The 72089-nt window shown below is 40.8% G+C and overlaps 1 protein-coding gene across 1 annotated transcript; it reads left to right on the top strand.

Annotated features, from left to right (window-relative positions):
- The first annotated feature begins 37121 nt into the window (after positions 1-37121).
- On the top strand, positions 37122-54653 carry CTSC (cathepsin C). Its single transcript, XM_042862606.1, has 7 exons — positions 37122-37322; positions 38966-39111; positions 47378-47544; positions 47984-48139; positions 49241-49356; positions 52641-52772; positions 53512-54653. Exons 1-7 carry the CDS (start codon positions 37160-37162, stop codon positions 54012-54014), a joined length of 1383 nt encoding a protein of 460 aa, XP_042718540.1. The 5' UTR covers positions 37122-37159; the 3' UTR covers positions 54015-54653.
- The last annotated feature ends 17436 nt before the right edge of the window (positions 54654-72089 follow it).

The raw sequence follows: 72089 nt of genomic DNA, 5'->3' as shown, positions 1-72089 counted from the left end.
TTTGCTAACAACACCAGTGAAAGTCAGATTGACTTTCAATCTTTTTTTTTTGTTTTGTTTTTTAAAGCCAACTTAGTCTGAAAGACTATAAAACCTAAATAGAAAAATCAGGAGGAGAAACAGAAAGCTCACACCAGGGAAGTGATGTGTTCAGTGTCACAAAGCAGGGCTGCATTCAACACTAAAGTCCCACTCTGCTGGTGCCATTAAGGTGTTGTATTTGAGAAAACTTTAAATGACTCAGCCTGAAGATGAATAACAGTATGGCAGAGGTGCCACAAGATCTACCTGCGACATTAGCAAATAATTAGATATGATTCATGCCATGTTTTCCATTGATGCATCTCACCTAATATTGATTACTGCCCTACCTTAGGGCCAGGGCAGAGGTGTCAGCATCCACAACAGGCATAGGGGTGGCAGTACTAAGAACTGGAGGCTCACAGCTTATGAACTCATGTCTTTTAAACAAGATGGGTTCTATCTTCCTTTGGCAGCAACAAATGCTGATGTTTCTGTATCTTTTATATTTTATTTGTGAGCACTTTGGAAATTTTCCCTCTCCTGCACCCACGTGGATTCATCTGAAGAGGGTCCTCCCTCCACTAACAAAACTAAATGAATGCCACCTCTGAGCTCCTTGTCTAATCACAGCAGCAAACACTGTGTCAAGAAGCAGGCTGCTTTCTAACTGCTACATCTTCAGTTTTAAAGACAATCATCCATATAATCTGCACAAGTGAGCAATCAAAAAATTTTCAGCTGGATATTTCTCTGTGTGACTGTTTTTTTTCTATGGAACAAATAAAATGCATGACTTCATCCATGACAACGTGTTATCTCACATCATACTACCTCCATCTGCTGTTTTGCTTATGTACTATCACTTTCACCTTCAAAGACAAAAAAAAAAAAAAAAAAAAAAAAAAGGGGGGGAGGGGGGGAGAATTTTATTTTGCCCAATAATGAGTAGATCCCAGACCCCTAGTAATGAAGGTTATTAAGACTAACAAAGAAATTGAAAGAGACCTATTTAACTTGCATCGTGTTTTTCACTCCACCAAATCTGTGCATTTTCAGATCATCTGTGGATCCTATCATTTAAGTTTTCACCATTTCAGATACAATGACAGTGGTACAGTTAGACTCGGAGATCACCCTGTGACTCATGATCCTGATTTACATCCCTGCTTTCAGATACTGGAGACCAAATGGGGGCCTTCTTTGCAGTATGCCTTTTCCACAGGAGAACTACCTTGAGCTGCAGATGAGACAAACCTAGATGCAAACACAATACATGCATGAAGTGCTGCCACTGTGAACAGTGCACTCTAAAGTGCTCATGAGCCTCAAAAACATGACCTGAATTTTTGTATTGTAGGTGATTGGAAAGAAATGCTAAAATACCGAGTAACAGATATGCAACTTGAGACACTGAGATACATCCTAATAGGCATAAAAACAATATCAAAATAGGATGTTTCTTAAAAAGCCAATTTATCTCCATTAACTCTAACAGTGACTAAGAATGGCTGGGACAAATGGAGGCATTTACAATCCATTAAGGTAATATAGCATCCAAAAGCAAACAGAGATTTCATCAATAGAGTCTTTTGCTCCAAAGACAATATTGACTATTCCTTATGAGTTACAATAAAACAGAAATCAAAACATAAAAAGACAAATGTTCTCATAGGCTTTTGCAATTCTAGCATATTTCGCAGTTAAGCAGTTGGAAGCACACAAGCTAAGAATGCTCTTAGGAATTTGGAAGTCTACACTCATGGGGTTCCATGTTGGTGTCATCTCCCCTTCAGTCTATTCTGTGCACAAGAAGTACTAAGCATCTTACATCAGTAAATGTTTGCCAGTATTTCATAGCCAAATAATTCAGTGGCTTCATCATCGCCAATCCAAGTCCAATGTCACTAGATCCTGTCTGCTGCTAATATTGAAGGCTGTGAAAGATCATGTTCTTTTTACCATGGCAAATATGACATCAAGGTAAGAGAAAATTACCACAAAATCACATTATATCATAACTGAGAAAAAGGGTACAGGCAAAGTAATACTGTCCTATTTTCTGCTATATAAGTTAGCAACTAAGTGAACAATCAAGCAACAGAGTAACAATGATCACAATTGATTAATTGTTTTAGTTGTGTATTTGAATCATAACGAGGTAAATAAGATATTTGCTTGCTCTAAAGCCACTCCATGTGCTGACATAATGAAAATGATTTAAACTAGTGACCTTTCTTTGAATATTGCTTTTGGTTTGTACTGCCACCAGGAAATTTGTTTCAGTTAGAGTTCAAATATTGTTTCTATTATGATAAAATATTGACTTACAGTATATTTTATGCTGCTATTATGTGTACTATATATCATCCCCTTTGTTTTAGTAAAGAAAGGAAATGATACTTAAGTCTTGATTCTTTTTTTCTGTTTCTTTGAAATTACTGCCTTCCATCTGATAAGTGTTTTCTTATGTCATGACACTAATACTGAGAATTGTTCACGTCCATTAAACAGGAAAATATTTGTGACAGATTTCTAGTTAAAGTTTGGTTTTGTTGTTGTTTTTTTTCCTGCCATACCTTTAAATAGAATACAGTTCTTCATTTCAGCTATGAGGCAAATGACATTTTTCACGACAGTCATTAAACTTATTCAGAGTGATGGAGATCTAGTGAAGAGAGATGTCAGATAGGTGTTGCTTATTTATTATCTTGCTTGCAAATTAAGAAATATAGCCTAATTGGGAAAAAAAAAAAAAAAAAAAAAAAACCCAAAAAAACTGAAAATTCATAGTCATCCATTGCATATTACATGCTGACTTAAAGTAATTCATAGGTCTTAAGAGAATCAGGAGCGTAACTGCTAGAGGATCTAAATGGAGGGAAGACAGATGGAGAGCTTGTTCTCAGTTAAATATGTTTCACTGGGACCATAAATCAAACATAATCAATAGCAAGAAATTCCAGTGACAGATTCTTGGGAGCCAGAGAAGAGTAACAAAAGAGAAGCTTGGGAAGCACTCCAGCTTGATGTTATAGAAGATAGATTTCCAAAGCACTGATTTTTGGAGATTTTTATTTGTTGAAAGTCATGCAGAAGTATCTGGATTTGGCAGGGCCAGCTAAACAAGCACTGATTAGCTGCAAAGATTCATAATTCCATAAACTTCATTCTAATTCATTCTGGAACACAGGCCATATGAGGAGAGGCTGAAGGAGCTGGGAATGTTCAGCCTGGAGAAGAGGAGGCTCAGGGAAGACCTCACTGCTCTCTATAACTTCCTGAAGGGAGGTTGTAGTGAGCTGGGGGTCGGCCTCTTCTCTCATGTCATTAGTGATAGGACCAGAGGGAATGGCTTCAAGCTACGGCAGGGGAGATTCAGGCTGGACATTAGGAAGTATTACTTTTCAGAAAGGGTGGTCAGGCACTGGAATGGACTGCCCAGGGAGGTGGTGGAGTCACCGAGCCTGGGGGTGTTCAAGGAAAGGCTGGATGTTGTGTTGAGGGACATGGTTTAGTGGGAGCTATTGGGAATAGGTGAACGGTTGGACTGGATGATCTTTTAGGTCTTCTCCAACCTTGGTGATTCTATGATTCTATGATTCTAATGACAAAATCAACAGTAAGTGATGTGACAAATCCACTGTAGAAAAATATGATCCTAATTTTTCCTTTTCTTTCTTTCTGAATAAGGGATGATCATATATCTATGTGCCCAACACAACATTAGAAAGACATTTAGAGAATACTCAGAAGCTAGAAGTGTTTTTATAAGCAATATATTAATCAAAGCCAAGAATAAGACAGCTCATATACTTGTTACCTCATGTATATAAAAGACAACAGGCTTAGAATCACAGAATCATACAATCACTAAGGTTGGAAAAGACCTCTAAGATCATCTAGTCCAACTGTCAACCCACCCCCTCCATGCCCACTAACCATGACCCTAAGTGCCACATCTCCATGTTTCTTGGAATAACTCCGGGGAGAGTGACTTCACCACCTCCCTGGGCAGCCTGAATATAATCACTGTGTATCATCACTGAGAGTATTATCATATTGTAAAAGCTGTTATTTTACTATTTTGCTATTGTTTTAGCCAACTTTATACAGAATCAAACATTTCAAGGCCACTCAAGATTATTTGAATACATACTCTATTATTTTACTTCCTAGAGGCTATATCATTTTTTCTTACTTTTGAAGAAACCCTAATGACATTGTTAAAACAGCTCACACAGTTATCAGAACTCTATCGCTGTGCAACTATTCAATACTTCTCACAAATTCTTAATAAGGAGTAGGACCTTTTCTCATTCTCAAACTGAGACCTACTGTGTCTTAGTTCTCTAGTGGGAAAGTCACTTGCAATCCTAGTCTGTCACACTCCACAGCAAGAGTGGGTCTTCAAATATGTAAAAACAAGGCTTAATCTGGTTTAAATGACCCTTAATCAAGTTGGAAATGGAAAAAAAAAGCAAAACCAAAACAAGTAAACAAGGACCTACAGGGACTGTAAGTGATTTAAATGTTGCTAGCTCACTGTAGAACAAGGAAATAGCTATGTCTGATGCTTCAGTGGACCCTTCAATGTTTCTGGATAATTCTGAACAAGTCACTTCAGTTTTCTTTGCCACAATACATTACAGAATTACACAATACAGAATGGGAATAAAGACACTTGGATTCTGCAGGTAGCAATCATCTCAAGTTGGTTCCAGACAGGGTTTTGGCCTCTTTATGATGTCCATGCAAATTAATCTCAGACAGACATCAGTATCTCAGAGTGTGGAGATGGATCACACTTTGGAAATATCTGTTTTTCTCCTTCAGAAAGAATATGAACAACCGGATTACAGAGAATGCCTGATTTTTGGATTATATTATATTATTATATATCCCATTTTTTGAGATTGACTGATGAAAGGTAAAGTAATGAAAGCTGAAGAGTTCTACTGAATCTTTAAAAAAAAATCAAGCGAATGTAATAATGACCTTATTCCAAGACAGTCTTACCAATTGCTTTGTTTATTCTGACATATTTCTTTTCAATATATGCTATATAAAATTACAGCAGTTACAGTTTTTAATAACTGTTGATGAAAATGAAGAAAAAAGTTCATATTTATTGAAATTAGTGATGATATGAGGTAGTTAGCAGTAAATTCAAGGTTGTTCTTATTCATACATCTGTTTTGTTTTTGCATCAATAAGAAGTTGCAAATAGTTATTATAATGATTGTCCGGTGCTGCTAAAAGAAGCAAGATGTATTTCACTGTATTTGGAAAAATGTGTTTTTTTCACGTCATTGAATGCTGGTGGAATTCCTCAGTCTCAGAGCAAAGATATGTCTGTACTCCCTGTTTTGGGGCAACTTCTTCTTCTTAACAATACTGTCTTCTTCATGATTCCCTCTGAATTGTCAAATGGTAGCTATGAAGCCACAGGAAAACTAAACTAGTTTTTCCATTGAGGAGTTAGTATTAAACAAGTCAGGCACATGTTGAGTCAATGTTCATCATGATCTTTCTTTGATCTAAGGAGTTTAAAGGTCTTTATGCTGCCAATGTAGACAGACTTGTATCCACTTGCATAATTCTTTCTAGGGAGATACTATGGAGAGTTTGATGGCATTTTTCTTGTTTTTCTCTGCACTCCTTCAAGATTTTTTATTCCTGTGGAAAAGGATGAGACTTCGGATGAAACATATTCCACAAACTAGCATGTTATTCCAAATAATCATTTGTGCATGTAATCAACGCCTAAATAAACACTAAAGCAATTACTGTGGATTCTCGAACTGAGAATTAATCAGATATTCTGACTTCTCTCTGAAGATTTTTAAAGCCACTGTGCTGTGCCAACAAATGTTTTCATTACCAGAGTGATGAAAGCAAGAAGGCTGTACGCTGGACATGTATTAGATGAATGCAGTACGTCTTCATTACAGAAAGCTGCCAAGTGTCAGTTGTGGAGTATATGATCAAGGTAATGAGCTCCACTGAATCAGTTATTTATTGCCAAAACCTAACGAAGATTTGAAGTACTGGACATTTAAAGGAAAAAGGAGAAAAAAAAAAAAGATAATGCAAAAACTACAGAGGATTTGGCTTATGACATAAGCAACATCCACAACACTGCATGTATGATATGCTGAACAAAATAACCAAAATAATGATGCTGTGTTTGTAAAACTGACATGATTTTTGTAAACAGGAATGTTTAAAAGGGTGCTGCGATTGAGGATAACTTTCCATCCATGTATGAATTTTCTAATTCTTCCAGATTATTCCCTTCTGTAGTCTATATCCTTCTTTCCAAATTTCATGTTTATCCATATTTCTCTTACCAGTTCAGTTGATTTGTTAGTAATGTTAGGGATCACTATAGGCATATAAGATATACCATACCAAATGATTCCAAATACTTGTTAAGATCATTGAATTATTGAATCATAGAATCACAAGGTTGCAAAGGACCTAAAAGATCATCTAGTCCAACCATCCTTCCATTACCATTGCTATCACAAGCACTAAACCATCTCTCGTAGCTCCTCATCCAGATGCCTCTTGAACACTGCCAGGGATGGCAATTCCACCACCTCCCTGGGCAGCCATTCCAGTGCCTGACCACCCTCTAAGAGAAAAAGTTTTTCCTTATACCTAATCTAAACCTCCTCTGGTGCAACTTGTGGCCATTTCCTCAGGTCCTGTTTGTTGCCTGGAAGAAGAGGCCAAATCCCTCCTCATCACAACCTCCCTTCAGGAAGTTTCAGAGTGCAATGGGGTCTCCCCTGAGCCTCCTCTTTTCCAGACTAAACAATTGCAATTCCCTCAGCCGCTCCTCATAAGGTTTGTGCTCCAGACCACTCTCCAGCTTGTTGCCCTTCTCTGGACACGCTCCAGGGCCTCAATGTCTTTCCTGTAGTGAGGGGCCCAAAACTGAACACAAAAGTTGAGGTGTGTGTTTTTTGGATGTCACCGTCAATGTACTTTTACTTACTTACTCTCTTTTACTTACTCTCCCTGGCAGCAACAGACTGTCCATTAAGTGAAATGGGTAACCACAGCTCTAGTCTCCGTGCTTTCTAATTCAGAAAATGAGCCAACACTTTATTTTCACTCCTATACTGCCATTGCCGTCAGAAACTTTACAGTCAGTTTCACATTGTTTTGTGAATACACACAACGTGATAGCTTCTTTTGTCACTGACAATAAGCTCCTGCTTCTTTCATATTCTGTTCTTTTCAATCAGTGTAGCTAATCTGGCCAACATTGTGTTGCTAAGTACTCATTGCTAAATTTAGTAAGTGCATTAATATGACCTCTTGGCAACCATCAAGCTTCCCTCCAAGTTAAAAGAATTGCACATCTCAGCTCAGGGACAGTTTGTAATAATTTAATTTTTTTTTTTTTTTTTTTTGACTGCTGATTTTCCTCTTTGAAATAGATATTCTATTAATAGTATTGGTCCCATTCACTATGACTTGACTTCTCTCATGCCAAGATTTTATTCACACTTAAAGTTCAATAAGTTGAGGAATTTAGTTGAAGATAAGTTTTGCACTTGATAGTACCCCTCCATTTCAGCTCCTATGAACTCCAAGCAACATTTACTGCTTCTTCCCTTTATTATTTTACGTCTTCAGACTGCTTATTTTGTATATGCCCTCTGCTTGGTCACATTTTCTCAAGTCTACAAATTACCTTTGGCCATTTTCGTGGGTTGATATTATGGCTGGCTGCACTCTATCAGATAACAAATTGGTCTTTAATGTAAAACTAAAAAATAAAATGCAGCATTCTTCTTCAATGTAGAGAAGACCTTGGGATCTTTGTCTTGCTGAAAGTGCTCTCCTCTTACAGAACAGTATAGAAAACAAGATCCTTACTAACTCCCCTCCCCTCCCCTCCCCTCCCCTCCCCTAATGAAATAAGAAAAGTAAATCCACGTGGAAGCTTCAGTGACTTTAATGGTAAAGCAACCGCACCCTTCAGTGGTAATTGCCTCACTGGCTCAGACTATTTAAACTACATTGTGGTTACCAGTAACAGAGACAGTTTACCTCACTGTGTTATCTGCAAGAGTGTGAGATAACACAAAAGTTCACAAAATTTGCTGTGATTCTAACAGTGCTTTGAGATTTAAGTAAAAACAAACAAACAAACCAAAAACCAAGGATACTGCACTGAAGTTTCAGTGCTTGTAGCTGATACAAAGGAGCTAAGTATGTGTATGTCCTCAGAAGTAAGTACGAGGAAGGAGTCCTCCCTGGATAATCAAACTGAAAAAGAAAGGGAAAAAAAATCTTTTAAAATGTCTATAATTACAATGGTAGGATTAGAAATCATTCTTGACACAAAGAGAGGTGCACTGTATATACTATTAGTCACGTAACACCCTTTTGAGAGGTATCTATCGTAGGGCGGTTAAAGCCTGATGTACTGGAAAGATGATTCGTTAGTTTTTATATAGAAGACAGATTCCTGCATCAGATGGAAATACATTATGTATTATAGCTTCTTTCATCATTATGTATTAATATATTCTAGTCCTGGCTATTCTAGAATAATATATTCCAGAGCTGACATACTCTTCTTGTAATGGAGAATTTTTCCATAATGCTGACCTATTATAAAGAAACTAGATGCTATCTCATGCATTCATGTAACATTTAAATGAATTTATTCAAATTGCTAAAAACTTTTCTTTAGTTCCTCCCAGTAATAAACTATTAAATGTTGTAGTGACAAGAACTTATAGACTCTTTTGTGCTAATGTATTCCACACCCATGTAGTAGGAGCATTTTCAGGACATTTATTTGCAGATTAATTTATCTAACTGCAGTGAAGGTTCTTATTCCTTTATCAGAGCTGAATTTTTTATGCTGCAATCAGTGCAATTGTGTTGCACTGTGAGTAGCACAGGGAAAGACTGCTTGTGAGTCAGATTGCCCTGACTTTAGCAAGACCACTGTGAGCACACTAGAAAATGGGGAGCAATAAGCAGTAAAATATGCAGATAAGGATTCAAGCACAGAGAGCATCTCTGTTGATAAGAGGGGCTGCCTAATGCCTCCCTGTCAACCAAGAAGCATCAGCAGGCTGCTACTTCGATTAACAACATCCCTGCTGTAGAACCAGTTAGTCAGCCCTGCAAGGAGAGGTTTTCCTGCTGCTTTGTTCTCATGCACTGCAGAGGGGTGGATAGAGTTATGAATGGAGAGATTACTCCCCATGTTGTCAGTCTTGAATGAAAAATGAAAATTAGAAGTCTATGCCAATGGTTGGTATTAAATCTCCACAGCCCAATAGTTTCTCACTTTCCACCATCTGCACTCACTGTGAGTACAGCATGGTGGTGAACCTCGTGAAGTTCAGAAAATAGAAATGTACCTTACCTTTGGTAACAATCTCAGGCACCAGGAAAAGCTGGAACTCAATCTGGAAAGCACTTCTGCAAAGAGACTTGAGAGTCCTGGCAGACAAGTCGAACAAGATCCAGCAGACGATACCTTTGCAGAGATCAACAGCCTCCTGGGCTGCATTAAGCAGTGCCACCAGCAGGTCGAGGGAAGTGATACTTCCCCTCTGCACAGCACTGGTGCACAAATGCTGTGCTGTGTCCCCTCACGGGCTCCCTGTGGACCTATTGGAGTGAGTTCAACAAATGGCCATGAAAATATCTGAGGGCTTTGAGGGTCTTACATATGAGGAGAGGCAGAGAGAGCCATGACTGATCAGCCTAAAGAAGAGAAATCTCAGAGCAGTATTATCAATATGTGTAAATGAGAGGAAAGAAGATGGAGCCTAACTCTTCGTGGTAACATCAACTGATAGGACAAGAAGCAAAAAACACAAGCAGAAATGCAGAAAATATTACACAGTGAGTGTGAACAAACAATGGGAACAAGTTGCCCAGACATGCTGTAGAGTCTCCATTCATGAAGGTATTCAAAATCCAAGTAGACAAGGATCTGGGAAACCAACTCTAGCTGATCCTGCTTTGAACAGAGGCTTAGATGGGGCAGTCTTCTGAGATGTCTTTTCACCTCAACACCCTTCTTGATTTTAGGTGCAGAGTACAAACAATATAAAAAAACACTTTTGCCCACCTTTATACTGCAGGACGTGACGTTAAACACTCTCAAAAGTCGCACCTTAGCAGTTCTGAAAGGAAGTAGTTTAATGCCAACTCCAAGACAACTGCTAAATCCTTGCAGGACATATATGTCAGCCCCAAATTATAGGTCTTATAGGACCCTGAAAGCTCCATGAGATCCCCCTGCCCATACCTCACCCTTTTTGAGTTTGATGAGACCTTGTCCCCTAGTAACTGCAGTGGTCATGTAGAAAGGAGTTGGTGACACAGGCACCTTCCTTGGTTTGCCAAAAGCTGGCTCCATAGGAGGTGGTGACATTAGCCCCAGTGATTACAGTGGCCATGTGCCGCATCATGGTCCTGAAGGCAGCTGGAGGATGTACAGGGCCTGGACATCAGGAGACCTCCCACCTCCCACCTCCACACCTCCCACCATCGTTGTGTAAAGCTTATCCGAGATTCAAAACAATGAAAAAGATTCTCAGAATAAAGGTTCTGTTTATGAACATATTGGCTGCTTTGTGTCTTTTCCGACACACTTTTGGGGAATTTACTTACTGCCCTTTTTTTCCTCCTATATGCACTGATGTAACACTGATATAAGCATAACACGTGTCTGTCCAAAGCAGTGAGCTGCATGGGTTACTGCAGGGCTCCCCACTGGCCAGCTGCACAATCCTGCAGAGGCCATCCCCTGTGCATTGCCCCAGCTGATGATTTTCCCAAAGAAATGCTCCTGTCCTCACCCTGATTTGTCTGCCAACAAGTGATCAACACTCTACAGGACAGGTAAGTCAGAATCTAACTGTACTCCTGGGTTCCTCAGGAAATTGCAAGCTCTCTAAGACACCCCTGCCCCTCCTCCAACACTTTGCCCTGGGCTTTCTGAGGCCTGACCCACAGATGGTCATTGTAACAGCCCTAGTGACTGCAGTGACCATGTCAGATTGGCTTGGTGACACAGACAGACCCATATGGTCATGGAAAATACTATCAGATGAGCAACCCAGTGAGCAGGGACACGCATGGTCAGATAGGTCAGGGAAGCTGAGCATGTGGCTGCCTTCTTGTTACTTCTGTGTCTTGCACAGGGATGGAACCAGATCACAAAATATGCTGGACCTCTGATTCCCAAACAGCTAACATTCTCTGCAGGAGAGATAAGCCAGACTTCAGTTGTACTCCTTCTCAGTACAAGTGGTCAACGCTCTACTGAAGCGGTGAGTCAGCCCCAAGCTTTACTCCTTAATCCTACAGGATCCTGCAGGCTCCATAAGATCCCCCTGACCCTACTGTACCTTTTTTTGTGGGGTTTGCTGAGACCTGGCCTCACTGCAGATGAGTCATAGTGACTGCAGTGGCTATGTCAGTTCTGAGCTGGTGACACAGGCATCTCAAGATAGCTACAAAACAGGCTGGCAGATGAGCTATCTGGTGAGCATGGGGAGGGCAGTACAGGGAAGCAGGACAGGAAGCTGCACCTTGTTTCTTTTCCTTAGCCCTCCAGGTGGACATCAGGACACAGATGGAAGCAGATACTATTGCATTCTGACCCAAGACAACTGCCAAGTTTCTGCAGGACAAATAAGTCATCCCCTCACTGTACTCCTTTTGGGTTCTACTGGAAACCACAGTTGTTTAAAAAACCTCTACCTGTATCCTAAATTTTTTGCCCGGTTTTCTGAGACCTGGCCCCAGAGGAGGTGTTATAAACCCTGTCGATTGCAATAGACATATAAAAAGGAGTTTGTGACAACCCCATAAGACTATGGAAATGACTGGCAGACAAGCAAACCAGCGAGGAGAGCCATCAGGGGAGAACGGGGCAGAGAAGCAGGGCAGGCAGCTGTTTCTTTGTTGCTTCTCATGTGTCTTGTAGATGAATGTCCACACATGGATGGAACAGGAGCTCTGAGCATGCTGCACTTCTGATCCCAAATCAGCTGCCCATACTCTACCGCATGCTTAAATAAGCTATGAGCAGACTGCTCCTCACCTTCCTACCCTCAGCAGACACAGGCTGCACCTTGTGTCAGATGGCCCCATCCCCAAGATTGCTCTGTAAGCAGAGCACTGGTGGGTCCCCGTCACAGTGGGTGGGTGAAGGCACACACTGAGATCTCAGGACTGTCACGGGGCTTTGGGTTGGACAGCATGCACAGGGAGCTGGGAAAGGCCCAGGCATGCAGGCCAGGGGCTCTCTGTGGTGGTGGAAAGTGGCTGATGTGGCTATTGATTTTCTTGTCCTTGATGATCACAGCCTGAACAGAGGCACAAACACCACAGCCCCCTTCAGGCAGCAGTATCTGAGCTCATACATGACAATGAGCTAAGGAAGAGGAAACCTCACAGCCCTGGTCTGTACTGCACCATGGTCCTACAGGCAGTTTAAGTAAGTTATTACATGATTGTGAATTCAAGAAAGAAGGTCTGAATCCTAAGTTTCACTCATTAAGAACTTGCAGCATACAAAACGTATATAAACATACTGCGTACAAGGTCATCACTACATATGCACATGGATACACATTCACCTACATCACAGAATCATAGAATGATAGAATGGCCTCGTTTGAAAAGGACCACAATGATCATCTAGTATCAACCCCCCTGCTATGTGCAGGGTCACCAACCAGTAGACCAAGCTGCCCAGAGCCATATCCAGCATGGGGTTGGATATATCAGTGGGGTTGCACTGTTTTCTGTATTAGAAATGCAGAAACTACAAGAGTAGTCGTTGTTTTATTTTATTTTAATATTACATTCTTTGTGAGATCAAATAAATTTTTCATCAAACAATTGGAAATGTCATGAAGAGCCTTTTCTTTACCAGCAGTCCAGCCCAGAAACCTTCTGAAGAAGGCATCAATCTACCATTTGCCCTTGGTTCAGTGTGAATTCAGAACCATCTGATGAAATGCCTTTGGGTTCACTAGAGTTACTCTAGTGTACACTAGAGTACTACAGTGGCTCCGAACATCTGGAACCTCCCAGTTTTAGTGACATTTCCCTTAGTGACAGACTTAGAAATAGCTTCATCACGCATAATTACTATGGGATGAGTTAAAATATGGTATTATTGCTTCTTTTGTGCAGCTAGTGTTTATTTTGTAGCTGATAAATTCCATGGACTAAATTACACCCTTGGATAGGAAAAGGTTATTACAAAAATGAATGGGAGTTTGACATGGTCATCAAAGGATGATAAGTAGGAAAACACTATAAATATATATTGTTTCTTCTACTGTTTAATCCCACTAATTAAGAAATCAGAATGTTACAGTAAAATATTGATAATAAACAGATGCATTTACTGAATGACTATTGCAAGTTTGGTTTCTAAAGCTAACGTACAAAGCAGTGAACCTAAGATGCCTAATTAGGTGTTATTATCAATTGCCCGTAAAGCAGCAGAAGTGTGACAAATCTTCTGCTAAAAGCCACTTCTATGTATGAAACATGTTGTATCTGACTTAGCAGGTAATACACTGATCTTATTGGCACACTGCATTCTCCCCATTTGCTGCGTTGAAATATTTTTCTTGTCAACTTTTGTGGACATCATCAAAATGTTAGTGTTTCTAACAGCCATGGACATCTTAGGTAGAACTCACTAATTTTAGCTATGTTGTAGGAGGCAGTCACTCCAAAGTCTCCGGTTATTCACTGTACTCTACACTTTCAACTAAAGTGAGTAAGAAGTTGTACCATACAACTGGACACTGAGACATGTGAAAACTAAAGTCAATAAAGAATAAGGATACTAGAACTGATCACTAATATGCAAATGATCTGTTTGGTCTCTTATTTAGGTTGGTGAGATCTCTAAGTAATTTTTGAATATCAGATCATCTACATTTTTCAGTGCTTAAAGAGATGCTTGAGTTAAAAAAATCTGTGTTAGAAAAGCGTAGGCCAAATTTTCTTGACAAGATATTTACTCCCCAGCATGACCTGGAAGCACTGTATTTCACTTCTGTGGATTCCTTTCAAATGACTGTAGTGAAACACATCATCTGTTGCTTTTTCAGGGAAGAAAATAATTTTAAAAGGTTTGTTTGTGCTGAATCAGGAAGCACTGGTAGGAAGGTGCCCTGTATTTCTTACTCCCTTTGAAACATATCAACATCATACGGGCTGAGGACCTGACACATAAAAAAAGCATCTTGCTTTTATAAATTCAATTGAATGGAAGTGATTGCTGTTGATGTTTGTTTTGCTCAACATTGTATTAACTTTAAGCTCCAACAAAAATATTTGTCAAAAGTCGTTGGAGCATTTCGAATACCTGTGTCCCAGGCCAGAGCTATAGTCATTAATGTGTACTAGGAGCATCTTTACGAGGCTTTATCTCAAGTCTCTGAAGCCAATTTTACAGTGAATGAGATCTGGCCTGTGTGCAACTCCCTAGTAATGCACTGCACTGAAAGTGCAATGTACTTTGTTTGTCAAAAGAGAGTCAATACGCAGAGTTCAGTCAAAGGGAGCAAGAAGTAAATTTCCCAAGACAGCAACAAATCCACAAGTCTTGCTCTTTCTGCAAGAAGCCCAACAGCACAGGTTGTTCCTGAAAAATGTTATTTCATTACATGCAAGAAGTAGTGCAAAATCTGTTCCATCTCTCTCCATGAAGATAATGCCAGAACAAACCTAAAAGCCCTACAATACAAATCATCAAGACATCACATGTTAGGAGAAAGTGATGACATACAGAAACACTTCTGTATACAATAATCTTTCCAGCTACTAATATAATAGATTGTTTTTGCATTTTTGAAACAGGCATATTTAAGACATTCAGTGAAATACACCTTTGGACAATAAATAGTTGATATATAATCCTATTTATGTCATTTGCTTCAGCAGTAAGCCTTTTCTGTTTTAGAAAGCAAAGGATGAGATTCTGTCTCAGAAAACAAATGGCTTAGAACAGAAGCACTGTCTCCTTATAGAGTTTCTCTGGTCTATCGTGTTTTTCTCTGTTCTTTTCTCCAGATCTCTCAAGGTCAGACTTTGAATATTCCAGAATGAAGAATATGAGTGCTGTGTATTGAGAAAGACTGTTGAATTTCTCTGGTAAGGCATTTCTTCTCAGATTCGAATCCTTTCACTCTAAAATATTTTGCTTTCTTCCAGTTCTTATTGTCTTCTGTGTTTATCCATTTTGCACAGCAGTCAATCTCTTAAATCCGAATGATTTACAGAAGTTATTTCTTGGATCAGAATTGGTCCAAGTATGAGAAACTGCAGACCTCCCTGACAAAAGAGGTTTTTCTCAAAAATACATCTGGGCTTTGAAGAGTCAAAAGTTGAATTCTTGGTTGACTCAAATTGTAGCAAGCAATATTTAGCCTACAGACTCCATGCCATCATTTGACAGCAGCCTGTAAGTCTCTACACTACCTATTTCATCTCTTCTCTTTCTTTAGGTTCATTTCTTCCGTTTCTTGACCCTTTATCCTGTTCACCATCTAGAGAAGTTGGTAAACATCACACTCAGAGATCTAAAGTGTACTTGTGTGGAAAACTGGAACAGATTTTAATGAGAAAATGAGGTAGACTGCAGTAATTGAATAGTGTTTGGCCAGGCAAATGTACTGAGCAACCATTTGCTTAAAGACGAGCTCCTTTTATTTCCTTTCTCTCAGTTTTTCTAAGCCTGTTCTCTCCTAGTACATTTTGATGCCTTCCACTCTCTGCCCTTGTTTCCTTCTCACCTCTGCTGAAACAGGCATTACTGAAGTGGTTCCCTAAGCAATATCACTGCAATTCTCCAGAAATCCCCAGTGTTACCTTCTAGATGTTAGTAAGGTCTGACTGCTGCTCACACAACTCTGCCTTTGAAATCTGTCCATCCCTCACGGTGCTAGCTTTTGTCACTTTCTCATTCTGTTAACTGCTATATCCAGCAGTTTATTATGGTCTGTTCATCCTAGCAAGACCCAGTCTGCACACCTTGCCAGGGTCATTTTTACTCATGAACAGTTATCCTTGAGATTGATTTCTCTACTAGGATTCACTTTTGTGGAGCAAAGGGTACTCTGGAGCTAGCTTTCTGTGTACAGCACCGCTGCACATCCTTCACCTGCACAGATTGAATGAGTGTAGTAAAGGTGATATTCATTTCACTTAAAATTTAAATACTCAGTAATAGGTCATCTAAGTAGGCTAAATTCTGGTGATTCCACTAAATGCTTCATAGGCAAAGAAAAATGGACAATTCTTGATTTGATTTAATCCATTCCCCATCCCATCCTCAATAACTTAAGAGGCATTGGCTAGTTTGTTCTGAAGAGAAGTTAGATAGATAAGTGATCTCACGTTCAAAGGATTCAACTCTAAGTGTACTTGGGACAAATAAATCATATAAATTGGCTCAAACATTAATTAGAAGTCATTTTCTCTTCATCATTTTTTCAAGTTAAGTAATTTATCATCTAGATTCAATTGCTGTTTCAGGTTTGAAACACCCTCCAAAAATCTTCCCCAAATTCTTATCTTTGCAGTCATGATTTGTTACAAAACTTGAGTACTCATGCTGCTTACACTATGGAACTTTTGATTAATACTTGTTTTAAATAAAAGAATTAAACCATAAGCTTAAAATGAGTGCAGTGAAATGAATCCATCAGTCAAAGTAACAGCATGTTAACCATGTTGGATAGAAAATGCTTCATGTGGAGTTTGTAGTTAATATAAAAGGTGACTGTGAGTAATCTGATCTGAATTCATGAAAAAAACAAAATAGGAAATCTGCCTCTAGGGAAAACTTCTAGCTTGTGAATTCACTTCTCCCCAAGCAAAATGTGACCCCCTGAAATAGGCAGGTTATAATCAGAGTAACTAGTGACTACAGACATTAGAGGGATACGTGGGGAAGATATAAGGTCAGACAACTACAGGAGAGCATTTTTCATTACTCTTTGTGATCAAAATTATGTATTCATCCAGCTAGGAACTTGGCCATTGAACCTTTTATTGCACTTTCTATCTTGACATTTAGGAAATGCCTCTTGATTAAGACTTTAGCAGTATTTGGATGGCTGTACCTGAACAAGCTCTTGCTATAGTCATATTACATGTGAGCAACTAGCAGGATAGATTTTTCCAGATTTAAACACATGCTTAACTGTTAATCTTCAAATGATACAAAACAGAGACAAAAAGGAAAACCAAGGGGTCGTTTTGGTTGCCACAAGGTCATTATCACTTCATGTTTTGAACTTGTGTCTTCTTCCAGGACTTGTCCTGCTATCCAGGACTCTCACTTGCTTTACCAGGGTTTAAAGAGAACCCATGCAGAAGGATGGCTGTCTCCAAGCAACACAGTCTTTGTGAATGACATTTTGCAAAATAACTTCTCAGGCAAAAGTGCACTTGATCTGAAATCAAAATGTAGAAACAATATTGTTCACCTTGATGAAATTATCGAACAACAAAAGATGAAGTGATTCATTATGCTTTTTATTGTTGTTCTCATATTTTGATCACGTAATTTGATGACTTACGTATTCCAAAAAAATTATTTTTCTGAGTGTAAAATACATTCAAGGTAGCAAGTCATTCATATTGCTTATTTCAATAATGCAGAAAATTTCTTAATTCAGAAACTATTATAGAAACATTTTTTAACCATTCTGAATTTTTAAAAAGATTAAAGTATCAGAATTTCTTGCAGAACTGAATTCCTATTGTTTAGCCTTCCCCAATTAGGATTCAAACCATGCCAACTGGCCTTCTAATTGACAAAAGTAAATCATAAATACAGGCCAGAAGAAGGGAAAATTATATAGAGCCAGAAAGTGCTTCCTACCAAGTTTCTCACTCCAAAAGTCACAGAATATTTTCTTTTTCAGCCTATTATCCTGGAAGAGTTCCCAAATGAACTCCCAAGTCAGTTGGTCTCCCTAGAAAGTACTGGCAAACTCTGCCTGAAACATGGTTAATATTTTAAGGATTATTGGGTCTTCATTTTCTAACCAACGTTCCTGCTTTCTCTGGCACTGCAAGATCTCTCAGATAAATCAACTTTTTCAACCTGCAAATTGAGGAAAATTAGAGGTGAGACACTGTAAAATATATGACTGAAAGCAAAACAGTTACGATTTGCATCTGTTTAAAAGAACCTGCAACAGAAACTTTCATGTTCTGCTTATCTTTCAGGGCAGAGAAACATAAAGTTGTGGGGACAAAGAAGATCTTGTCTGTATACTGGTGTTTTGTTTTTTTTTCTTTACTACAGTGTCTGCACATCATTGTTAGGTCATCTGGACAAACAAGAACATTTATCTCTTGGGCAAAATATATTAATGCAAATCTCTAGACCTGGAAGGCAAATCTGTACTTCTTGCAAAGCATGACAGACAAATTCTTATTCAGTATTTGTGGATGAATTCTAGGCTTATGTGCCCATCTACTGGCTCTTTTTTGGTTCACTGTAAAGGTTTGTAGTTGAAAGGGCAAAAAAATCACACTTCAGGCAACAGATCTTGTGAGCTAAGCATATTAATTGTAAATTAATTTGTGAGCCCTCATAGCAGCATAATTAATCAGTGATTATTCCCTTACCTTATATCCGGGAGCGTGGAGCAACAGCAAGTAAGACTTGAAGGGGAGACAGGAACAGAACCACAAAACTCTAGCATTTCACTGTTTTGTTTGTTTGATCTGGTCTTTAAGTGGTTCTAAAACATACAGAAAGATGCCACTTCTGCAGGGTGAGGTTCTGCTGTTGCCATCCCCATCCTCACCCTATTCTGGTCTCACTTGGTATCCACAACTGCAAATACTGGGTGAGACTATGTGATCTATAGGATCAGAGTGAGTAAAGTCAGCTAGAAATCTGGCAAGCACTGCAAACTCCCTTCATGCCAATTCAATCACCTGGAATTGTAGTCTTGAAAGTAATACCTCACTACACCAATACACTTTGCAGCTAAGTTTTTCATATATGTTTTGCACTTGCTTGTACACAGTAATGAATATGTCATGTTTACCTTTCAGTAACTGAGGAGGACTCTTCAGAATTATGCATTTTAATGTTTGGTGGGTTTTTGTGTTTATTTAGTTTTTGGTCCTAAATGTGCAAGACTTGAAGTGTGTCTAGTAACAACTATCAGATTACAGCCATTAGACTCACGATAAATGAACCAAGTGGGGAAAACTTTTTAAGTCAACAAGAAGGGTGTGAATTGGACCCCTCAGAAGTGTAAAAGATAAGTTAATCTTTAGAAATGAGACAGAGTCTAATGCAAAGTCATGAAGATGCCCGACATCACAAGATAAGATGTTAGTTGTAATTTGACCTTTTTGGTAGCAAGATTAGGAACTGACAAACACGTGGTGGAAAGTGCTGACAAAAGCAACACGAGCGAACAATAAGATCACCTAAAAACTGACAGTAAAACCACCGATTAGGATTTGTCTCATTCTTTCAGGGTGCTGTTCTTTCACTCTGTGTCACATCTTTGTTCTTCCTTTCTTCGAGCTGTGGTTGCAGGTCATGTGAAAACAGCAATGAGACTTCCATTACCAGACAGCCGGCACAGTCTTAGGCTTCAAAGAGTGGAAACTCTTCTATTGATTCATAGTTTTTTTCTACACATCTTGATAGTCTAATTTTGTAGCAGAAGTCTTTGTGTGGGGGAAAAAAAAAAGCTATCAAAGGCTTTCAGGCTGATTCAGCACAAGTATGACTGCGTGCAGTATGTTCTGCTGCCTGGTTCAGTAGAATCAAAGTCACAAAATCAAGTCATCATGGGTGACCTGTGCTCCTGTGCTATTCATGGTTTGACAACACAATGGAAGGTACCATTGCCCACTCTGGACACACGGTTGAAGAGCCTTTTGTCCCATGCAGTTGTTTCTTCATCTTGAATAACTGGTACTATTCTCAGGAGTTAGAAGAGAAAGTCCTTGAAATCTTCTGAGAATAAACCCCTGGTATAGCTTTGGTGAGTGGAAGCATCCTGTGTTTATTAGCACCATTTGTAGAGTTGATAAAAAGAAAAACTGCCCTGAAGGAGCTATTTGCAAACATTACACCTAGATAAAGGATCTAACCCCATGAGGTAGTGAATCCTGCATCTGTCTCACCCATATTTAAGCATCTAATGAGTACATTTGTGTTGATAAAACAGAATTCCCCAAAACAAGCTGAAGCACTTTCCACTGCTGGTTTCCTCTGTCCCTGTTATCTGTTCTCACAGAATCATAGAATGGCTTGGGTTGGAAGGGACCTCAAGGATCATGAAACTCCAATCACCTAACAACAGAAAGGGCCACCAACCTCCAAATTTAATACTAGACCAGGCTGCCCAGGGCCCCATTCAACCTGGCCTTGAACACCTCCAGGGATAGGGCATCCACAACCTGTCTGGGCAGCCTGTTCCAGCATCTCACCACTCTCATAGTAAAGAACTTCCCCCTGACATCCAGCCTAAATCTTCCCTCCTTCAACTTAAAAACACTTCCCCTTGTCCTGCCATTATCTACCCTTGTAAAAAGTTATGGATCACTCCAAACAAAAAAGACTGTCCCCCTCTACTCTGCTCTTGTGAGGCCCCATCTGGAATACTGCGTCCAAGTGTGGAGCCCGCAGTACAAAAAAGACAGGGAGCTGTTGGAGAGGGTCCAGAGGAGAGCCACTAGGATGATCAGGGGATTGGAGCACCTCCCCTATGAGGACAGGCTGAGGGAGCTGGGCTTGTTCAGCCTGGAGAAAAGAAGACTGTGGGGTGACCTCATTGCAGCCTTTCAGTACCTAAAGGGAGCCTACAGAGGGGAAGGGAATCAACTCTTTGAAAGGGTTGGTATGTGTAGGACGAGGAGAAATGGTTTTAAGTTGAGGGGGGGGAGATTTAGGTTGGACATCAGGGGGAAATTCTTCACCCAGAGAGTGGTGATGTGCTGGAACAGGCTGCCCAGAGAGGTTGTGGATGCCCCATCCTTGGAGGTGTTCAAGGCCAGGTTGGATGGGGCCCTGGGCAGCCTGGTTTAGCATTAAACGTGGAGGTTGGTGGCCCTGCGTGTGGCAGGGGGGTTGGAGATTCATGATCCTTGAGGTCCCTTCCAACCCTGGCCATTCTGTGATTCTGTGATTCTGTGAAAAAAGACCCCTGCAGAGAAGGCCTATAGGCATGCCCATGGTGAAAATGAGTGAACAGCTCATAACTGATTTAGCAGTACTCAATTTACATACTCAAGTGAGGCACATGCCCAACTGTGAGCTTCTCTACAGTCAACAACAACCTCCAAACTCTAGGATCTGAATCTGATGGTTTCCTCCCCACTAACAAAGGGTAGGAATATATTTTACTAACCTACGTACCTCACTTAAGCCCACAGAATTGAAACTTTGTACAATGTGACATTTACCGTGTGGTAAATAATACACTGGCAAAGAAAGATGGCTATTTCCCCATTTTGTTAATGGTTCTTCCTCATTAAAATTGCAGGCAGTGAATTCCCAGGGTGGACATACAGTATTTCAAGTTATGCATCTGATGATAAAGTTAAAAAAACTGTTTTTAAGTACCAGTATATGAGCAGAGCTGATGCAAGATATAGTAAAGAACACTCACAAAATCTCTGAGAAAGCATCTAAAATACATGCCTTTTTGCCTGAAGGCAATGTTCTGCAATATCAGCACCCTTCAAGAGGAAGTGGTTGCCGCCTGCTGTTCTCAGAACAGTGAATCAGGAGTTAATCACCCTCCTGAAGTCACAAGGCTGTGGTTTGAATGCTTCAACTCAGAAATCTCTTCTGAATCCTGGCTGCTGGCTGGATAACTGCTTTTCCTACTTCAAAGTCACTTGACTTGAGGAGTAATATTTGGTGTAATTAGATCTATTGACCTTAAATGCCTGGTTTGTAGGTTGCATATGTCACTTTTTTTTTCTTTTTGAAGATTTATCTGAAAAAGAAACACTAACCTATTTATTATATTTGCTCTATGGTTGTAATTACCTTGCCTCTTTTTCCAACTCATTATTAAACACTGACTTTGCAAAGCTACTTTAATCAACCTCTACTCTTTACCTCCTGCTTAAAGCTTGCTCCTTGCTCCTTTTTCCAGTCTCTATTATTACATAACAGTGATCATCAGCATTTATGAAGGCTGTTGTCAGGATCCAAGAAATAATTTACATGCATTTAGTCTCGTGTATATACACGAAGCACTGGCAAATGAGTAGATTTCATTATCTATTACGTTACAACAGTCAGAAAACAGCTGAATGTTACTTGAAAAACAAACAGGTAACAGCTCAGGAAAACGTAATAACTGTATTAAGCAGAGCTGACAGCCTGAGGTGCCATGGGTATATGCAATGTGGCTCTTTGGCTTTCGGTCTAAATGCTAGGTTTCATCTCCGGGACATATGGGCTGGATTGCAGAAGGATGATTATGCTCTGGATAAGTTAATTTTTTGAGAATTTTTTTTTTTACTTTCAAATAACATGAAGAGATCACATTCCCTCATTTCTTTCTCTTTTAGAGATCACCTGTATGAATTTCTCCACCATCACTTGATCTATATCTCATTATTCCCCTAATGAATCAACGTCATTAAGTACCACCCAGCTCCACAGATGGCAAACTTGGTTGTTTATGTGCAACTTCTCTGAAGTCATAGGAGATGTCTGTGACTTAGCCATCAGCTTATACTTCTTTCTTCCACTAACTCCTTCCTCATTTGTCCAAACTGAGTGACTCCACTACAAAAGAGTACTTCCACAGACACCCATGGTTTGAATAAGGATATAATATCACTCTAATCAAGAAAAATATTTTGCTATATGCAAATCCATAGAAATTATTAATTTGGGGTCGTGGCAGGGGCTCTGAGATGCAGAGATCACCCAGGACTCCTCTGCTGAGTTGTGGGTGCTGCTGTAGGAGAAGAACCACAGCCCCAACAGAAAATACAAGCGTTCAAGGAGCCTTGTCACCTGCACAACTCTGTCACCAGAGGAGGAGCACTCAGACTCAACATCTGAAGTTGCCATGGAAGCTGTGCTCTGCCAGATTTGCATATCTCTGCCAGGTTTGTGTAGCTTTCACTTCTGAATGAGAACTGCATGAACGCTTCAAAGGAGAAAGAAATACCCCAAGGTTTTATCTCCAACTTATTTTCCAAAATCCAAAGGACTCTCTCTTTGTTTGATTATGGAACATTTGATCTGAAAACCAGATCATTTTGTCATTGAAGTCATGGCTGGTAACTCATTCTTTAGAAAAATATATGTACATTTTCCTTTCTGGAAACAAAATCAGTGAGAGATATTTAAACAGATAGTAACCTTTCTACCTGTACTGTGGGACCAGCAACTAATGCATGTTTTTAGCATCTCCGAGATCATCAAGACCCAGAACTAGTGATCTCCTCCATCTCCATAAGAGAAACATTAAGCAGCAAATAGGGCACTGAAACCTTCTCAGCAAAGTCATAGAATCATAGAATCATTAAGGTTGGAAAGACCACTGAGCTCATGTAGCCCAACCATCAACTCATGCTATACAATACCACCACAAAACCACTTCACTCAATGTGATATCTATGCTTTTCTTGAAGATCTCCAGAGATGGTGACTCTACCAGGTCCCTAGGGAGCTGTTCCAAAGCATTACCACTCTGAGAAGAAATTTTTCCAAATATCCAACTTAGACCTTCCCTGGCACAACTTAACTGCATGGCACAACCAGACGTGTGGAATGGAGGTAAAACATCAGGACAGAAACAGGAAACTTCACAAATAATCCCTTGCACATCGTACCCCAAACCTTTGTCACATTTTGCCCCTGCTTTTGAGCAATAGAATTAGAATCATAGAATATCCTGAGTTGGAAGGGACCCATTAGGATCGCTGATTTCATCTCCTGTCTCCATATAGAACCACCCAAATATGAGACCATGTATCTGAGGGCTGTAAAATCTCGGAGCATTCAGATGAAGAAATTTTTGTCCAAAAAGAGTTCTCTAATTTTCCTTATAAAATAAAGCAGCACTACCAAAACAAATGACCACTGTTAACCTTCATGCCGGAGGAAGGAGAATCACCAAAAAGAGAAATAAAAAGCCAATGAAGAGGTTAATTACATGCTTTCATGTACCACTAGGAAGAGTTGAGGCAGTCTAGTATAAATAGCCATGATTCTTTTCCTTGTGTGCTGCACCTCTACGTTCCTTTTTGATCAAACATCCTGCCAAAATTCAGTTTGAGCATAAAACCTTCTGGCAAAATTGCATGAAATAAATTCAGAAATTCGCAGAATTAATAATGCTTCAGAATTATTATTATTTTTTCTGTGTTCTAAAAGAAAAAGAAAAGTCTTTCAGAATGAGTCTTCCTAGTGAGACCCTTTACTCTGTGGTAATAAGCAATTCTAAGCCCCTGTGCTTCCACCCACACCCCTCACAAATGTTAATGTTAACCTACAGACTTTGTCCAGCTTAGCTGCTGGGTAATAAAAGCTGCTTCACACAAGCTGAGAACACAAAGCAAGTGGGTGTTATGGCATGAATTGTTGCTTAGTCCTTTAATCAGCAGCTCTTTCCACAGTCAGAAGATGGTGTTTTAAACCCCATGATCACTGATTTGCCTGAGTACTTAGAACAGTGCTTAGCACTGCACTCCATTTCAGTTGCACGTGCCAGGCTCTCTTGTGAAGTGGAGAGCAACAGGACAGCTGAGGTCAGACAAGGGTACCTCACTTCCTCAAGAACCAAAAACCATAGGGAACTCTCTATTCATATAACAGCACAGACTAGACTAGACTAGACTAGAACAGAATAGTTCATCTGGAAGGTCCTTCATGGATCATATACATCTGTATGCTGCTCAAAGGGCTGCTCTGCAATTTATTTAAAACACTCAGGAGTTCAGGATTCAAGTATCACCCAATATTAGTTAAACATTTCTGTTATTGGAAAATAGCTTTTAATGGAGAGAAAAATGCCTAGCATTGTGATTGACTGCCTCAGGATAGAACACAACACAACTCTTACAGGCACTCCTTATTTGAGGAGAGATATGTTAAACATTAAATCCACAGAAACACGCTTGGGTTCACACCTATCTGGAAGATTGAAGGCTGATAAGCTGCACATTTAACGTGCAGTTTAATTGTCTGAGCAACATGATTTGTGTCCATGAACTCAGACCCACAACCACTCTCTCAGACTCTCGTGGCAAACTTTTCTCCCTGGAGTTACTCACCCCAGTCTCAGCTTGAGCTGATAGACAAAGTGTGGCCTAGCAAGGCTGCATTGCATATGTGCTGAACAAATAGAACCGTAGAATGATAGAATGATAGAATGATAGAATCACTCAGGTTGGAAAAGACCTTAAAGATCATCGAGTCTAACCACAACCTTAGCATGCTACCCTAACAACCCTCCACTAAATCATGTTGCTGAGCACCACATCCAAATGGTTTTTAAACACATCCAAGGATGGTGACACAAACACACCAAAGCCAGTGTCAGAACCATGACCTAAATATTTTTCTTTTTTTTTTCTCCTACCTGTTATTTGTCTCAAATATCTTTTTTAGGTGAGAAGGCACCCAGACACAACAGTTTGCCTGCAACCTCTAGATTTTGTCAAGATACAAATAATTAGTTTTCAGATTTCTTTGAAGGTTAATTTTAAGAGCAAATTATTGGTCTTTCTTGCTTTACTTTTATGGAATTTCCTATTTTTCCTCAATTGGTGCCTTGCAAAATCACACAGACCTTGACTCTTCACTCTCCCCTGGAGAAATATAGTGAGCTCTGCATAAAGGCAAGTTAAGCAGGATGTGTAACCCCACCATGATCTTGAAATCTCCACCATAAGCTAACAGTCAGCAAAATTATAGATGATCAGTAAAGGAGTTAATCCACAATAAATCTCTGCTTCTCCTGGTTCCACTTTTTCATACTTCCTTGGAAACTAAACTCAAAACAAAGCCATTGCGTTGGAAATAGATAAGTAAAAACTGAATTTATCGTCCTCCTTGATAACACACATTAAATACATTGTGAAACTACTTCTTAGGAAGCTCTTTGTTTTTCTAGACAGGCTCTTGCTTAAGCAATGTATGTCTAGCTGGTTAACAAATTACTTATTCTTTTGTGTTCAGAACATCAAAATGAAAACGAAGGCAAGTGATAAGGTAACTATTTTTTCACGGATTTTAGGTTTCAATGCTAATGATTAACAAATCCTTCCTACTAAGTAAGAAGCAATCAGAGGTTGTAAAACAATCCTTGCTGCTTAAATATTCTACTATTTCACACATACTGTATTCTTGGGAATCTCAGTTAACTTTCAATTTAAAAGATGATTTGATCCTTACATACTCTCAAAACAGACACTCACTGCTGCAGAGTCTGTCTGCACTGAGTTCTTCCATGGACAGGGAGGTAATTGCCCCAAAGAAGACAGGATGTAAATGGGAGAGATTGTGAATTCAAAAGGCAGATAAACAAGTAGCAAAGAAATAAGCATGAAGAGCAATGAATGAATTGGTACTTCACAATGGGAAAGCAGAGGGCAAACTCTTCTGGTTTCTTCTGAAGGTTAGCAAAGAAATGAAATGATCACTTGACATTTGCTTGACATCTCTTTGGATAGAATGCCATATGTTTTCGTAAAATGGAATGCACAGCAGTATGTGAGTGCTTATATTCACGTAGATAAGCTTTTGGAGAAAGCAGGGCAGGGACTCAAGAATATCTAAATATCTAATGGGAGGTGAGAGGCAAATGGATAATCCAGGTTCTTCTTGGTGTTGCATAGTAATTCTTAGCACAAGTAATGTGCTAAGACTTGAACATAAGAACTTCCACAGTAACATGCAGAAGAACTTCTTTACAATAGGGGTGTGGAGAACTGGAACAGGTTGCCCAGAGAGGTTGTGGAGTTTCCTTCTATGAAGATATTCAAGACCAATCTGAACACCTACCTGTCCAACTTATTGTTGGGAACTGCTTTGGCAGGGGGGTTGGACTTGATGATCTCTTGAGGTCTCTTCCAACCCATCCAACTCTGTGATCTTGTGATTCTGTGACTTTGTTTCTTCCCCCATAGGGAAACCTCACAGAACAGAAGTGCTCCAGAGCTGAAGGAGAGCTGGGTGTTGCTTGCAAAACTGCTGCTTGCAAAACTGCTGCTTGCAAAACTGCTGCGCATTCCCTGTGGATGATAATGTGTGCTCAAACCTCCCAGGTAAGGTTTCTTTCTTTCTCTTGTGGCTGTGTCCCATGGAGGCTTGAGCTTTCTTTTCTCCAACACACAAAGCTGGCAGCACTCACTGTAATACAGAACATGATGGGAGTGTGGACCATGTACCAGGAAGTGAAAGGTTTTGTACCAACCATGCAAGTTTCTGCTCTCTTGACATCCATAATATTTCAGGTGTACTTTGAGAGCAGGAGTTAGCCCAGAAAGCACCAGCTGGCAGGGGTATGGCAGGGATTTGAGGTGTCCTCACAACTATTCCTAGCATCAGATTGAGATCTCTTGCACACAGGATGCACATACTTGCAGTGCTCTGTGGAAGGAGGGCTGATTGCTTTTCCATGTCCTTAGGCCACTTCAGGACAGTTTAAAGCTCACAAGAACTCTCACAGTCCGTTTCTGCATCCAGCCTGTGCCTGTACCATGGTTATAGTATAAAGAGGTAACTGCAGTTCTAAATAAAGCAAGCATTATTTGCTCCATGTGTTTGTTTGCAGCTACATCTTATGGTTTCATCTAACACTCAGAGTCTCCCTGTGGCTACGTGGTGCTGACCTATCTGTTGGGTTAAATCAGAAACAGACATAAGGAAAGTTTAGCTCACCATGAATGGGATAGGGCATTCTTACATGTTTTCAAGATCCAACTACACAAAGTTCAGAGCAACTTGACCTCATTCATAACTGATTCTGCTTTGGCTACGAGGTTGGAGTAGAGATGTTTGAACTCCTTCCCAATCTGAATCATGCCATGATCCTACAGGCTTTGGATTTCTTTTGCCAGGGTTAGAAATTCCCAAGTGCTGTTCAGTAAAGCCTGATGTGTCCTTGCTCAGGAAGATGAGCTTTGTCTCCTGCTCCTGAAGAGACCTGCTGTCAGAGACTTCCTTTCTATACGAATAATTATAGAATCACAGAAAGTCTTGGGTTGGAAAAGACCTCAAAGATCATCTAGTTCCAACTTCACTGCCACAAGCAGGGTTGCCAACCACTAAATCAGGCACTAGATCAGGCTGTCCAGGGGCCCATCCAGACTGGCTTTGAACACCTTCAGGGACAGGACATCCACAGCTTCTCTAGGCAGCCTTTGCCAGCGCCTCACCACCCTCTCAGTGAAAAATTTCCCTAACATCTAATCTAAAACTAAAATGGCTCCCTTGTCCCATCACTATCTACCGGTGTAAAAAGTTGATTTCCCTCACATTAGAACTTACTCAGAATTCAAGTTCTACATTTATACTAGAAGGGAGCTTATAACCAGGAGGGGATTGACTTTTTACACTATCTAACAGTGATAGGAGAAACTGGAATGATGACTAAAAGAGGTTAATTCAGGCAAGAAGTTAGGAAGAAATGCTTAACTCAGGGGTTAGTGAGGCCCTGGCACAGGCAGCTCAGAGAAGGTGCAGATGCCCCATCACCGGAGGTTATCAAAGCCATGCTGGATGGGGCCTTGGGCAGCCCAATCTGTTGGGGGCAACCAGCCCATTGGCAGGGGCTTGGAACTGGCTCATCGTGAAGTTCCCTCCTATCTAAGCCATTCAATGACTCTATGATGTTGAAGAGTTTCCACTACGTGAGGCCATGCAAAGTCTTTTTGTATTGATCATCTACCAGAAGAAGGATGACCTGCAGGGTGAGGGAGGTGATTTTACACTCTATTCTGCCTTGTTAGGCCCCAGCTGGAGTACGGTGTCAAAGTATGGGATCCCCAACACAGGAAAGATGTGGAGCTTTTGGAGAGCGTCCAGAGGAGGGCCACGAAGATGATCCAAGAGCTAGAACACCTCTCTTATGAAGATAGGCTGAAGGAACTGGCCTGGTTCAGCCTGGGAAAGAGAAAACTGTGGGGAGACCCCATTGCAGCCTTATAACATTAAAGGGAGTTTATAAACATGAAATAAAACAACTTTTTACATGGGTAGATAGTCATAGAATCATAGAATCACAAAATTGGAAAGGACCTACAAGATCATCTAGTCTAACCACCCTCCCATTACCACTGTTACCACAAGCACTAAACCATATCTCACAGCTCCTCATCCAGACACCTCTTGAACACTGCCAGGGACGGCGACTCCACCACCTCCCTGGGCAGCCATTCCAGTGCCTGACCACTCTCTGAGACAAAAAGGTTTTTCTTATGTCTAATCTAAACCTCCTCTGGTGCAACTTCTGGCCATTTCCTCAGGTCCTGTTTGTTGCCTGGGAGAAGAGGCCAAACCCCACCTCATCACAACTTCCCTTCAGGAAATTGTAGAGTGCAATGAGGTCTCCCTTGTTCTCCTCTTTTCAGACTAAACAACCCCTAAACAGTTCTTTATAGGACAATGGTTTTAAACTAAAGTAAGGAAGATTTAGATTGGATGTCAGGGGAAGTTTTTTACTAAGAAAGTGGTCATATGCTGGAACACACAGGTTGCTCAGGGAGGTTGTGGATGCCCTTTCCCTGGAGGTATCTAATGCCAGGTTGTATGAGGCCCTGGGCAACTTGTTCTTGTACCTGATCTCGTGGTTGGCAAACCTGCATGTGGCAATGGGGTTGGAACCTGATGATCCTCATGATTCCTTCCAACCCAAGCCATTCTATGATTCTATGATTGATTATGGATCAACACAGGAGCACTGTCACTACAAACATAATTAGGTCTGAAGGGACAAATGGTTGAGAAAATCTGTTTTTTCTGTGTTACAGAAGCCTCTTTTTCCTGCTTTGGCATTTGCTGTCTTTCATGATATCAACCAATAAACTCTCTCTCTATATATATTATTATTTTTTTAATAATGCATTATTTATACTATAACTACCAATGAGTTTTAGAACACCCATTGGGGTAGATTCTGTAGAAAAACAAAAGAAAGAAACGATTTCAACCCCCTTGTATCATGTCCCCCTTATTATTCTGGCACCAAGCAAACCAATAACCAGAGGCAATAAAAGAGTGCAAAGAAATATACTGAGGAACCAGCCCCCTGTTTGTTACACAAAGTGGTCTGAGGCAACCCTAAAAATGCAAGAGAGCCCTGCAGCTCTGTAATAGGTCTGATATTGTTTTCAATAAAGTAAAAATTGCTTGCAAGAGGAAACAAGCAGAGGAGAATCAAAGTAGAAATGAAAAGGGAAAAAAGAACTGCAAGTGAAAAAAAAAAAGAGAGAGAGAGAAGTGAAAAAATAAACAACCAGAAATCAAAATGTACTGTACAGAAGAGGAAGAAGAAATGGAAATGGTTGCTGAAAGCCCAGATGGTGCTGTGACACGTGACTTCAACTACTGACAAAATCACTTTTTTAAAAAAAAACATAATTTTTGCCTCTGTTTCCATAAAAAGCAAATGCAAAAAATGGAGAGGTCTAGTTCAGTGTGGGCAGTACATCTGCTTTGTGGTGATTAAGACATAACTGCTGTAATGCAGATGTGTGTACATATATATTGTGTTTTACTGCACCAATCTTGCAACATGTATTGAATGTTCACCTGCATGAACTAGTCACTTATCTGACATGAGTTGCAAAAGAGGCTCAGATCTGCTTCATTCTATTAAAGCCAACGCTAACAGTTAAGATTTTCTCTGAAGATAAGCTCTGGGCTCTTTTAAGAAAGATCAGAGTATTGCATGAAAGAAATGAATAGCCCAGTGCTGTTATTTTCCTAGTTTAACATCACTCAGAAAATAGGTAATTTAACATATGCCAGCCTATGATACTTTCCTTAGGATCCCACCGTTGGAAACAATGGCAAGAGAAAAAAAGAGGCTCCTTCTAAGGCACTTGAAAACAGAAGCCTTACTCTTACTCCTTACTCTTAATATTTCATGTTAAGAACTATAGCACTGGACATGTTCTCTTGGCCACAGAGCTCAGTACGGGCCATGTGAACACAGCATCATATAATCCTTTACTCTAGAACTGCTGTTTCCCCCTTCTTTGGGATAACCCAGCTGATTCCAGGCCAGGATCCTCCTTTGGATGTCTGAAGTGAGTCTTGACCTGGCCAGTATGTGCCCATCTGCTGCTCTGCCTGCAGCTGCTTGGCTTCAGATTACTGCTTCTTCATCCCTCCAGTCCTCTCCCCCCTGCATTAATACAGGCAGTGGCATGCCCTCTATTTCACAATAGCCCCAGTGCAAGGCTAAATGTCAGAGTTGATAACAAACTTCTTTATCTTCTTCAAAGGGAGACAACCAAAGTGCATTTGCAAAACCTGCAATTTGGTCTGAAGCCTGACTGCATCTATGTCTCAAATGTGCTGAGAAAAAGCTTCAAAGCTTTTTAATTTCATATATAAAACAAGGTGAAAGAGTTTGGGACAGACCACTTTTTCATTAAAGACTGAAGTTGGTGATAAACAGGAAGGCAATTAAAGAGTTATTTTGGAGAAGACATACTTTTTTTTCCAATCAGGTTTGATGGAAAAATGGAACGTTTAGGGCTGGCAGCATTTCAGGAAAAGTGCTATCAACTGACAAGCTGCTGACACATTTAAAATGAACCAGTTGTAGAATGTACAAGGCAGCTAGGAGTAAAAAGGGAAGGAAGAACAGAGAAAAAAGAAAAATATATCTTTATTTATATCCAGTATTTGTTTTCAAAACTCAGGGTAGAAAACCGTTAATGAATATTTGGCATATGCACATGGTTCTTCGGTGCACACTGCATTTAGCTGATGCTTGGCTATGAAGCCACACCACACACTTTCAAATGTGCATTCATCTTATGGAGCCTTCTTTTAAAACTCAGCAGGGCAGGGCAGGATGCAAGTAGCATTAATAGAAAGGATACCTGCTTAGCACTTTTAATTGCAAAAGTCTTTTTGTTTTCATTCTTTCTCAAATAGGAACACATTTGATAGAGAATTGGATTTATTTATTTACTTATTGATCAACTGCATTTTTCCCTTCACTGTCAGGGCATATACCTAAACTCAAGACAGCAATGAATTAATGTTTTTTTGGTCTGAAGTAGAAAGAACTTGGTGCAAATCAGTACTTTTAGCAAACTGCTGACTCACATCTCAGAATAAGAAAATATGCCAGAAGCCTGGGAGAAGTGGGTTAGATCACAAATTAATTAGTACTGTTGCAGAGTACAGTTGAGAACTGCAACAAATGCACTGCTGTGACTGCAGTGCTGAGATGGTGCCACTCCTCTTCTCCAGCTCCTGACTCCCACCAAAACCAGCAACTGTCCATCAGGCCACAGGTTAGCACAGTATACTGAACAGATGCAATGGAAAAGAATACTCCTTTTGTGGAAGATGTGTTAAGTTTTTTTGTCTGATTACCTTGTTCACTTGTGGCTTCTCAGTCACTGATTCCTGGAAAGCCACAGATGCAGCCACTGGGTCTGGAGGATAAAGGAAGAGGCAGAGTAAGACTGTGCATTGCATTGGCAGCCTGCCAATTACACCAGCAAAAGCTTAAAACATCGAACTGCAAGCAAACACTGGGCGAGTGAAATGTGTGAGCATTTTAAGCATTTACTGATTTGAAAGCTGACTGGCAAGCCTAAATATCATGGATTTCCTTTGAGGTTTATTATTGCTTTATTTGAACACAAGATGACACAGCCGTATTGCTGTCAGGATCTTTACATTTCATAGCTATCCATTTTCCCACCTGACCCACACATTATGACAACTAAAATAACAATTCAGGACACTCTAGATTAATTTAATTCCCCTCTTTTTCTCCAGTTCTACACATTGAGAATAATACTGTTTACCTACAGAGATGCATAGATAATTATTTTACGTTTGTAAAACCCTTTGAAGGTTAATGAGTTCGTATGCATCTGGCATTCTGGCAGAAAAGCTGTTTATATCTGATAAGTGATGGTTTTGAGAAGTGTCCTTTCTCTTCAGTGAGGGCATCTCTGAGAAGGTCACTTTAAATTTATGATCTTCTTCACCTTTTTTTTCACTGATTCACAGGTCTGGAGTGCTCTCTAGCCATCATCCACTCAGTATCAGATTACATCTTCCTCTGCTTGCTTGCCATGCCTTGAGGAGATGTTTCAGGGCTCTCAGCTACTTGGCTGTATCTCCTGGGAGTGGCAGCCCCAATCTGGACCCAATCACCCAACTGACACCTCCTTGATGTTTCGATATGCTGTAATAGTCTAAAGATTTAAATATCTAAAAGAAAGAAGACTTTAAACATGGGGTTCTTTACATTAAAACCTACTGAGATCCTGGTAGTTCTGAAAAAAAAATGGGATTTTCATGTTGCTTTTAATTATAGTAATATTTCCAGCTATTCTGCCCTAACTGGAATATAAATTGGATATTTTAATGGTGTTTTACTCAACACATAATTAGTAATATTATTTTAATAATCATCGCAATAACCAAAGCAATACATTCCAAGTAAGCTTGTACTCACATTTCCTAACTTCCTAAACAGTAGAGCTAATCCAACAACCCTTAAATCAGGATACGATTTCCCAGGAACATGAGATATTTATTTATGTACACACATGCACACGTGCACGCACTCACATAGGCTACTTAGCCAAGTATTCTGTGTATCATCTTTCAGAAAAAAGTTGGCAGAAAAAAAAGAAGTCAACAGTGGACGAAAGCCAAACAAACAGAGAGTGATACTTATATTTGACGTATGGGTTCAGATTCCACTATGATTTCCACTCTTGCAGTGTACTGTAGGTAAAAAATCATGCACTGACATCCTTCAGATGCTTCAGCAGCAATCCTGGTGAGCCGTTTCTTTCCCTCAGCTCCAGGCATTCAGTTTCAGCAAGATGGCCTTTCAGGTGAACCAACACAATCACCCTGCTGTTACCTTAAGGATCAACTCAGTGAACTGATCCAAGCGAAAGATATTTTCCTATTCCCCTTCTTCTCTTATCCTTTTTACAGGTGTTTGTTTTTTTTGTTTGTTTGTTTGCTCTTTTAATTTAGCTGCATCATTTTCCTCTGCACTGCGGACAGAAATGTTGCTGTACTTGTGAGAAATGGCATGCTACAATGTGAAGGAAGGAGTGATGTACCATGAGAACCCATGCAAATACAAAACCACAGACCCACATACTGTTACATTCCTACCCTAACATTATTATTTACATGATTAGTATTATTTATTGATAGTGGTTGCACATTAGTACCTTTTTTACCACTACAGTCAATAAAGAAAATAAAATGGGTTGGAAGAACTATAGTGGATGTTTCTAAAAGGAATTATTTAAATAGAGTCCTTTCACACTGCTTTAGTTTTAGTATTAATTCCTATATCAAAACAAGTCACAAGCTCAAGGAAGAAGCAAAATTTATGAAAAAAACGTATTTCTCTACCTATCAGCTACAAGTTTCATCCATGAATTTAGACCTCCTAGGCACAGTGCTGTCCATCAAGATGGAAGACAGAGCTAGCTTCAAAGTGTGCATAATTTAGATAACTACATAGAGCATGTAATTTAAGTAACTAGCACAACAAAGTGAACATGGTAGTAATCTGCAAACATTGCTAGTGCACACAGGACCTGTTGAGTCCTCTCTACAACCCTCACATACACAGCTCTGTTAACTCTGTTCATAAATCTAGTTTCCATAATTGCTAGCAACTGAGTTTTTCCAGTTAATACATGTCTTCCCTCAAAACAAAGCAGCTTTAAAGGTGCAACAAATGATTATCCATTAGCTACCGCATCAAAAAAAATTTCCAGAAGCAAGACTTTGTAGTTTCACTGTAAACAGGATTAGTTCAATCATGCATAAAAGCATACACTACTAAGCTGGCTCAAGTACATTGCAGTAAAAAAAAAAAAAAAAAAAAAAAAAAAAAAAAAAAAAAAGGTCACATTTTACAGTGACATAATGATCATGTATGAATTAATGCTCTGAAAAATATGTCTTTGAGTACAGATCTTCACTTTTTATCAGTGTGTAATTAGGACATCATTCTTGCAGAGAACCGTCTGCAGAACAGAAACACCTGCCTTAGTAAGGAGTTAATACCAAAGCCTACACGGGACCACAGAAATGTTTTTATTCTTGCATCTCTCCAAAACAGACACAAGAACAGGCAGTCCCCATTCTCATGTTATGTTTTGTTTCTGTATTTTTTATGACTAGTTCTGTTGTATTGTGCTACCATCTTCAGTGGCAGTGGAGGTGATGATACACTAATAAAAATGCAGCAGGGCTGGCAAGAAGATACCATTTTTTAATTAGATAGATACAGTTGCAATAAGTGGATAAGCTTTTGTTGCACATGGATCCTTTTTTAGTTCAGTTTTGCCTAACAGCAGCTTTTTATGAAGCACTCCACACGTATAATCTTCGTGTTCTCTCCTCTAAAGTTGTGGATGGCTCATTACCAGTCAGGTCATGGTTAGCTCCCAAACTGGGGAACTGATCTGACTGAATAACAACCACACCTGGGGCTTGAGCTTCCAGGATTATTGTCAGGCAAATTGCTTTCTTACATCACTTTACCACATGATCACACAAATCTTCCACTTGTACAGTCAGTGACAGGTCAGAGTGGCCAGCACTGGAACTGGCTAGAAATAAATGTTTTATTGGCACTGCTGCCAAAATTCTGATTACAAGCATTCAATATGTGGTGAGTTAATCTTAACATTTGTTATCACTGAAGGAAAATCTCCCTTTTTTCCTGTACAATCACTGCTCTCTGTGCAGCTCTCCTGAGCTAGCTTTGGTGAGTGCTGGATCCTTTGATGAGCTCGCTAGCCCAGTAGAGGGATATTCACTATTTTTTGTTTGTTTGTTTGCTTGCTTGTTTGTTTTCTGCAGGATTTAAATGGTTTATTTATTTCTTAATTTTACTTTTTCCTTCCCAAGGAAAGCCTTCACTTTGCAGGAAGCTTGGCCTTTTTTGACTTTGCCCTCAAACTCAGTTCTATAACACTGCTAGAATAGAGACATCTTCCAATAGATTTGATAACATTTCTCTTTCAAGAGAGCAGGTAACAGCTTACTGGAGAGTAATACAAAGCACAAGCCTGTTAACCAAACACAGAAAATGTCTTGTGTGCATGACACATGCAATGGTACTAATTCAGGGCTGTATTTCACTGTCAAAACCAGAGGTATGTGCATTCTTGTGAGCAGGGGAGGGGTTTCCCCATGGAAATAATTAACTCTGAATTACTAACAGAGACAAAGTATGCCTCCAGGGACAGTGACTGCACCACCTCCCTGGGCAGTCTGTGCTCGCACCTCACCACTCTTTTTGAGAATATTTTTTTCCTAATATCCACCCTGAAATTGGCTGCCCTTTTTGGGTAGGGGGACTCCTTTCTGAAGAGAGTGATAGGGACTTCAGGTGCTCGGAGGAGGTTCGGGTTGGATAGTAGAACGCGGGAGCGTTCAAGAACTGTGGAGATGCGGCACTGAGGGACATGGGTTAGTGGGCACGGTGGGGGTGGGCTGATAGTTGAATACGATAATCTCAGTGGTCTTTTCCAATCTATACATGATTGTATAATATCTTGTGGGGTGATGTCCTTTAGTGAGGGAGGTGCACTTTACAGGGTAGGCTGTCCTTTAGGAAGGACGCTTTTTGTGAAGGAGAACTCCCTTTAGAGAGGAGGCCGCCTTTTAGGGCGGGAGATGCTTTCAGATGAGGAGGAAACGCTTTGCAGGGCAGGCCACACCCTCAGCCCAGCGCGGCCCAGACCCCCACAGGCTGCGGGCGCACAGAGCCCGCCCCTCCAGGCGCAGCGCCACAGCTCCGGGGCGGGCCCAGGCCTAGGCCCGGGGGCGTGGAAGCGGCGGGGCCGCAGGGCTTATTTCAACGGCTGCAGCGGCAAGTGTCGGCCCGGCGTCATGGCGGGTTGCGCGCTGCGGGCCGTGGTGGCGGTGTTGGCGATGCTGCCTGCGGGGCTTCGGGCTGACACGCCGGCCAACTGCTCCTACGCCGACCTGCTGGGCGCATGGGAGCTCCGCGTCTGGCGGGCCGGTGGCCGCCACGGCAACTGCTCGCAGGCGGGTGAGAAGCCGATCCCGTCCTGCTCCCTTTCCCCGGGTGGTCCGGCCTCGGGGTGGTGCGAGGGAGCCCGTGAGCTGCAGCGAGAAGCCGGGGGCTGAGGGGGGGGGGGCCGGGTTCTGCTACTTGGTGCTGGGAAACTGAAACCGGTGGGCAGGAAACATGTGGCTGTGTACTGTGTTTAACAGCCGGCCTGTTGGCTCTCTGCGTGCAACACGGCTCTTTGAGTAACTATAGTGGGCAGCCCTGTTACTGTCCTTCAGGTGCTTTCTTTTCTTTTTAGTGTATTTTCGATTCGGGTTCTGCTAGGTGTTTTAATAGAACTAGTGTCCCATGCTGCCTCACTTCTTCCTTCTTCTCGGTTTCAGTTGCCCTGCTGAGCTCAGCCTCACGCAGCTGTGAAATGTGGTGTTGCTCTCTGGGGTTATACGTGGCTGAGAGTTCGCCTGGTAACCTCAGGAGGCAAAAAAGCAGCATTTCTCTGGAGGGGGAGATAATAGCTCACCATTACAAGTCATTACTTGATTATTGTTTGACTGTTATTTGAGGAGTAGTTAATACATAGCATCCAAGTATTCTGATTGATAAGACCAGGCAGGTGGCAGGTAGGTGCTTGGGAGGTGAAGTTGGTACTGGTGGGGTTCAGAGCATTGGGGGTGTTCATGGACAGCTTGCTGAATGTGAACTGCCAGTGTGACCAAGGAGGCTGTTGGCATCCTGGCTTCTGTTGGAAATAGTGCAGCCAGCAAGAGCGGGGACACCATCAACCTGCTGTACTTGGCACTAGTAAGGCTACACCACCAGTGCTGTGTTCACTTTTGGGCCCCTCACTACAAGAAAGGCATCGAGGCCCTGGAGTGTGTCCAGAGAAGAGCAATGAAACTGTGAGGGGTCTGGAGCACAAATCTTATGAGGAATGGTTAAGGGAATTGGGATTGTTTAGTCCAGAGAAGAAGAGATCTTAGTCAGGGGTGATTTTAGTCTCTACAACTCCCTGAAAGGAGACTGTGGTAAGGTGAGGGTAGGTCTCTTAGGTAATGGTGACAGGATGAGAGATAGAGGCCTTAAGTTTTACCATGGAGATTCAGGTTAGATATTAGGACAAAATTATTCTCAGAGTGGTGAGGCATTGGTGCAGGCTGCTCAGGGTGATGGTGGAGTCACTGTCCCTGGAGGCATTCAAGAAATGTGGAGATGTGGCATTAAGGGATGTGTTAGTGGGGATGGGTTGAGGTTGCACTAGGTGATCTTAGTGGATTTTTTCAATCTTCATGATCTTGTAATTACCATGAGGTGGTGTGGTGGCCATCATCTGAAACTAGGTGTTTAAGGGGAAGATTTGTCACTAAACACAGTGTCTGAGTTTTGTAACAAGTTGTGTTTAAATAGGTTGATGTTTTCTTGCAGCAGATTTTTGGTACTGCTGTTGTGGCTAATTAAATGTGCTAATATTGTCTTATGTTGGAAAAATGAGCATGTAGATGCACTGTTAGGTAAGTGAGGTCCATACTGCTGTATTTATTTGATGTCTTTTTTGCAGGAAGCTTTATTCAGTGAGCATTGTTTAGCATTTTTTGTAGTAAAATAAATGATATGCTTCTACCGATTTTTAAACTTCAGTGTTGTCTTTACAATTGTTTTTGCAGGACCTGTGGAAAAAACAGTGCTTGTGAATCTTCAGAAATTAGATGTGGCCCAGGATAGCCTGGGCAATTTTGGTTTCTTCACTTTGATTTACAATCAAGGCTTTGAAGTTGTGCTAAACAATTACAAGTGGTTTGCATTTTTTAAGGTGAGTTACCTTGTGTTCTGCATCACTGAGTGTTGCTGTAGTGGCCTGCACTTGAGTTTCTTCTCACTTGCTGAGTGCCACAGTAGAGCAATGGGAGCGCTTGGTTTTCTTCACCTCTAACTTTTGCCTGGATAATCAGGCAAATGGCTGTATTCTTGCATTAAAAACGAGACAAAAATGATTGTTATTTGCTGGGTAGGGAGAGGAGAGCAGCAGCAGTAGTAGTAGTATTTGAAAAATCTCTTAACAGTGCTGCTGCTTTTGCTTCTAGGTATGCTTACAGCAGCTGTTAAAAACCTTCATGAACCTGACTCTCCCAGTGGCTTAGAAAAAGAGTTGTTTCGGTTTTCTTTCTGACATTTTGCACTCAAGTGAAATATCAGACATAATTGCTTTTATCTTTCCTTAAAGATCTTCTCAGATGCATGAAATATGCCCTGTTCACTTTAGAAAGGTCATCTATTCTCCCAGCTGAAGGATTTCTAAGAGCTTTAATACCAGAGCAAGTCTTAAATCTTAAATCTGTAAGGAACCTTCCTACTCCTTGAGTTTTCTATTGTTTTTTTTTTTTTTTTTTTTTTTTAATTAATTAATTCTCCAGTCCCTCTTAATGACTTCAGATGAAGTTGAAAACAGTACTGTCAGTAAGGGCAGGCAGAAGACCCAGTTGCTGAGGGGCACTCTGCTGCTTAGCTAATGAGCAGCATTATGAATCTGAAGGGTGGCTTGAAACAGTCTGTGGGATGACTTGTCTATTAGAGAGATGGAGGTTCTGTGCAGCAGGACTGCTCAGACACTGAGTGCAGTCCTCAGCAGGAGGGGTGAATGCATTTCTTCTTCACTTCATAAGTTGTGGTCTTGTTTGGTTTTAGATGAGTCAACAGTAAGCAGGCCTTATCCTAGCATCCTAGGATCTCTGAACATGGGCTGCCAGTAAGGATGATAATGAAGTGACTTTTGTTTCATATCAGCTTCCTGGGAGCAGCTGTTTTGAAGCTGGTGTTACCTGTTAAGAAAAGCGGGCAATCTTATCTTCCAGGAGGAAGATAAGAAATGATACGTGAGGCTCTGGCTGAGCTGTAACGTCCTCCATGGCTGAAGTAGTCCACTTAAGTTTAAAGGAAAGGACAACGGGTTTTAAAAAATTAGCAGTGATACAGAAATGTGTTTTTTAAGGAACTTTTTATGGTAGGAATGCTGTGTAAATCAGGATTTTATACATGAGCAAGAGCAAAGTTTGAGAGAAATAGAATCACACAGAATCACAAGGTTGGAAACGACCTGCAAGATTATCCAGTCCAACCACCCTCTCATTCCTATCAGTGCCACAAGCTACTAAACCATCTCTCGTAGCTCCTCATCCAGGCGCCTCTTGAACACTGCCAGGGATGGCGACTCCACCACCTCCCTGGGCAGCCATTCCAGTGCCTGACCACCCTCTGAGAGAAAAAGTTTCTCCTAATATCCAACCTAAACCTCCTCTGGTATAACTTCTGGCCATTTCCTCGGGTCCTACTATTTGCCTGGGAGAAGAGGCCAGACCCTTTTGCACCACAACCTCCCTTCAGGAAGTTGTGGAGTGCAGTGAGGTCTCCCCTGAGCCTCCTCTTCTCCAGACTGAACAATCCCAGCTCCTTCAGCCGCTCCTCATAAGACTTGTGCTCCAGACCCCTCACCAGTTTTGTTGCCCTTCTCTGGACACGCTCCAGGGCCTCAATGTCTTTCTTGTAGTGAGGAGCCCAAAACTGAACACAGTACTCAAGGTGCGGCCTCACCAGTGTTGAGTACAGGGGGACGATCACCTCCCTGCTCCTGCTGGCCACACTATTTCTAATGCAGGCCAGGATGCCGTTGGCCCTCTTGGCCACTTGGGCACACTGTCAGCTCATGTTCAGCCGAGCATCAACCAACACCCCCAGGTCCCTTTCCTCTTCACAATCATCCAACCACTCATCCCCAAGCCTGTAACGCTGCCTGGGGTTGTTGTGGCCAAAGTGCAGAACCTGACACTTGGCCTTGTTAAACCTCATCCCATTCATCTCAGCCCAGCGATCCAGCTTACCTAGATCCCTCTGCAGGGCCTCCCTGCCCTCAGGCAGATCGACATAACCTCCCAACTTGGTGTCATCTGCAAACTTACTCAGGGTACACTCAATCTCTTCATCTAAGTCATCAATGAAGATATTAAACAGGATGGGCCCCAGTACCGACCCCTGGGGTTCACCACTTGTAACAGGTCTCCAGCTGGACTTCACTCCATTGACCACCACCCGCTGAGCACGGCTCTCCAGCCAGTTCCTTATCCAGCGGAGGGTAAAACTGTCCAAGCCATGGGCAGCCAGTTTCCACAGAAGGATACTGTGTGAGACCATGTCAAAGTCTTTGCTGAAGTCTAGGTAGACTACATCAACTGCCTTTCCCTCATCTACCAGTTTGGTCACCCAGTCGTAGAAGGAGATGAGGTTGGTCAAACACGACTTGCCTTTCATGAACCCGTGCTGGCTGGGCCTGATCCCGTGGACAAGCTGTATGATCTCTCCCAGGAGGATTTGTTCCATGACCTTCCCTGGCACTGATGTCAGGCTGACAGGCCTGTAGTTCCCCGGATCCTCCTTACGGCCCTTCTTGTAGATGGGAGTCACATCAGCAAGCCTCCAGTCCTCTGGAATCTCTCCAGTCAACCAGGAGTGCTGGTAGATAGCCGAGAGCAGCTTAGCGATCACCCCTGCCAACTCCCTCAGCACCCTAGGATGAAGCCCATCCGGTCCCATGGACTTGTGACTGTCCAGATGGAGGAGGAGCTCTCTAACTGTCTCCACCTCGATCTCCGGGGAGATATGCTGCATGTCAGCCCAGATATCCAGATCAGGGCACAAAGTGCCCTGAAGATAGCTGGTCTGACTATTAAAGGCAGATGTAAAGAAGGCATTGAGGACCTTAGCCTTCTCCTTGTCATCTGTGGTCACATTCCCTGCCGCATCAATTAAAGGACAGAGATTATCCTTGGGTTTTCTCTTGTCTTTGATATATTTGTAAAAGGATTTCTTATTCTGCTTTACTGCAGTGGCCAATCTAAGTTCGAGATGGGCTTTCGCCTTCCGGACTACCTCCCTGCATACCTTTGCAACTTCCTTGTAATCTCCCCTAGTAGCCTGTCCCTTCTTCCACAGGACATAGACTCTCTTTTTAGCTTACTGAGGTGCTCTCAATCTCAAAACAGGGACACTAAATTGCCACAATGCATATGCCTCATAGGTTTGGTAGGCGATGCAATAAAAACTGCTGGCTGTGAAGAGTAGAAGAGGGCAAAAAGGCCTCTGAAACATCTCAGGTGGGGATGTTGCTGCAAGATTCACTAGATGCGAGTGCCCACCTCAAGAATTAGGAATTGCTGCTTCTATGAGGATAGTGGACTGCTAGATGTTGTAGGTATTGTATCTAAACTAAGGCTTTGAGTCTTAGCAGGTGGAATTCGGCAGACGTAGGTAAGAACGTAGGTAAGAACAGCAGGGACGTCATAGGTGAAGGACACTTGAGCTAACAGGCTGGGAATCATTAGGCTGATACTTTTACATTGAAATGCAAAGGTATTATCAAAATAATTGTGAGGAACTTAATCACAGAAACAACAACCTGCTCCAGAATAAAGAGCTGTCTGGCACCAACTTGAAGGCAGCCTTAAGTCTGTGAAGGCTTTCAATTGTGAAATATCTTCCTGGAAGATGAGCTTTGTAAGTGCTTTGGTATGCAGGAGTGTTGTTAAACATTATACCAAAAATACTAGAATGTGCCCAAAGGAGAGCAGGACCCAGAGGTCCTGAAAATGCTAGGAATCATGACTTAGGAGTGGCTAACTGGTTTGTTGAGCTTAGAATAAACTGCTAGGTGACCTCATTGCTGTCTGTGAGTTCTGTATGAAAGGAAGTCAAGCAGTGCTGATCTTTTATCTCTGTTAGCCAATGATAGAATGCTGTAGGGAATGGCATGAAGCTGTGTCAGGCAATGTTCAGACTGGATATTAGAAAAAGTTCTTTACTGAGGTAGAGGTTGAGTCCTGCAACACGCTTACCAGCAGAGTAATCATGGTCCCAAGTCTCTCACTGTTCAGTAAATGTTTGAACAGCACTCCTTGATATGATCAGTCTCTCAGGACACCACATGGGAGCCAGGAGTTGGCCTCAGTGACCTTTGCAGGTCCCTTCCAGCTCAGGATATTGTATGATAAAAATGTCATTGAAAAAACTTGCTTATAGGGAACTTGAGGAGGTCATCTGATTAGACATGCTGCTCAAAAACAGAGTGAGTCAAATGTGCCTGAGCAGTAGCAAGGCACAATAGCTTGTATTTCATGACCATGAAATCCATTTGTAAATAAATGGACTCATTAATTGTTTTGCAGTTGCTTTTGGTGTTCAGACATAGCGAGCTAGTTTGGACCATTGTTGGACCATTGTGTAGTAGTAAGGATTCCATCAGCAAGAGGTGCTTAAATGCTTATTTCCTTAAAAATTAGAATAAGGATCCAAGTTGGTTACTTTCTATATAATGTTTTATTCATGTTATTGCTGTAAAAGAAACCACAGATTACTAAGAAGCATGAGGAAATATTGCAGTGCTTAGTAAATAATTTCTTTTTTTTTTTTTTTTTTTTTTTTTTTTTTTTGCAAACAACTCATTGACTTTGTTGGGCAAGAATTTGTAATACTGTCCATCACGAAACTACTGTTTCACAATTGTCTGTGGAAACTTGGTCAGGCTGTTTGCAAGGAAGAACTTCAACTTTTGTGACATCTGTTTACTTTAAATCATTAATTATTCCAATAGTTATGAAATAGAAATAAAAAATATTTAGTCCTGATAAAAACTGAAAATGTGTTTCTATCAACTGCGGTTTGCATTCATCTATTGTAAAGCTTCTAGGGGAAAATATCCTCGGTATGGTGCACATTTGAGAGCTTGTTTGAGGAGTGGCTGCTTATTGTTTAAAATACTCATATGATTTGCATCTGAAAGTTATTTAATCATAGCCAAATTCATCTGCTTAGATTTGGTCACAGTCTGGTAAAATGGGCTGAAGTAGAATGCTAATGGGAAATTTTGGAAGAGCTAAATTGTTTATCCTAGCATCTCAGTGAATTAGGCAATTTTTCTCTTTCAAATACTGATGTAGTTACAATTATTACATTAAAAAATGCTCTGGAGTTGGTCTCATTTGATCCTCAGACTCCAGATCTTCTGAAGGAGTAGCCATATCAGAAAGCCTTGCATGTCTTTTGTCATAGCTGAGTTTGTGCTTGTCAGGAAAGCATTCATCGTTTAAGATCTGCTCATGAACTTCTGGTTCACTGCAGTTAAGTTACTTGGCTAAAACCCCATTACCATGACAGAACTGATAAACTGTCCTGATTGATCTATGATGTTTTAGCACTTTCCTCATTCAGCAGAGCTGAACAGCTGTGTTTCATACAAATGAATAGCTCTATTTCAGCCAGTAATGTTTCAAGCATGGGGGCTCAGTTGGTGCTAGCTGAACTTTCAGTGTAATTCTTCAGCATTAAACAAAAATAAACTTCTAATAAAAATTTTTCTAAATAAAAAGAATGATGCTATTTTGTCTGAAGTGTGTCTCTAGCTGTGCTACTACACTAAGTGGATATAGATGCAGCTTGTTCATTGATAATGCACGTTTCATTTGGGTTTCTTTTAGTGGTCTTGTTCCAGTGACTTACTGAGCCCTTCCAAGTTATTTGAAGATCTCACTGACTTTACAGGTTATTTGTTGTTCTACCTGGGGTCTGTGGACGAAGGACTCACTACACAGAGTGGTTTGGATGAGATTACTATACTGAACTTGGATGTGGGGTAGCTGTACTGACTCCTGACAGAAGCTTTAGCATCTTGGTAAGGGACATGATTTGGCAGAGAGTTGTTGGGGTAATACAGTTAAGTCATAGTTGGACTTGATGATCTTTAAGGTCTTTTCCAACCTGAGTGATTGTGCGTTTCTGTGATCTTCTTTTGCTGGATGATGTGTCTTCTGAATGCCTCCAGAATCCTTACAGGACTTTCAAGTGTCTTTTGTTTTAAGTGATTACAGTAGCGCAGCATAAAAAGCTAAAATGAGCTGAAATGGAAATTAGAACTTCCTGTTTTGATTATTTCATGTCTCTTGTAGTACTTGCTTATTGTTAAGGCTCATACATTGGAGAGACACAGTCTCCTAAAAATTGTACGGTTTGTCCCTTAGACGAGGTGATATTACTTCAAACTTTTGAGTTGTATCCTAGCAGGAAAAAAAAGCCCCAAAACGACAAAAGCGAGAGGTTTGGTTTTTTTTCATATTGAAGTGTTAGCATTATTTCAGCTGGGGAAAAAAATAGATTATAAAGTATTTCACTATACAAGGTAAGCTTTTTCAGCCTATATATACTAAGATCTTCCAGGCTCACTTGGTGACATTTCCCTCTCACAGGTTTTTCTCCCATTTCCCAACAATTGCTGAAATAACCAATCTAGACAAGTGGTAGTAATTAAGGTTTAAATTTCAGGATGTTGCAAAAAAAAAAAAAAAAAAAAAAAAAAGTCTGAATGTTTTTACTCTGTTGCTGAAATCTAAATAGTAGAGTTGCTAGTGCTATTTAATTCTGCAAGTCAATTGAAAGCTTATTTCTGATGTCATTAGCTGGACTAGCTTACTAGCAAGGTGCTTCTGCTGTTTTCCCAGAGTGTAAATGTGAATGTATATATCTCTAAACTGCAGAATGTTCTTTGAAGCCAAGGAAATGCAGATGTAGTTTATATCTGCTTGCATTTTATATCAGGTAGCAACATAGCGCTTGGTTCTGATAGTCTCAATTTTTGTTTATTTGCACAGTAAGGTGTCTGCTGTCCTATTCCAATTTGAAGTATACTCCTGATGTTATAGCCCATAGGCATGCTTGTAAATTTTATAAGAAATGGGGGGCAAATTCTCATTTCTTCATCATGCTTAATGTAGGTGGCAATCCTCCTGCTAGAATGCGAGTAGGGTTATGGGCTGAACATTGTCAGCAGTAGCTATAAAAGGGGATGGGATAGCAGCCTGGGTGTGCTGCAGTGCTGTGTCCAGTAAGGTCTCTATCCTTTCATTCTTACCTGTTAGGGAAATTAAAAACTTGCAGAATTGAAACATGCTGTTTTTACCAGCAAGACCAGTACTCATACAGGGTGGTTGGGCTTAGTCTAGTTTAAATCTGTTTAGAGGCAGTACTGCAAGTCACTGCTTTTTTCAGTGAAGAGCCTATGAGCACCATTCTGTTGAAACACAGTTCAAAAATCAGTGTACAGTTGTACATCTGTAACTGTTGGATGGAATTTAATGATGTATTCTTGGATTAGGGCTTGTATTCTGTTGAAGTAATCTGTGGTTGGAAGAGTCAAGCTAAAGCTTCTGTAGTACAAATTTTCAATCTCCTGTGTGACTTAAAGCAAAACTTGAACCTTAGAAGATGAGTATAAAAACTTTTCTCCCCCCCAGACATTCTACTGTCACAGAATTGCTAACAGGAATTTTTCATGCAAGCTTAAAATGTTTGTTGTAAACCATGTTAAGCAGAAAGTTTTACTGAATCTGTTAGGAATTTGTAGTTGAGCTTTTAGTAACATTTTCCTCACCCACTCCCAAATTTCTAATGAGCTGCCTTCAATGAATCATCTTTTTTTTTAATCTCATTTTGATAGCTGAGGTGAAACTGATTCTTTGTGCTCTTTTACCACAGTTCAGACTTCAAGCAGTTGCAAGGCATCCCACCTACTTCTCTGACTTATGGAAGAGAAATGCTCTAGTACAGTTTTCCCTGAGATGTTTCTAATGTAGTAACATGTCATCCTCCCTGTATTTGATTTTCATGCTGCCACAAGTCTTGGCTTCTTTTAATAATCCACAAAGACCTTGGAAAGAAGGCTAAATATTAAGATGCCTTTTACATTATAGCTAGGAAGTAACTGTTCAACCCAAAGAATTACATAGTTAATACCAGTACTAATATATGGTTTGTTGCTGTAAGTGTATGTCACAGCCCAGCTGTCCTTTAGCAAGCTGATGAGGATTGTTTTCATTAATCTGCATAGTGTTTACTTGATCCTTTCTTCTGAAGTTAAACATAAAGTGGGTTGATCTAGAATGTTTGGCCACTTTGTCTGAAACAGAAGAAGCATCTGGTTGGGTAGGTTACTATTGCTATGCTAACAAATGTGTGTGTTCAGTACAAGTGTAATCTCTCCACAGTATAAAAAAGAAGGCCAGAATGTAACCAGCTACTGTAATGAGACTCTGCCAGGATGGGTGCATGATGTACTTGGCCACAATTGGGCTTGCTTCACTGGACAGAAGGTTTCTTCATCTGCCTCAGATGTTCACGTAAACCAACTACCTCTCCAGAAACTTGTAGGAGGGTAAGCAACAAATATTTTGCTAGGTGAAACATTTGGCAATTGTGCTTCCGGTTTCAGCAGGTTCATTCAGCATGGTTCAATTTTGTGACTGGAAATAAAGTTAATTCCAGTGATAATGTTCAATGAGTGTTCAAAGACGGGGAGGTTGTGCCAGCCACATCACACATGGTCCTTCAGTCTGTCTTCCTGCATTTTCTGTTTAAGCTGATTGAGATGACTGAACTGAGCTGATTGAGATGATTGTGTCTGGGGAGTTATGGGCTGTCTCAAATTTCAGAAGCCTTGTCTTGATCATATAATTGCATAACTCTTCATTTCTGCCTAGTAGGAGGCTCTTCCAGAACTACAGCCTTCTCCACATAAAAACATTTACCAAATTAAATATTTCAATTCCAGTCCTTTTTTTTTTTCATTGTACTGTTTTCTTTTTGATTTGCAGGCTTTCTAGCAGACGCTTTGTGCACAACTTTGACTTTGTAAATGCTATCAATACTTACCAGAAGTCCTGGAGAGCAACAAGATATGAGGAGTATGAGAATTTTTCTCTGGAAGAACTAACAAGAAGAGCTGGGGGTCTCTATTCCAGGACTTCACGGTACTACAGCCTTTTGGTTTGCTATCAACACCTATACCCACTGCTGCAAAGAATACGTTCATCTTTATGCTCACTCTTCCTGTCTGGGTTTAGGATAAAAATGTAGATGTTGAGTGTTTCAAGCCCTCTAGCTCGGTTTCATGGGGTACCAACTTTCTTGTCCATTTGAATACCAGTTCATAACATGTGCTTTCTCAAGCAGCTGAGACAAATGGAGTCACCTCCCCTTTAATCTTACCTTGCCCAGTAACTTTCTGGTGAACTTCTACATGCAGAGAAGAAGGAATAGGAGTAGTCTTGGATAGACTGGTGTGTGACATTGCAACCATCAGCTGCTTACTTGCCATTGCTTTCAGCCTCTGCATGGCTGTCTTCCTGGTTCTGCTGGTTTATCATTGCAATTAAAAAGCTGGGAAGTGCATTACCTTATTAAATGTGGGTGAAGATTTTCTAGGGTAAGTCCTTGGTTACCATGGCAACCTGTCTTGCCTGCAGCCAGGGTCTTCCATAGTTGGGCTGGAGTGATTTCTCAGTTTCAGTGAAGTCACCCAGAGAGTATATTTAGGGTCCTACAGGTCACATGACAGATTGACAATGAGAATGAATGTGGTTCTACATCACATCATTAATGTGCAAACTGGAATTTTTCGGATAGTTTCTTTTCTTGATGGCTGCTTCTCCTTTTAATTCTTCCATTTTCTATCCTTACACTGCTGTGAGTGGAGTGCTACTGATCCTTTCCAAGCTGTAGCAATTGTATGCTTTTTTGTTTATTGTTTGTTTTTTTTTTAAGAATGTCATAAAATGTAAAAATTGATTTGGATGGAGTATTTCTACAGATGCTGAGTTTGCACCTCTGGTTAGGGCAAATACTTTAACTAATCTGCTTGTACTACTACCCTTTGGGAAGGATCTGAGTAGGTCTTGCATCTTGTTGAAACTAATCTTTTGAGATGGGCACTTACTCAGCATAGATGGAGGCTATTTCAAATTGTTTAGTGTGAAACTATGAGAAAAAGGATGGAAGGTGACAACTGAGTGTTACGTGTTGTTTCCTTACTTAGCGTTACATGTTACTTAAAAGTGTTTTCTGCTCTTTAGGCCGAAGCCTGCTCCTCTAACACCTGAGTTACTCAAAAAAGTTTCGAGCTTACCAGAATCCTGGGACTGGAGAAATGTGAATGGTGTCAATTATGTCAGCCCTGTTAGGAATCAAGGTAAAATAAGTAAATATATATACATGTGAAATACACTAAATCCCCTTTGATGTACTCTGTAGTTTGCTGTTAACAGGGTTTTATCTTACTTGCATAGTGTCTTGCAATTGATAGATTGCATCTTTACTGTGACTAACCTGTGGAAACTTTGTGGATCCTGGCTGACAGCACTGCCAAAATACGATGTTGTAGTTATGGTAGTGCTGTTATCTTAGCAGTGTCTTTTGCTGAAGTAAAAGCCAACACCACAGTGCCCTGCATAAAGACAGCTGCCAAGCTTTGTGTGAATAATCTCAGTCATGGCTTTCTGCGTGCTGACAGAACTGATGTGCACTTAATTCTTTTCCTAATTCGTGCTGATGGCAAATTATCATGCAACATTATTCTGCAGCATTAATTAATAACTCATGAAAATTGTCTGTTCTGCCCTGAAATCTTATCAGTTTGTGAACTTCAGCAATTGCTTAAGTAGTTACTTGCATGATGAGATGTCATTTGCTGTGAAAGGAATATGATAGATTACATGCAGTGTGCCATGTGCTCAAAATAGGTGTAAGCATATACATAGACAGTGTCCTCTTCCATAGGCATTTTGATGTGAGATACTTGTTCTATTTCCCAATTAAATAGGTACGTATTGAAAGCCAGATATGCGTTCAGTTTATGCATGTCTTCCCTGTTCTAGTAGAAAACAAATTTCTACCTGCAACTGGATAATTTCCAGCAACTTTGAAGAGCAAAATGGATTTGTGTGGTGGAGAGGGAGAGGGTTACTTATATAACTGGATCTACATCTACAATTTAGTTCTGCCAAATTCTGCCTGCCAGATTCCTGGTAGAAAAAAGCATAGAAAGTCTTGTGGGAGTTCTGGATCACAGGCTGTCACATCACATCACTAAGGGATGGTAACAGGAAATGATACAGTCCTGTACTTTCTCCTGATGTGAACTGGAAATGTCCCAAGAGCTGTTTAACTTTCCAAACTGAGGGACACTCAGCCTGAAGATTACTTTTTTCCCTTTGTGTTGCTTCAAGGTTTCTCTAAATGAGAATGTTCTGCTGCTTCCAGTAACAAAAGTGCCTGTGTTTTTATTTTTTTCTGTAAGCTGAGAAACCATGCTGAGTATATTAAATGTCTGTGGAATATGCACTCTGCTCCATTAAATAAGAATTTTAGCCTTCAGGCTTTCAGAGAGCAAACAAACAAAAAAACACCCAACAACAGAAAAAACTGCTCACCAATTTGTACTCACCAGTTTGTAGATTGTGATTTTTCTGAGGCACTGAGCTCTTGATTTAAAATGGTTATTAGGTGACTAATTAGAACATGACACGATGGAGAAGGCTGTAAGCAGTAGGAAGCATCTTGTCTGGAAGATGCAGAGAAAATTGTATGAATTAAAAGATTGTGGTGTCTCAGGTGTCACATGCTTGTGAAGTCACTGCTTTTTATCTAAGGATATAAAATAAGCTTGTGAACTGAACAAGAATTAAAAGATAAATTTTTGTTCATTGTATAATACTTTGAGACATGGCAGGCTTCATGCAACTACAGTTGTCTTCGATGGTAATACTTAGAGCCAGCTTATAGAACAGTAATGGCATCTTTCAGCCCAGATGTGGATCATCCTGAAGACAGCTCTGCCATTGCTTGTTATCAAATTTACTAGACAGGAGAGGAGAGAAACCTAAATATTTTGTTAGCCTTACTGTGCAATTCCGATTTCCACCAACTTCTGCAAGCTTTTTTTTTTTGCAAATAACAATGAGTGGGAAGTCTGGTCAGCTGATCATTTCCTGGATGCTGTGTCCCCTCCTTATTATTCCTCAACATCTATCAGCCCTTTCCTACAGAGCAAGTGTCATCTCATTTGGCTGAAGCTTTAATTGTGTCTGAAGGAGAGAATTTCTAGAAAGCCTCAGGAAAAGCAGCTGTGAAGTTGACTCCCTGCTGCTAGTGTGCTTTGCACATAAAGAACTGCACAAATACCTTTATGATCAGAGTTCAAAAAAAAAAAAAAGTATTATATATCTTTTCTTTTTATATGTAACAACCACCCCAGCAGATTTCAGATTGAAATGATTGCATTGATTATATGTAGAAAACACAACGAAGTTTTCTGTGGCATGGCCCATCTTGGATGCTGTGTCTGTACAATGGCACCTTTCACAGATTCAGCTAGGCCCTGCTGGGCAAAAAAAAAAACATTCTTCTTCAGTCTGATTTTGCCCCTTTAGAGACGCTTCTAATTCAGTGAAGGTGCAATTTCACCAAGTCTTGCTTTTGTTGTAGCTCTGCTTTTACACGCCTACACAGTTCAAGAAAAACTACTTTGTTTTGTTCCTTAAGCCTCCCTCCTTTTCATAGCTCTGCAATTCTTGACTTCCCTACTGTCAGGAAACAAAGGGAAATTGGGCACTGTGGTGACAATCAGATAAAATAGGACTTCATCCAAATAATTGTCCTTCCCTGTGATGCATGTCATTCTACTTATAGAGGTTTTCAGTGTGCTACAAAAATTTCCTAGGGAGTGAAGAGGCCTAAAACTAGAAGCATTACTAAATTTTGTTCCAAAAGTAGGAGACTTAGCTCTTTGCCAGGCAACAGAAGGGAGATTTAAGTGCCTTGGAAAATCCAGTGTACAATTATATGTCCTTAGGGAAATAAAGGGAACTGGGATGAATATACAGTATCAAACCTTTATACCACTAGACTCTTCAAAGTGAGTTATTTTGGGAGTGGTTCTAGAAGTGGAAGATTTTAACAGGAGATTACAGCATAAAATACACTGATAGGTTGAAATAGTCTAGAAAAGATTTGTCGTTGTTAACTTAGAATAGTTCACTGCCCATCAGTGCTCCTTAAAAGGTTATAGCCTGAGGCAGTAGGTTGTGAGGCTTCTCTGCTATAATATGGTCCCTCTAGATTCATTCAGGGTGAATAGCATTGATGTTAAATGATACTGCTGAAAAATCCTGAAGAGTAGAATATAGTCTGTTATTCTGGAATAACTTGGTGTTGTTTAAAAAACAAAAACAGTTGCTAAAGCTGCTTTGAACAAAACTGCTTACAAGCTTAAAAGGTAAATGTATGCTTGAAGTTCCTGATCTGTCAATGTTCAACTTATAATCACTATGTTGGTCTGTCAGGTTTTAACTCTTGTCAGTGCAGTATAGTCATACTGGTACCTGAATGCAGGTGACTCATCTTGTTTATATGACTGACTGCTCATGTTGTTTTGTGGTATTTGTTTGTTTGTTTGTTTTTTATTCCTTTCCCTAGCCTCGTGTGGCAGCTGTTATGCGTTTGCCTCCATGGGCATGCTGGAAGCAAGAATACGTATTCTCACAAACAACACTCAGAAGCCAGTCTTCAGTCCCCAACAGGTTGTATCTTGCAGCCAGTATTCTCAGGGTAAGTACACTGGTGCACATGAAGTTAACTTCCAATAATAATGATACTACAGAAGTACATTCAAAACTTAGGCACCTTCTTCTCGCACATGATTTTGTTCTGTTGTCAGAATAATCTGGCAAACTACACATTATAGTACTTTTTTCTTTATTTTTCTGATAGTTAAAAATATATACTGGAGTTTTCAGCCCACTTTGCTATTGGGGAGTGGCACTGGACTAGGAGTAGGTGGACTCTATACTAAGGATGTTACTGGATTTTAACTAGGCTCTATCCTCCTGACCAATCTAAGGAGTTGGGCTGAAAATATATCTAAGTTGCAATGCAAGCCTAGATAGAAAGGAACCAAGTGTCTTGAAAGCATATTTAGAGAGAAAAGGAACATATGGGGAGGGGGAGACGAGCAAAAGCAGTGACTAAGACTTTAAATTTTCAGAGGAGAGAACCCATGCTGTAACAGCTTTTTTTTTTTAACATATAATCAGCTGCTGTTCATGATGTCAGGAGCAAATTGTTGAGGAGGTGGTCCGTGTATTAGAATATTCCCAATACAGTTCCCACTGTTCTCTGAATTTTTTGCGTGTAATTTAGAAAGCTAGCTATAGCTAACTGGAATATTAGGATAATTGGAGGCACTGCATCTTCAGTTCTGTAATCTAAAAGTATTCCAGCGTTTGAGTGGCAGTGTCTTCCATATCAAATAACTTCCCAAGGGAATAACCAGGCATTTCTTGTTTAGGCTGTGATGGTGGCTTTCCATACCTCATTGCTGGGAAGTATGTCCAAGACTTTGGTGTGGTGGAAGAGGACTGCTTCCCTTACACAGCTCAAGATTCTCCATGCTTGTTCAAGCGCAGCTGTTATCACTACTACACTTCTGAGTACCACTATGTTGGTGGTTTCTATGGAGCCTGCAATGAAGCCCTGATGAAACTTGAGCTTGTTCTGAGTGGGCCAATGGCCGTTGCCTTTGAAGTTTATAATGATTTCATGTTTTATAAAGAGGGAATCTACCATCACACTGGGCTCAGGGATAACTTCAATCCTTTTGAACTGACCAATCATGCTGTCTTGCTAGTAGGCTATGGTAAAGACCCAAAAAGTGGTGAGAAGTTCTGGATTGTCAAGAACAGTTGGGGCACCTCATGGGGAGAAGATGGTTACTTCAGAATCCGTCGTGGCACTGATGAGTGTGCAATTGAAAGCATTGCAGTGGCTGCCACTCCTATTCCAAAATTATAAATGCGGAGGTCTTCATCAAGTGCCTTTGAGAAGGAAATCCTCATTTATGAGAGCGTACCAGTTTTAGAGGATGGTTAAAACCCATTCTCTAGCTTAAATGAGCTTTAATGATGTTTTTCAGACCAGAGAAAAAAGTTTTGTTAGGTGGGGACTCTAAACTCTGCACTGAGTACTGTAGGCTTCTTCTCTGGAGTCTAACAGTTGATCACCTAGAATGCAGTTGGCATTTTGTTAACAGTGGTGATAATTATTAGTCATAGGATATACATTTTTCTGTCACCAGTTGCTTTTTTTTTTTTTTTTTTTTTTTTGCCATGGACAATCTTGAACATCACAGCAGGTGCTGTGATAATCTGTAACTACTCTGAAAGGACACTGTAGTGCCTTATTTCTCAGAAATCATGAAGTCACTGCAGTTAATAACTTAAGTGTGTGTTGGGGAGGGAATGGGCAATTCTGCTGATTAAAGGGAAATTTTAAAGCTTTAAGTGTCCTGCAAAAGCTGCAAGTCAAACTCTTATGATGATGAAAATCAGTTCTGTGTTTTGGCCTGTTACTAAATGCTCCAGTTCTGGATTTCACTGCTGTACTTTGCAATTGATCATCTCAGAGTTCAATAAAAATTATCCCACTGCTATAGTTGTTTGTACTTGAAGTAGTTTTGAACTTGTTAAGGACGATTTGCTTTAGCAGAATGTATAATGACTGGGAAGGAAGGTGAAAGGAGGGGATGAATTAAAATCATCCAAATGAAGCCAAGGTTCTTACAGCTGTGTCAAGTAAGGTTGGCAGTGCCCAGGAGCTGAGTAGTCCTTGCTGAGTAAACTGCTGCTCACATGAATAGGTAGGAATGTCCTGGAGATGAGACCTAGTTTCATATGTGGAAGAAAATTTCAGTTATCTGTTACAGTAACAGATGCCCAAAGCAGTATTTTGTATATAAAATATATTCAAGGACATGGAGAACTTTATAAGTGTCTGTTAGTGACCAAAATGTCTCATTTAAATTAGGTGGGAAAACTCCTTTTTACTTCACTTTTCCATGGAGAAAATACATAGAACCATACTGACAACAGTCTCCAAGATAACATGGTGTCATTTGGATCACTTTTAGCTGGGGTCTGTTGTGGGTGGGGAAGGAGTTTCACCTTGTTCCTTCCTGAAAGGTTTATTTGATGTTGCTGCAAACTGAGATGCCCTGTGATGACTTAATCCTGTGGTAGTGGCTGCAGTATACTGTGAGGCTACACAGTTGTCCCACAGATATTTTTCTGAAATACACAACCAAGCATGGTGGCATGTTTTCTCTTTTGCTTCTCCCTAGACCTGAGCCCTATTCCTAGGGAAAGCGCTGGTATAGAAGCACTAAGAAAATTGTTCCTGAGGTGTGAGAGGCAATACTACTTTTTTCTTGCCTTTTATGATGGGGAGGGATGGTGGGGTACAGATTTCCCTAGACAATGTATGCACAGTTTGTGCCTGCTATGTTACCATGCATAATAATGGTGTGATAGTTTATGTGCTGGTAAATTTCTCTCAGTAAACTACCCCACATCTTTTATCTGGGGATTGATTTGAGTTACACTAATAAAACTGAAGCTGAAAATTGCTTGAAACTAAACAATCAGGGATAGAAGAAATTGTCTGCTTTCATTATGAAAGACAACGGTGCTGGCTGCACTGTAATGCCAGCAGCATACTGCCTGCTATGTTGGTATTATAGCTGCACAGCTTGACCTAATTTGGATGACTGCTGTTCTATACATAGTTATGTTAACACAGATACAAACTCTTGTGAGGTATGAAAGATGATCTGCTGTGTATAAATGATCTGCAGGCTTATTCTGTCACCTGCAATTGCCTGTGGTTTCACTATGGAGGTGTAATGTGTTTTGAATATTGATATTTGAATATCAAATGCATTCAGAAGTGTCTATTAATAAGCAGCTATCTTCATGAGTTTTGTATAGATGTGCGGAGTTCTTAGATTTCTTTAACTTCTCTAGTACTGTTTTGAAGATGAGCTTCAGAACAGATACAAAAGGTAGGTCATCCTTATTAGTTTTACAGTCCATCAACCATTAGAAAACTGGATCTTAACTCATTATCACCAAGCTGCTGCTGACAGTTGTGGCACTACTAATATAAAGACATGTTGTTCACCTTGATTCATGTTAGCTACATCTTCTGAGTAAGATTATATGTTCTTTTGTTAGAAATTTGTCTGTCACTCCTTGTGTGTGGCAGCTGCATTGGTGTTAATGTGAGCTCTCAGAGCTGTCTGTCACCATCATTGCCACCAACAACTGTCATCAAATGTGCTTGTTTGCTTCTGACTATGTATGTGGATGTCCCTGTTTTCTGTTTCAAAGTTGCATGGAAAAATGTCAAGCCATCAGCTTGATGGAGCTGGTTATGTGGCCCACGTGACATTTGTATTCTCAGCTTTTGTTTGGGATTGTGAGGCCAGGCATAGAAATTATGTCTTGCAGCCAGGTGCTGAAGAGCAGATGCATTTTCTTCCCAGGGGCCAAAATAAATGCAACTGCAAGGACTAATAAATGTTTTTGTAATCATAGATTCATAGGATATCCTTAGTATGCTGGGTTGCAAAGAGCAAATCCTTCTGGTATCCTGTGTTGTCAGAAGTAAGGAAGTGTGGGTAAGCTTGGCTATAAGTACAGAAGACAGCGAAAAACATGCTGCCTACAAAATGGAGAGGCACAGGTCTCTGCAACTTCGCCTTTTCTAAGAGGCTGTAGTTTGTTCAGATGGTTTCTGTCAATGAGTGATGTGTTAAATGGAAGAAGCTTGAAATGAGAAACAAGGTATCACTTAGGAGAATAATTGCACATTTTTTAGAAATTGTCTTGTGGTGAACAAGTAGGAGCCCAATCTATTTAACTCATGAAAAGAAAGTTAATAGATAATGTTATGGTTGATAATACTTTGAATGGAAACAGCTGATTGTCAGCCCAGCAAATGTATTAAAAATTCAGTGTTTTGAACCTGGATATGTAAAAAGGACAAATAAAATTTAGCTGTTTGGCAGCAAATATTGTAAATACGTAAAACCTATTGAAGGTGGTGGTGTTTCCATCTCTGGAGCTGGATCATTCTGTACTTCAAGCATTTCCCCTGGTACAAGAACTGCACTGGGAAATCTGGTAATTGGTATTTGGAGGAGACCTTACCAGACCATAATAATTCATTGCTGTGATCTGAGGATGTGAAATACAAGGTGACTTTTAGCTTCCAAAGTTCCCTGTCTAACCTGACATGACATGCTGCATCAGAAATGACAGAAGAGGCTTTTTCCTAGATTTATTTAAACTGCTAAAACTGGGGCTAAGAGTTTTACGAGTTTTATAGATCCAAGGGTCTTGGGAAGAAAAAGAAAATCATAATGTGCACCAGTGGATATTACTAAAATAGCAAACTTGGGAGAACATGATACTCTGATAGCTTCTCTTTTCTCTCCTTTAATGAGCTGCAGTCAAATCTGTTGCTCTCTTTCCACTATTGCTGGAGACTTGAAGAACTTGTTTGTAAAAAGAAGTTAAAACCATGGGACTGCTTCAAAAGGTTCCTGGGCTAATGTAGGACTTAGTGTCACCTTCAGGAGCATTAATTTGTGTACCTCAACTATTTGGCTTTCAAAATGTGATTACAGGAAGCTTGCAGGTATTGTTAATGGAAAAGCTGCAAGGATGTAAGCTGGAGAATTTTGACACATTTCTTCCTCAATTCTTATGTTTAGAAAAACACAAATGATTATTATTATTTTTTTTCTGAGATGGAATAAGATGGAGAAAGATGGAATAACAAAACATTTTTTTCAGTGGTTTCATCCCTTTACCAAAATTTCCAGTTTTAACTCTCATTCTTGACAATCACTGCCTTCCCCTCCGGAGTGTGACTTTTTCCACTAAATCAAACGTTGCTTCAGAAAAACCACATCTAGCATATGTTAAAATTCTCTTTAGGATGTGAAAGCTATCATTGCTTTCACTTTCACCTCAATAGGTGGATTGTATTTAAATTTGACTCTGCTCTAGATCATCATGAGTGATAAAGACACCTTTATATAGCTGTGGCTAACTTAACATTGCGTTGAAATTGCATAGCCTCCAGAATTTTCTGAAGAGCAATGCCTGGAGCCTGCCAGGGCTGGGATGCAGTGGTGGACTAATGAATGAGGAGAAAGGTTTTGGGGCTCATCTGCACTCAGATCTGCCTGTGAGTTAGGAGGAGCTTCAGGGTGTTGCAGGAATAGGACAAGAGCATTGAAGGCCCAATTCCTGCATGCATGGCAAAACGTTGTTCATGGTATCTGCAGCATTAAGTTCAGCAAATGGTGATCTTGGTCTGTGGGTTAATGGGAGAGACATTTAAATTGTAGGTGCAGAAGTGCTCATCTTTGTTAAGTGTGTCAAAGCCACAGCCTCCAACATACGCATCAGTGCTGTAGGAAGTGAAGTAGCACTTGAGTTGTAGAGTGACATGTAGAGGATATGTCAGGAAGCCTGTGGGTAACACACTTGAACCCAAGCTGGTTCACTAAGACTGGTTTCCCCCAGTGCATGTATTGTGCATGTGGATGTCTTTTAAAAGTAAAGGTGAACTCAGTTTCAAGCAGTGACTCAAGGAGAGCCAAAGCATATATAAAAAAAACAAAAACAAAAACAACCATATTGTGGATGCTATGGGAATCATGTGATTTTTAAAAAAAAAAAAAAAGAGGTGAAAGCTTTGACTACAGTATGAAATGACAAAATGTACTTGCCTACCCCTTCTGCACAGTAAGTTTTAAGCAAAAAGGCTCTCACTCTCCTTGCCTGAAACCCAGGGTATGTTGTGTGATCAGAAGAAAGTGTCAGTGATTTTGTAGTTCAAGCAAGCTGAGATTTCCATGCTGGTTGCTATGGTTTCTAGAAGTGGCTTTAAGCTGAAGAAATGCATGAACATGTATGTGCATGTTTAGATTTCAAAAAAAGAATTACTAGTGACCCACAAAATTAAATTGAAGGTTTCTTCTCCATGTGATCAGGTGCAATAGAGCATCATTTTTTGTCAGGTCTCTATGAATGCCAGGTAAGGCAGGATGGAGAAATGTTGAAACCTTTTTTGTTCAGTCTGCAGTGGAACCAGCATGTACATATATATGGATTTTTTTTCTGTATTTGAGGCAGACATACATTTCTGCTGGTTATTCCTAATCTCTTCAATTGGATTAATTGACTTGATCCTGCAGATGCCGTTTAGCATGAGATGCAGAAGGTAAATGAAGCTCTGTCTCACGGTAACATCTTGCCAAGATGACAGCTTGGTTCTTCCTTCACCCAGAAAATGTTGCTATTTGCATTTCAAGAAATATACATAGGTTTATTTTTGAAGTGATCTCTAAGATACCTCAGTAAAGGATTAAGGATTGTGTAGCAGGGCTGATAGCATTTTAGCAATACCACAGTTTTAAGCATTGTCATAAGCTTGAAAGTTATTAAAAGTGATATCTTTGCCTTAGGAGAATTTCAATAGTTTGGAAAATATTGTGCATTCTTAAATGTCCAGCAATTCCAATCTTTATGCTCTGTGTCTAACAGTGGATTTTTTTTCCCCAACATTAACCAACTGTATAGAATCCTTGTGATGTAATTAGAAAGGAAATGCAATGCATACAATGTGTATATTTAAGAAAGAAAAACAACTCACACCTTGTTTGGAAACCTTTTCCAATATTTCTTCAACATTTTTGACAATAATGTTACATATATGTAAAGGTGGCCACCTCTACTGTTCTGTTTAGCATTTAGCTAGAATAAATATGTTTTTTTTGGTCTGGAGCGTATGCCATAAAATCATGGAATGATTTAGGTTAGAAAGGACCTTTAAGACCATCCAGCTCCAACCCCTGCCGTGGGCTGGTTGCCCTCCACCAGCCCGAGTCCCATCCAGCCTGGCCTTGAGCACCTCCATGGATGGGGCACCACAGCTCTCTGGGCAGCTGTGCCAGTGCCTCACTGCCCTCGTAATGAATTTCTTTCTAACATCTAACCTGAATCTACCAACTTTTAGTTTAAAACCATTCCTCCTTGTCTACTCACTATCTGACTGTTCAAAGTCAGTCTCCCTTTTGTTAATAGCTCCCTTTATATATCGAAAGGCCTCAATGAGGTCTGCTGAGAACCTTCTCTTCTACAAGCCGAACAATCCTCAGCCTTTCTTCTTAGGAGAGGTGCTCCATCCCTCTCATCATCTTCATGCAGTCCTTCTCTGCAGGGTTGCTCTCAGTGAGATCTTCTCTCAGTCTGTATACTTGCTTGGGATTGCTCTAAGATGTATGTAGGATTCCCTAAGGTATTTCCAGCCTGAGTATCTCAGAAGAATTAATCTTCCTGAAAATAGATGTGCTGGGACCACTGAGAGGCCTCAACTTCACCTGGAAACCAGAGTACCAGAAGCACCAGTCTCCTGGCTTTTGGCTTGCTGCTTTGTCATTCTTGCTCCCAGTCCTTTTGTGAGCCCCACTTTTGCACTGTAGTTTCAGTTTTCCTAAATCTCCTCAGCCCTCAAAATTGTGGCCTTATTTTGGTAACTTTTCATCTCAGCCTGTAACTTTTTAGGCATAAGCAACCTTGCTCAAATAGCAGAATATTTGTGAATAGGGGGAGGACAAAGTCTGCAGTCTGTATTATGCTATCACTTTGCACAATGATTGCCTTCTAAATCTCATACATTAATGAGGTTGTTGAGGATGTGAATTTTATCTCTCAGTTATGTTTCTACCTCCTTTCTTGAAGCCCTCTATTAACCTTGGGATTATATGTGTGCATTTAAATCAGTAGGATAATAACTGCAGGAAATGACATCCAGTTGTACGTATGCTGGGAGAGAATCAATTACAAGAAATGGACTAAAAGGCCAAATCAAATACATAAAACTTGGCAGTAGGATGATAAAACATAACCAATGCAATGCTTTTGTTTTCCACAGAATGTGTTGTTTTTTGTTTTGTTTTGTTTTGTTTTTTTTCTGCTCGAGGAAAGAAATACAAATAGAGTGATTGCATCTTTCTGACTGCTTGGGGGCTGATTTTTCAGCTGCGACATTGAGAAGTTCATTTTTTTCCTTTTTAATTAAAGAGGCTGGTGAAGCAAAAACTTAATGTTATCTCTCTTACCCATCTGGATTGTATAGATTTGTAATGGCAGCATTAAGATCGCTCTAAATGGAAAATGAATGGGACTGACTGGGTGTGGAAACACCAGGAGTGACAGTGGGGGATGAGCTGTAAGGAAGGCAAGTGCATTAGTTGACAGTGCATTGAGTTCCCAGCACAGCTGCATCAAGTCCTTCAGGATACATGGCACAGGTCACAAAGGGCAACATAAAAGAGGCGATGATTAGGAAAAGAAAGGGGAGGGGATGGGAGGGAAGGGGAGGGAAGGAGAGAAGAATAAAAAAAGACACACCTTTTTATGTCACTGAGTTAGTGTCGAGAAGGACAAATCTTTCTAAGCAGTAGCATCTAAGCAAGAAGACCAGATACTTTAATAGGTAAGTACCTCCTTTGGTAAGTGTAAAAGGAGAACTGACTTCAACAGATGAAGGGAAGGCTGAGGTACTGAGTTTTGCCTCAGTCTTCGCTGGCGGCCACGATTCTAATATTTCTCACATCCACGAGCCCTGCATCCCTGAACCTCTAGGTTCTGGGGCTGTAAATCCCAACCCCCCCCACCTCCCAACTGTAAGGGCAGAGCAAGTCCGAAACCGCCTCATGAGACTGAATGTGTACAAGTCTATGGGGCTGGATGGCGTGCATCTCAGGGTTCTGTAGGAGCTGGCTGAGGTGGTTGCCAAGCTGATCTCCATCATATTTGAAAAGTCGTGGCTGTCAGGTGAGGTCCTGGATGACTGGAGGAAGGGTCACGTCACTCCCATTTACAAGAAAGGGAGCAAGGAGGACCTGGGGAACTACAGGCCGGTGAGTCTCACCTCTGTACCTGGGAAGATCATGGAACAGATCCTCCTGGATGACATGCTTGACCACATGAGGAATGAGCGTGGAATCCCAGGCATCCATACAGACTGGAAGAAATGGTCCTTGAGAGCAGCCCTGTGGAGAAGGACCTGGGGGTCTTAATGGGGATGAAAAACTTAACTTGAACCAGCAGTGTGCCCTTGTGGCTCGGAAAGCAAATGTTATTCTGGGCTCCATCAGAAGAGGGGTGGCCAGCAGGGACAGGGAGGTGATTGTACCGCTCTACTCTGCTCTTGTGAGGCCCCATCTGGAGTACTGTGTCCAGGTCTGGAGCCACCAGTACAAGAAAGACAGGGAGCTGTTGGAGAGGAGGAGGAGAGCTGCAAAGGTGATCAGGGGACTGGAGCACCTCCCCTACGAAGACAGGTTGAGGGAGCTGGGCTTGTTCAGCCTGGAGAAAAGAAGGCTGCGGGGTGACCTCATTGCAGCTTTTCAGTACCTAAAGGGAGCCTACAAACAGGAGGGGAATCAACTCTTTGAAAGGGTAGATAGCAGCAGGACAAGGGGAAATGGTTTTAAGTTGAGAGAGGCAAGACTTAGGTTGGATATCAGAGGAAATTCTTTACTGGTCTCTTACTGAGTGGTGAGGTGCTGGAACAGGCTGCCCAGAGTCCCTGGAGGTGTTCAAGCTCAGGTTGGATGGGGCCCTTGGCAACCTGGTCTGGTATTAAATGTGGAGGTTGGCAGCCCTGTGTGTGGCAGGGGGGTTGGAGATTCATGATCCTTGAGGTCTCTTTCAACCCAGGCCATTCTGTGATTCTGAAAGTCATTGAATCACAGAGAGGTTTGGATTTGAAGGGTGCTTTAAGATCATATAGCTCCAACACCCCTGCTGTGGGCTAGGATACCTTCCACTAGGCCAGGCTGGTCAAAGCCCCATCCAATCTGGCCTTGAGCACTTCCAGGGGTGGACATTCACAGTTTCTCTGGGCAACTCTGCTTCATAGAGGTGGAACAGAATGGGGAGGCCAAAGTTCACAAATGACCATTTTCAGATCCTAAAACAGTACATCATCTAAAAGCAGCAGCTGAAAGCTAATCTAAGAAGGATGAGGAGCTTATGAAGGTTGAGTTGCTGGCATGCCTTTCCTTCCTGTTGCTTCAAGGAAACCTGGCCAAAGCACAGGTATGTGTGAGTATAGGTATGTAGGCTATTTGAACATACATCATGACTCTTGTGAGAGGACAGGTGTGAAAGTATTGTTCTACATTCTAAAATAAAGTCACTGTCCCCCTTATAGATCTCCATTGAGATATGCTCCACTGCTGCTACAGTGAAGCAAAGTTAATTACTACGAAATCTTTGGTTTAAGAATTCAGCTACAGATCTCCAAGTACAGCCCCTTTCCTGAGTGTTAATTTGAGTGGTGGAATTTGAGCTGGCTGGAATACACCAGAAGCAGCTCTGCCTGTTTTGTAAAGAGACCACTCTGTTAAACCTTCCATTAAGTAAAATCGCTTGCTGCTTTTGTAGGAAATGCTTGCTCCAAGAAGGAAATGGCTTTTCTCTGTGCTTTACATTTGTGGCAGTGTTTTGCAGCTGTTATCTGTGGGCAGTGTCAGGGCACTAGTTGGCCAAGACCACACAAAGACAACAGAAATGTTCAGTCAGAACAGGCTATTCCTGTGTCTGTGTGGGGCAAGAGTCATTAGACTTGGAAACACAGTATCGTTTTTAGTTGCATTAATGAAAAATGAGATCCCAATTCTGGCAAAAAACAACAACAACAAACAAAAAAAACAAACAGTAGGAATGAGGTTTTGTTTTTTTGCTATGTTATTAATACATAAATATATTAATATTTAAGGCTTCTGCATATATAAAGCATCTGTAAATGGAGATGACATGGACATGCAATCAGATTTCAGCCTTAGCTCCTCATACAAGTGAAATGCTGTGGCAATGCATTTATAATATGTTTGAAAAGTTGTTCTTTCTTTTAAATTAACAATTATTGCTAACCTATTTGCGTACAAAAACGTACAGAATTATTATACTTTCTTGGGAAAAAAATGGGGAACAAAGCTTGTTTTTATTGTGTTTTTGGTGTTTTGTTCTGTTTTTTTTCCTTAAAAAATCAACTTTTATCTCTGCAGGTAGAAAGCAATTTCTTTTTTTCTTGACCTTTCTCACAAAAGGAGCAATAATAATGTTTCACAGTTGTGCCTGTGAATGGCAGTGTGATGTGTTCCCAGAAGGTAATAGGTGCACAGTTCAATATGTTTCTGCAGCTCTGCATTATGTAACAAGAATAGAGGTGGCTGCTTATTTAGAAATTCTCTGAACTGTTGCATTCCATTTGCATGTTATTCTCTTACATCTGAACACTGAAGATGAGCCTCAGGGAAGACACAGTGAACATCAGTAATGACTGGGTACCAGTATGTCCATCCATGATTCTATATTTTGAATAACGGTAGAAAACTCTTCAATAAGCTGAGGTGAATTTCTGCTAAAGGTAAGTTGTCACTGTAAGGAAGAAACCAGGACGGACAGTGCAGGAAATTGTTTATGATTTTCAAGCATTTTATTCTCAGGCAGATAAGTGCTACTTACAGTGAGCTAATCCTGATTCCCTGCCCCATGTTACTGATGTCATTGCACTCCTCAGGCTGCCAAACACCAGTCTTAGTGAGTAGAGGGCAGGATTTGTCCTCCCCGTTTGGGCAGATGGATGCCCATGGGTTTGAGAACTTCATAAGCATCCCAGATAGATGTTGAAAATTGCCCTCAGTACTGGCTGTTTAGCACAGCTTCTGTGCTTTTCACAGGTGTTTACAGAAATAAGGGTTATTATTTATATAAGGGTTTATTATTCTAAACTGTGAGGGTTGCTCGAAAAGTAATACCTTCTATTTTATTATGTTGGCCCATGACATCATAGGCAGCTGTTGGTGGTATGGCAGTAGGGGTTCAACCTTCCCACCAATATTCTGTTATGTTTTGTTGCTGTGTGACAGATGGCAGCAGAGGTCAGTCTGACAAATGGTGTCTGACGGGAAAGTGTGTATGAAGCAAAGGTGTATCACTGAATCCCTCCGTGTGGAAAGAAAGGCACCCATTGACATTCATCAGTGCTTGCTGAAGGTTTTTGAAGACCTAACAGTGAATGTGAGCACACTGAGGCGGTGGGTGGTGCGTTTCAGCATTGGTGACAGCAACAGTGGGTCACTTCTACTGCTGCAGATTTGTGTGTGTGCAGCATGCAGCTCTTGTTCATCACTGGCAAAACATGCACAGCTAATGGTGGTGACTGTGTCGAAAACTAGCATTTGTAGCTGAGAATTTGCTCTATCAGACAGTGTTATTGTGTTCCTTGTGTGTGTTGCAGTTTCCATGAAAATAAATAGGAGGAATTACTTTCAGTGCAACCTAAGTATTTTCCTAGAGAACCTTTAGTTGGTGTTTATAATAATTTTTGTAGGTCTGTCCTTTTCTTTTGACTTTGTGTACAGCTTGGTCTGGATCAGTATTTGCTTTACAAAACCTGTCAGTAGGGCCTCAGAAAAAGGAAGCCATTGGCACTGGTCACCCCAGACTGCTGTATGATGCTATAAGACACCACAGAAATTACCAGAAAGTTACCCATAATCCCACAGAAACCAAACACCACAAAGAGAAATGCTGAGCAGAAATAGCAGAGAAGGGGCCTGGTGCAGACTTAACAGCCCAATTCCTTACCATCTCTACATATCATTTACCTAATGACATTTTGCACAGATAAACTGCCCAGCATAATGAAGAGTTGTAGAGCCCTCACACTACTGCTCATTTTCATGAGCAGGAATCTCCTAATTAATCATCTTCTTGTGCCTACTTGATTTTCAGCCTCCCCAGACATAACGTGTAATGGCACTGAAGAATGAATCTGACCTGATGGCAATATGAACTTCTGTTAACAAATTCATTGCACCAATAATCTGATTAATTCAGCATAACAGTCAGTTATTGAACTCCATAGATCTCAAATGTATCTGACTACAAGGCACTGTGGATACTTAATATTTTCCATGAAGTGCTTCAGACCACACAGAATCAGGCTCTCTGAACATTGTTATTTCATGGCAAATATTATTATGGAGTCCATTCCAGTATGGTAAAGCTCTCTTGAAGGCTTTGTTTTGCACACCATCCCCTGTGAGATAGTTACAGTAGGAGACAAATGAAGCAAATAGGATTGCAGCTGACAGTGCCATATGAATAAATTGCCTCTTCCTGTGAGTGTGATTAAACATTGGAGCAAGTTACCCAGAGAATGGAAAGTCTCCATCCCTGAAGATACACAAAACCTGACTCTAAGGCCCTAAGTACCTTGCTATCACTGACTGTTCTGAGGATGGTAGCTGGACTCAATGACCTCCAAAAGTACACCTCTACCTCAACAATTCTGCAATCTTGTAATATTTTAAAGAACAGCAAATATGACATACAAACTGTACCTTTGATGAACCCTGTTTGAATATGCAGTCTGGGGACTCAGTGGAAATTCTTTAAACCAATGTGTATTCATTTCAGATCTATCTTTATACTTGTTCCTGCATATAAAGTCAGCAGTGCAATATGAGCACCATAAGAGAATGATCATCTCCAAGAATCAGACTTGAATCTGTGTGAATCAGGTAGAAATTCTTCTGATGTGGCTCAGTTCTGTTCTAAAAGGTGATGTTGTCCTGTTGAGGACACAGTAGACAAACTTTCTTCTTTAGACCACACCCATCTGTAGCACTGCATCACACAATTAATCACAATTAATTCACAGTAATTGGAGAGAGTTGAAACTGCTGTACTGTCAGGTTGACCCAGATTTTTGTTGGTAGCTCTGAAATAGCAGTTCTACAAATAATGTGACAGTTAGTACTACAGCCTCATTGAGTGCTTTTACACTTTCCTTTTGACTCTGAGGCACAACAGTTTGTTTGGAACTGGCACATTTAGGACTAATTCTGTGCTTTCACTGCCATTTAACCTCAGGGAGAAGCCATTTTTCTTTTCCCAGAGTATTGCTGGTGCCTATTATTAGATTTTATCCATGGTAGACATTGTGCTCCCACTTGTTATTGTTCTTTTTGAGTTACACTGTGTTCATGTATTCCCAGGTGATTGCTCAAATGTGGTTAGTGTAAAACACACTGCAACCCATCTAAGATTTTGCTGCAGGTTCTGAAGGGTAGACCTCAACTTTCATTTTATTAGGTCGTGTGGATTTGTGTGAGAATATTAAAAATAAAAAAAAAAAAAGCCTCACAATTACAAATTCTTCTTAGAGGGTATCCAGGTAATCATTTTTGGTTCTTGCCTTGAGATCTGACTTTGCAGAATCCCTAGTGCTACAAACAGGTCCACTGCTGTCAGGTGCAGATTTCCTCAACCACTGGTTCAGACAAGTCTAAGAATCTTTAAAGGGATTGTAACTGCTAGAGGGAATGTTTTCAGTTGTATGTTTAGAGGTGTTGTTCCTGAGATAAATCAGAGACTGCTATAGACTCTTTGTGCCAGCCAGACTCTTTTTTTGGTTGGACAGCTGGAACATAATTCTCACGAAGTAGCATTTGGGCATGCCCATATTATTATGCTATCGATAGAGCGCTTTCAGCTCTGGTGTAGATTGGACTTAAAATGAGTGAGAATAACCGAGTGCAAAAGATAAAACAATAATTTGGCATCTAATCGTAATAGCAACCTAAATGGTATCTCCACTGGTTGCATAAACATTTGTTTAGATATTCCCTGAGAGTTCTTTCCTGATAAAGTGCATTTTCTGCTAAGTTAATTATAAGTTAGGAAGATCATAATTTAATCAAAGGAGAGCTCTAGCCATATTTGACAAGTCAATAAACATTCCACTATGGGTATGATATGTTTGGTAAGTCAATAGTAATTTTAATCAGGGTAACAATTGGAATGGAAGAAAGGAAAATGCAAGCTAATTATACCCTTCTCATCTAAAAATAAAACTGGGGGAATTGCACCGTTTTGTTAAAACAATCTGTTTATCTGTACGGGGTTATTCTTGTCATAATTAGCCATTCTTCGAATGAAGTCAGTGAATATGTTGTGTCTGAACTAAGGGAAACAATAAATTAATAAAAGATGAACTGTATTCTGTGCAGCTAACCACTTAGCATTTGATCCATACCCTAGGATTAATTGGGATGTGAAAAACTGGCAGAAATCTGTACAGAATTGCAATGTTTCATATCAGTTTTTTTATTGTATTTTGTTGCTGGCAGAGATTTTGTTTTTACGAACTCAATAAGGTAATCTTCTGATCTATGAATTTTTACATGTGTATGTGTATGTTTTATATATATATATACACATAGGCATATATATGTACCTCAGACTCTTTCAAGACATTCAAAGCTACCAGGTGTAACTGTAATAGCTGTGATATGAAAACAGCCAATTAGATGCTCATTCTTTAAGTACAAATATTTGTAATGATATAATAGTTCAGTAATATTTTAAATCAATTTCCTCTGCCAAAAACTGTTACCTTGTGGTTTTAATATTTCAGACAACATTGTCATTTTTTAACAAGCCTTGTTCTTAGTCAGAAGTGAAATCTTTTTCTGTGGTATGTGCCACACAAAGATAAGGAGTGATAAACTCCAGGACACACCCATGTTGTCCGCGTCTCCTGACAGTGTAATTGCACCCTCAATTTTATCACTTCTTCCAGAGAAAAAGATCTCTACTAATGTCAGGGAAATAGTGAAACATTCTTTATGATTATGACTGTAAACCAAGTGGTATTTTATGCTGTGGCTAACACATAGACAACTGTCCCTTAATTTGATGGAAATTCCTTGAGTATTATTATTTACAATGGAAGTGTATTGAGTTTGCACAAATTCCTGCAAATTAAAACAGAACATTGGTATACTTTATTAATGTTAATATAGGTACTAAAATTGAGGTAGCAGAGTGTGGGATGACACTGTTGTTGCAAATAGAATACTAGTTAGGGAATATAAAAATCATAGAATCATAGAATCATTTGAGTTGGAAGGGACCCTCAGAGGAAATCTAGTCCTATCCCCCTGCAATGAACAGGGACACCTATAGCTCATTCCAGTGCTCAGAGCCCGAACCAGCCTGACCTTGAGTGTCTCCAGAGATGGGACGTCACCACAACTGTGGGCAAAATAAAACAGCATATTTGGAATCGTATTGTCATGTAGGGTATTTTCAAATTATTATTTTTATTTATTTTTTAAAGCTTAAAATGTATTTGTTTACTAGAGGAAACACAGACAACCAAGATATAATCACTAAAACATAAACTAAATCCATGTTTAAACCTGTTCTTATTGCCTGAGGGTCATTGAACAACCCAAAGTAAGGCCCAGGTTCACCATCTGGTTCTCCCAGCTTGACAAGTTACTCTGTGTTAGTTGAGCTACGGTAACTACCTACCTATGGGTGGCCAATGCAAACTAATGGTTTATATCAACTGCCCTCAATATGGCCTCAGTGAAGACCATGTCTCCTCCTGGATGACATGCTTGATCACATGTGGAATGAGCATGTGATCCGAGACAGCCACCACGGCTTCACCAGGGGAAGGTCATGCTTGACCAGTCTGGTGGCCTTCTATGATGGAGTGATGGCGTTGGTGGACAAGGGAAAGGCGACCGATGTCATTTACCTGGACTTCAGCAAGGCCTTTGACACGGTCCCCCACCACATCCTTATCTCCAAATTGCAGGGATGTGGATTTGATGGGTGGACCACTCGATGGATAAGAAACTGGTTGAAAGGCCACAGACAGAGGGTAGTCATCAATGGCTCTGTGTCCAAGTGGAGGCCGGTAACGAGCGGCATCCCCTAGGGGTCTGTCTTGGGACCGGTGCTCTTTAACATCTTTATCAATGACATCAATGATGGAATTGAGTGCACTCTCAGCAAATTTGCTGATGACACCAAGCTGAGTGGTGCGGTTGACATGGTTGAAGGAAGGGATGCCATTCAGAGGGACCTCGAGAGGCTGGAAAGGTGGGCCTGGGTGAAACTAATGAAGTTCAACACAGCAAAGTGCAGAGTTTTGCACTTGGGCCGGAGGAATCCCAGGCATCCATACAGACTGGAAGGAGCGGTCCTTGACAGCAGCTCTGTGGAGAAGGACCTGGGGATCCTGATGGATGAAAAACTTAACATGAGCCAGCAGTGTCCTTTTGCAACTTGAAAAGCAAATGGTATCCTGGGCTCCATCAGAAGAGGGGTGGCCAGCAGGGACAGGGAGGTGAATGTCCCTCTCTACTCTGCTTGTTGTGGATGCCTTGTCCATCCCTGAAGGTGTTCAAGTCCAGATTGGATGGGGCCCTGGGCAGCCTGGTCTAGAATTAAATGTAGACGTTGGTGGCCCTGCGTGTGGCAGGGGGGTTGGAGATTCATGATCCTTGAGGTCCCTTCCAACCCAGGCCATTCTGTGATTCTGTGAAGACAGAGTGCATGATATATGTTCCAGGCTGAGCACACTTCCCCGGGACAGCAAATCATTGAGTTGTAGTAACCTGCTTGTGTGCCTGAAGGGATCAGACATTGTTGTCAAACTAGTCTTGCAGTGATCATTTAAGACACAGCCAGCCTGAACTGTCTGACTTGCTTGATGGTAGTGCTTGTCATATCTTCAGCAGAGCTGTGTAAACAAGCAGTAGTTCCATACCTCTCTGTCCTGCTGCCTTTATATGCCAACTAAGCCAAAACAGTATGGACATAGCATTCAGGAGGTGGGAACAGTCCTGCAAAAACCCATTTCAGCAGGCTTCTGTAAAAGACAAGCTGGCACTGGCACAGGCTGTCCAGAGAAGTTGTGGATGCCCCATCCCTGGAGATGCTCAAGACCAGGTTGGGTAGAACATGGTATAAGGAAGGGATGCCATTCACAGGGACCTCAACAGACTAGAAAGGTGGGTCCAGGTGAACCTGATGAGGTTCAACGCGGCAAAGTGCAGAGTTTTGCACTTGGACCAGAGGAATCCTAGGCATCCATACAGACTGGGAGGAGCGGTACTTGAGAGCAGCCCTGCTGAGAAGGACCTGGTGGCACCTCCCCTATGAAGACAGGTTGAGGGAGCTGGGCTTGATCAGCCTGGAAAAAAGAAGGCTGCAGGGTGACCTCATTGCAGCATTTCAGTACCTAAAGGGAGCCTACAGACAGGAGGGGAATCAACTCATTGAAAGAGTTGATAACAGTAGGACAAGGGGAAATGGTTTGAAGTTGAGAGGGAGAAATTTAGGTTGGTATCAGGGAGAAGTTCTTTACAGAGAGAGAGTGGTGAGGTGCTGAAACAGCTGCCCAGAGAGGTTGTTGTTGCCCCATCCCTGGAGGTGTTCAATGCCAGGTTGGATGGGGCCCTGGGCAGCCTGGTCTAGTATTAAATGTGGAGGTCGGTGGCCCTGCATGTGGCAGGGGGGTTGGAGACTCATGATCCTTGAGGTCCCTTCCAATCCTGGCCATTCTGTGATTCTGTGAACTAACAGCACAGAGCACATTGTAAACCTCATCTTGGTTGGTGATAAGGCCCCTGTCAGCCTGATCTGGTAGATGGCAAGCAGGTCATGGCAGGAGGTTGGAACTAGGTAGGCTTTAATGTCCCTGGATACTGGAATAGATCTGGATACTCAATATGTGCTTCTAATTAACTCAGCAAAAATCATTTCTCTAAAGGCAGTGGAGCCTCCAACATGCTCAGTCCACATCTCAACATCTCACTGAGCACCTCACTTGTGGCCCTACTGCCATCCTTGATGGTGACCTTGATTCAGCCTATGAGGAGCTCATTGTACCAGGGTATTGCTAGGGCCAAGAATCTTGGCATGTTCAAAGAAGAATTGGAAACTTAAATAATGTGATTATTCAGAGTTATTATAGCTAATGCTAACAAAAGCTTTGGAAAGGAGGTAAAGCCTCATGCTCCTTGGTGTAGGCCAATCTCTAACTGAACTTTCTAATAGCATAAGACCTTATGGCCGATTACCTAGTTAATATCTGCTTGCAGCTGGGTTTCATGCACTGGACTCTGTGTAT

Source organism: Lagopus leucura, unplaced genomic scaffold (genome assembly GCF_019238085.1).
Source record: "Lagopus leucura isolate 7727_CA_CO unplaced genomic scaffold, USGS_WTPT01 Super-Scaffold_702, whole genome shotgun sequence".
NCBI classification, from domain to species: Eukaryota; Metazoa; Chordata; class Aves; order Galliformes; family Phasianidae; genus Lagopus; species Lagopus leucura.
This window is presented reverse-complemented; position numbering and strand designations above follow the sequence as displayed.

Coding starts and splice junctions, on each gene's coding strand:
- CTSC (XM_042862606.1), top strand. CDS start 37,160: ATGGCGGGTTGCGCGCTGCGGGCCGTGGTGGCGGTGTTGGCGATGCTG. Junction 48,140..49,240: donor CTCTATTCCAGGACTTCACG/GTACTACAGCCT, acceptor TCTGCTCTTTAG/GCCGAAGCCTGCTCCTCTAA. Junction 52,773..53,511: donor TTGCAGCCAGTATTCTCAGG/GTAAGTACACTG, acceptor TTTCTTGTTTAG/GCTGTGATGGTGGCTTTCCA.